General features: G+C 39.4%; 1 protein-coding gene across 1 annotated transcript; it reads right to left on the bottom strand.

Annotated features, from left to right (window-relative positions):
* Window positions 1-1,164: 1,164 nt before the first annotated feature.
* Window positions 1,165-30,267, bottom strand: MMP2 (matrix metallopeptidase 2). Its single transcript, XM_066194358.1, has 13 exons — window positions 29,954-30,267; window positions 26,265-26,491; window positions 24,677-24,825; window positions 22,463-22,591; window positions 21,558-21,731; window positions 16,688-16,861; window positions 14,655-14,828; window positions 13,506-13,661; window positions 11,608-11,755; window positions 7,625-7,761; window positions 5,693-5,852; window positions 2,917-3,026; window positions 1,165-2,182 (listed from the first exon to the last, which is right to left on the bottom strand). The coding sequence occupies exons 1-13, from the start codon at window positions 30,095-30,097 to the stop codon at window positions 2,079-2,081; spliced, it is 1,986 nt and encodes a 661-aa protein (XP_066050455.1). The 5' UTR covers window positions 30,098-30,267; the 3' UTR covers window positions 1,165-2,078.
* Window positions 30,268-61,826: the final 31,559 nt, after the last annotated feature.

The following is a 61,826-nucleotide window of genomic DNA, read 5'->3' as shown; positions in this document are numbered from 1 at the left end:
CCTTCCATATTAAATACAGATACTCAAGTAGGTACATTGGGGCAGTATTGACATAAGAACATAAAAATCTATGGGGGATGGTTACTGTGGATTCTTAAAATGGAGCTTAAATTATTGCAGTGCCCAAAAGGAATGCCTAGCAGTCATTAAAGCTAGAGAATATTTTCAGCACAAGTGCAGGAAGATGTTTATGATCAGGACAGGTCATACATCCCTGAAATAGATCCTGAGGTTGCCAGGTGTTTGTAAAAACTGAAACACTAACATTTTGCAGTTAGTGCCACTTCGTTTTGTGCTTTATTTTGTTGGCTCTGGTGCAAGACTAATTATGAAAGCGAATAATGATATCTAACAAGAATGAGTATTCTGAAGAGTAGATAAGGCACCTTTTCTTTTGGCATAAGTAAAAATAGTGCTAGCTCATTCAGGTGAGGATTGTCTATAGTAATTGACAACTTCTTAAAGTGGAGTTATATCTGGATGGGTGCAATTAAAAGATGATTTGGCAAATGCAGAATTTTAGAAGAAGTATCTTTCAGAATATCATAGTAAAAATCTCTGGTTAAAACAGGAAGGCACTGAGTGTAAAAAAGCATGAAGTTGTAGATGACATGAGAAGAAATCAATGGATCATGGGCTCAGGTGTTAGTTACTGGCCAGTTCTGTGAATCATGGACTTAAAGAGAGAGATGTTTTTAGAAGGACCCAGGTTGACCCCTTGCATGATGCAGTTCATGGAGGATTTTGAAGTGTTTCATGGGCATGGAGCTGGATAAGATCCTTGGCCAGATGGTGTCTGATCTCATGGGCAGGATAAGGATTTACGTCTCTGTTTCTCAAGCTGACATCCCTATAGGATACATACACCCTCTCTTCCTGCCTGGGCTGTGGGAAGGTAGCCTGTGATAGAGTGTGGATGGCAGACAGGCGTGTAAACTGTTCAGGGGGAGTAGTGGGCTTTGCACAGACATGGGGCCATATCATCTCTTTAATTAAATTGCTGCAGTTGCACCTTGGAACCAACAGAAAAAATAACCTGTGTTTCTAAATAAAACCCCAATGTGTTTATATACTGGAGTAATGTTTTTGCTTTTGATGGGTAATGCACTGAAACATGCTACTGAATTTATAATTTCAAGTGATACAAGGGAGCCTGGCCATGAGTAGTGTTGTCAGTGTAATTTGATTTTATTGGTATTGTTGGCACTTCATGTGTGGGACATTCTTGTCTGGTTTATTTTATAATGAGAAACATTCTATCAGATTGTGAAAAGAACATTTTCTGTTGCCAATGCATAAGCAAAAAGCCTAATTGAACAAACCCCCCAATATTATAAAGAACAGAAAAATAAAGCACTTTAAACAATACTTGATTTTTATGTATAGCGCATTGTCTTCAAAAATCTGAATCGTTTCCATCCATATAAACAAGTTATATAGTAGTAACAAAGTGCATGAAGCAAATTGCTAAATTTAACTAAGGTATTAAAATAAAAAGTACTTTAAAACAATACTTTAACACAGTTTTTTGCCATGATTCTATCATGCATCAACACAAAGCAGATCCTGAGGCAACCCGTGCCTTTGACAGTCTTTCTGTATAATTATGTAAATAAATGGAAGTAATGATCAAACTCTTAAGAGGGTGAAAAACATCAAGACAAACCATCCATTTATAACAGAGTTGTATTTAAAAAAAATAAAAATCAAAGTGCACTGCTGGTACATCTCATTTGAGCCTATCTGGTATGTGAATAACAGAGGGGCATGATCCAGTCTCCAAAGGTTCCAAGGCTTTGTTTAAGCACCGAGGGAATAAAGAGTGATGGCTGTTCTGTTCATAGCACTACTATGACTAGCATGACAACGGAAAAATTGTACCAGAATATATACGTAAACATCTTTTGTATACTGAGGAGGCAAACACTCTTAAATTATCTGATGTGTACAGTACTGGTACTTCGTGTTTTGGTGCCAGTACCAGACTGGTCCAGTAATTAGCATTCAGATCTATTTCTAATTACAGATAAGGCATATAACAAAAAAGTAAATATTTGGTTATTGATATCTCATGTGGTTCAGCAACCCAACCAGTCAGAGCTTATCTTGCCAATTTTAACAATCTTCAAACTCTTGTCTTCCATTTGTAGATAGTACTGATCTTTGAAAAAGTAGGTATATCCTGTTAAAATAAATAAATAAACATGCTCAGATTATGGAGCACATAATTCTTGATCAAAGGTTTTTTGTCTGTGTGATTTCATGAAGCTTAATGAACTAACTGAATGACTTATTTCCCAAAATATTCACATGTGTTTGTATTATTAAAAAGATACATTTTAAAACTACATTAAAATTCCCATCCTGTAGAAAAGAGTTCTTGTTAAATGGAGCCTTAATAAGGTCACTCCTCTGTGAGCCAGAATTTTCTGGGATGAAATGTTTGCTGGCAAAATAGATGTTGAAAATGTGACTGAGTCAAGACTCATGTGATACCAGTGTTGCTTTCAGACTTTAGTGCATATCTGTGCAAAATTTAAGGCCCCTTAAAGCCACGGGCCAGGATCTCAGCTGGAGTGCATAGGAAATTAAGAAAAATTGCAACATAAAACCCATTCATGCCTATGATCAGGGAGATTGTCATACTTGAGTTCTGGTTGTGCTATGGCAGGATGTGCTGAAATGGTGCTGAGACTGTGTGCTGGTGTGGGGGAACCTGGGGAGTATCAAGGAGCTGGGAAATGTCCAAGCCACAAGGACTGGCTCAGTCATGCATCCTGGTGTTAGGACATCCTGTGCATCAGGCATTGGGTGGCTCCATTTGGCTCCTACTCACAGATCACAAGAAATTAAAGCCTCCAATAAGTTTTGCAGCAAACAAATAAGATGATTTGTTAGTGACTTAAATCAGCTTACCACTGTCCCCAAGGCCCAGGACAGCATCGAGGTTATCTGGAACACCATTCCAAGAGTCAGCAATGAATTTAGGGGATGCCAGCTCCATTTTCTTCTTTTCTTCATTGTACCTGAAGGAAATGATATCTCTACATTACAAATCTGCATTTAATGTTGAATTGTAATATAATTTTTCAGGGTGTCCTCTGCAAATGTGACTATATGAAACAAACAGAAGTATAATAACTGAGATTGTAACACGGTTTCTATTTCATTAGAATTATTGCTGATTCCTTTAAGACCCTGTGAAATTTTACATCTTTCCTTCAAAAATGCAATGCTGAATTGAAAACAGACTTTCTAAGGAAAGTTCTTTCCAGAAATGTAATTTGGATGGGAATCGTTGCTGAGCAGGAGGCGTGGAGGTGTCCTGAGCACAGTGATGTGCAATACAGTTTGAACCTGGCTTCAAGTACAGCAAGTACAGCCTCAATGACCCTTCAGGTGCTCAAGCATCTCTTCAGGAGCAGGAGACTTCAGAGAGGTTGTCTTTGACAATACTGGAGGGAGAAAACCATTTACGTTCCTAATTTCTATTTATTCATGTCTGTAGGCATCTCAGGTTACTTTTCCCTTATTGCTCTATGGAACCACTTGGAATATATCCAAAGTTACACCAGTACTAATGAGCACTAGGTTGGTCAAAATCAATTTAAATGATTTATTTAAATTCCTTACCCTTTTTTTTTTTTCCCTGGGCTGTTTAAAGAAAACCTAGTACCTTGCTGGGTAGCTTTAAAACTTCAGCTGTGGAATCTGAGCCAGCTCCTTTTCCCCTCCCTCACAAAACTTTGCTATGCTCAACAGTCTTGTTATAATAACACTAAAATAGCTTATGGCTGGAATGAAGGAGGGAGAAGGCTTCCAAAAAATCCATTTAAAGTAAGTGTGATAATGACACAGGAAGGGCTATGGTATGTAACTATTTTGATTCCATTGACAGAGTCCTTGTATAAAATGTAACAGCCACATACTTAAGGGTTATAGTGTCTGTTCAACAGACATGCATTTTTTTCTGAAATATTTTTCAACTGCTTGCTTTCTACTTTGCACAGATAGAAATAACTTAATCCTATTTTGTTTCCTTAACAATAAATTATGCATTCTGCAGTGACTGCACTTGATAAGGTACTTTGATAGAAATACTGTCTGTGATTGGAGCGATGAATTGCTTGGAGGCCCTGCAGTACAGTTAATCAGAACAATAGTTGGTACAGAGGTATCAGCTGCTTTTTAACTCATAGTCTGTAGGTTTTAGTAGGAGTCTGAAGTGTTTCAAATGGCTGTATTAGAACTATTTGTGTTTAAATGGTCTCTACAATGTGACTTTAAAGAATGAATAATATTCTTTAAGTTTTTAGGGCTTTTTTTCTTTAGATAATGGAGAAGATTACTGTCCTTAAAGTAATTGAAAATTGTGATCAAGTGGCAATTGTATGGAAAGAGTATTTTATTTACTTACAGGAATCCACAGCCATTAGGATAAAATAAAGAAAGTCATTCTGTTTAATCATAGCATGAAATTATTGCTCACATAAAATGGACTCAATTATCCTGAGACCCCCTTTGATATCTTATATAGAACATCTCTCAGAATGAACCCTTAAAGGTTGGAGAATCTTTTAGATTTCTGGTGGTTATTTCTGATGTTTAAATTTCCTCTAAATTGTCAGTTAATGAATGGGTCCACTTTCAGCCTGTTGTGTAATGTCTGCATTCCTGAAGTCCTGTTCCTGGAACAGGCCTCTGACAGTGACTGCAGGAGTCAGGGCCTCTGTTTTGTCCTGATGCCATTCTGATAGCACAGAGGTAACTCACAAAGTTCCTCCTCTGCTTTTTAACATGGTCTTTTGTGCCAGATATCCCTGGCAATTATGGTAATGAAATTCTATTAAATACAATTATACAATTAACAGACCCTTCAGGTGTAATGTAGGATATTTATTTCTACAACAGTAATAGCCTTGAGACATTTTAAGGACATTCTTTCTTAATCTAAGATAATAAGATAAGAGCATGGTAGCAGGTCACCTGGGTTTCACTGGAAACATTGAAAGGATTGAGAGACTGTCAAAATGAATTGAAGCTAAGATTTTTCTCAAAGTACTTACAGATACACTTGTGGTTTGTTCAGATTTCCTCAGTGCCAACTATATTAGTAGAGCAAAGGTGTAAGTGATGGTAGATCAGCTGCTGAAAGGATTTACAGTCATGCTCAGCATGTTTTGGTAGTCACACTGCTGTTTCCTTTAAAACCAGTGCCTCTAAACCTGATGGCTTAGTGAAAGAATTTCCTAGGCAATCTGGTCAGTCTTTGGATTCAAGTGATTGGAGCTCAGTGTATTTTTAAGGAATTCCTTGGAGAGTTTTCTCCCAGCATATGATGAGCTGACAGTAAGGACAACTTGTCCCTCTTAAGAGCCAGGGGCTGATGTGGGGCAGTTGCTGGTATATGGGGCATAGGGATGAGTTGCTGGTGGTGGGCAGCCTGACAGGCACTCCCAGATACCCTCTTCCATTGCTGTTTTTGAAGATGTTTTTTTTCCTCAAATACATGCCAATTTCCTGTTGCAGTACTGAAGAACTTTCCTGCTGTCAGAACTGTTCTGGCAGCCCTTGTTTTGTACTCCCAGAGGATGTGCCCTATGTTTGGTCCCTGCCTCTTGAAGCTCAGGGTGCATTCAGCCCTAGAGACAGCTTGGCTAAGAGCATCTTACCACCACTCAATACATCTTACTTCCAGTATCTATCTCCAGCGAAAATGTATGTCCTCTTGTTTCTGCCCCAGTTAAAAGCTGCATCCACACGCTGCACATCAGGGGGCAGTCCCAGGCTGCTGAGTTTCTTTGGATAGCCTCTGTCCAAGTTGCTGGCTGAATAAACCCAGTACTCATTTCCTAGGAAGGGGAAGAAAAAAAAGCAAACAAAACCTGTTTATTAATCACTAACAAAAGAGTATTTCTTCCTTTTTGCTTTGCCATGTGACTTTTTATTGCGCTAACTGTACCACTAGTCTTTCTAGTTATTTTACCATTTGTGATTACAATCCAAGTGTGATTACCACTGCTTTTGCTACGGAAGTGCTCCTCGCCTCATAAAAGGATGTCCCCTCTTTTCTTTTGCTTCCTCCCTTCTCTTGCTTCTTCCCTTTGAGGCAGACACTGCCTTGGTACATTGGGGTTATATGCTAAAACAGGTAATTTGTACAGGAAATTTTTTGTATGATGACAATTGTCTAAAACCAGGCAGGGGCATCTGGTGTACAAATGCAGCAGCTCATGTTCAGTCTTAATTTGTTTTATTAACCAGTTTTATTGAGTAATAGGAAGTCTTTGCTCAGAGTTCCTGTTGTCTTTTGTCACACAGCATTATCTAATGTCTCTCCAGATATGTACTTGTGGACTATGTAGTAGTGTTCCATGTTCTTTACATGGAATTATAATTTGCTTAGTAAATAGCCTCACTGGATTCTCTGAAAGCCATGGAAAGATTTATTCATGAAAGGACATTTCTTTGATTCTGTGCTAGTGGGAAAGTAAATAAGTAAACTATTAATGTGAGAGAAGTGTAAAATGTACCATTTGAGATTCTTAGAAGTTATTGATTCACTATTCAGAAGCAAAGGGTGGGACTAACTAGTAAGTATTTCAAGACAGTTGTGTTATTTTCAAACCAGTCTTTGTTTTTTGATAGTTCTTATTTATTTTTTTTTAAATGCAAGTTAGCTACGTTTTCCTGGAATTTATAAAGGAGAAGTTTAGATGTGATAGGATTATATATGGTATATGCAATATTTAAAGTGTTTTTCTTTGCCTGACTTCTTTTAATATTTTTTCCCTCCTCCATGTAAAGCAAATGGCCTCTGTGCCATGTGGAATAGATTATCATAACTTTTTTCTCTCCTGTACAGAAAATGCACAGCAGCTTTTACCATAAGGTTTTTACATGACTGGAGATGTTTAGTCATGGTTTTAGTAGATACTGGAGCCTAGGTTTTGCTGGCTCAGTTCTTCATGTTGAAAACAGTCTCACACTCCGCTCATTTGGCCACTACAGCTGAACCATATGTGACAGAGCAGAGCTTCCTGTCCTCCTCCTCTCCCATGGAGGCAGCTCGCACAGCCGCCTGTATCCTCTTGCCTGATGAGCCACCAAGGAAGATGCTTGGAAGCCAAAGTGGAAGTCAGTCTTTGGCAAAAGAGAAGGAGTCAAGGAGAGGCATGAGGAGAAAAATTAAAATGTAGTCTTCTCAAGCAACGTGTGCTGAGATTATAGCTTAAAATGGAAGGAAACAAGAAAAACAGAGCAATGACTGAGGAAAGAGAGCTCCTGTTGAGGTTGCTTTGCATTTTAAATAACGATTCTTGTTTGGTTTTGCTTATTGTTGAATGTCTCTTTCTAGGTGCTTATAGTTCTCCTTTTGTTGTACTGGAGGCTGAATGCTGTTTGAGTCTTTCAGATCCAGGTTTTTGTTCTAAAATCCTCAGTGTTGGAATAGGGAGATCTGTCACCCAACCTGTTGGCTCTGCTGGCTCTTAAACAAGCTGTTCCTGTCCTAGGTACAACTTGGAGGAAAGTGAGCTTGAATGCAACATTATGCAAATGGATACTTACATTTTGAAACCTAAAGGCCACACCTGTAAAAAAAAATAGCCTTTAAAACCAATACCTGAGAAAAAGACAGCCTTCTCATCCTGAGGGGCCTCATAGACAGCATCAATTTTCTCTGGCAGATCAGGCCAGAATGTAGCAACAAGAAGAGGACCTGTGGGTTTTCCTCGGGGGTTTATAGTCCTCCACATGAATCTGAGCAGAACAGAAAATTGTACAAGATTTACAATGAACTAATTCAGCAGCACATCTGTTTCTCATCACTCCTGGCACAGGCCACGTGAGCACGCGCACACACACACACACACACACACGCATGCGCACACACGGGTTAGCAGCAGCACGCACTTGTAACTCTTCTCTTCACTGACTGAAAAGCAAACTCATTTATTTGGAGGCATGTTGCTGGAGGAGCTGCACCATAAGCTGCATGCTGGACTGCAGGTGAAATTCCTGTGCTGATTGCTTCCTGTTGCTTTTTTTGCAACAGGGCAAAATTTATCCTATGCCTTGAGTATACAAATAAAACGCTTTGAGCATACAAATAAACTGGTTTACACACCATTTAAACTGTCAGAGCCCTCCTGCTGCTGTGTGTGGAGCAGATGGATGAGCATTTGACAAAAGCAGAGTTTTGTATTCCATGAACTGCTCTTGCAATTACTATTGTAGTGACTAAAAGTTCAAATTTAATAGCAGTATATCATAGTGGTTGGAAGTGAGTTTGGCTGTAAAAGAAACTGCTAGCACTAAAAGTGTTCATTAGAGAAATGCAAAGGGTAATTTATAGGCTATTTTATGTATAAGTAGGATGATAATTTGATTTAAGTTTTAAAAAGCTCTAATTATGTTTAAATGCCAGAGCATTGTGCTGAGGGCTTTTGGTATTAAAAATGGCACAACTATTTCATCCTCCATAGAACGAAGAACTTTTTTCCCCAACAGAACAAAAGTTTTAACATGGTCATAAAATGAAAAATCAGCAGGTTGGTGGAATTGCTCTTGCACAAGCTATAGTTGTTAAATTCTGAGGTCAAACTGCTTTTACCATTAATGTGTTTCTGAAGCTTAAGGTGCTACTGGCATTTTATTTTTTGCAGAGTATAAACTGTTATTGCCCATTCCTGCCTAGAATAATTATACCTTTGAGAAGCCCAGGATCTTAAACTGCATTTTTTTTGCCTAAAATTTGGAGGAGCAGTCCTAAAATAATTTTAAAAACTGCTGTATTTTTATCAATAATGAAGATAGTAATATCTTATCCTATCCTTGTTTTGTATACATAGATGTATTTTGAACATATACAAAAATATCTCTGAGCATGACTCATAATTTTAATTTACAAAAAAGAGGCAAAGAATAAGCCATGTGGCTAATTACTCCTCTTGAAAGTGTTAAAACACATAAAAGAGCAGATTGAATATGATATGGAATGGAAATTCGTATAGAAAATCTTTATAACACCACCTTCATATAAGTAGTTCCTTTAAAAATCCAAATGACAGAATTCTCAGTCAAGTTTGGACCTGATTTATGGCTGAATCAGCTCCAGTAATTGCTATCTGCATGAATTTCAAACTTTCCAGGGCCAACGGAGACTTAACACCAGGTTTTTAACAAACCACACATTTCAAGGGACTTGTTAAATTGGTGAGGTTTTCTTTTGGAAAGGAAAACTTTGTCAAAGCTGAATTTTATTTTGTTTTTGAATTGGGTAGAAGGTATTTCTATTTCTACACATCTTACTGAGAAAATGGTGAAATTAATTATTTGACTTTCTCATTTCTGTTTGAACACAATAAAATGTTTTAATTCATCCATATTAAATCTTAATATTACATTTATAGATAGATTTAATAATTTAGTTACATTAGGTATTTTACATCATATTTTAACATTTATATTTGCAATGATAATGATTATTTTTATATGCAGTTATTGAAAGTGGGTCTTTTTAAGTGTCCTGATAAATTTCAAACTGTGAACTTTTGTTCACTCCCAGAATAAAACCATCTGTGGAAATGCTATTCTTGGACATTCTGTGCCCAATAGAAAAGCTCAACTGTTCTCTATGGTGCTCTCTAACAGCATCTTCAGTAATTCCCCTTTCCTGGTAATTTCCTTTGCTTGATTTGAGGTGGGGAGGGAAAATACTTTTTTTTTTTTTTTTGAAAGAATTAATCATATCTGACCTCCTTTTTGCTATTTACTCTCTTTGCCATGTGACATTTGGATTCTATGGTAATTTCCATGAATCATTAAAGTCACACGACACATGATAGGCAGTTGTTTCTTGAATTCCAGAAGTGAGTCACAATGGTGTTTTCCTGATACTTGGAAAGCTGCAAGACTGACAGGCAAAGTCATTCCAGAGCAAAACAATTCAACAGTTGTCTGCTTTTGCTGAATGCTGGATAATGGCTGAGCCAGTCTGAACACATTGTTTTGGTATTTGCACAGTTCTTAGACCAAGTGTATCTAAATGCAAAATACTTCTATTTTGTTGGGATTATAGAGAATATTGGATCACTCTGCTGGCTTAGGGGTAGATTTTACATTGTTCCCTTGTATGACTACCGGTTTGCAGGAGCAGATACAAGGTGGAGGAGGTCTGGCTGCAAACCAAGGGCCACGGGTGAGCAGAAGAGGAGCAGTAGCTGCGTATGGTGTGGAACTAGGTAGGGGTTTTACTGCTGTAAGAATGTTTTTCCTCTGAAGGTGCTGCACTCAGGTGAGTACTTTAGCACTCTGATGTCTAAATTAGAAAAAGTGGGTGCTGTTTTTGGCAAACTTGGTATGGGGTGGTGGGACCAGCCCTGTGAGGCTTCATGTGAGGCTGATCTGTCAGTACTATGGGGCCATTTGGTGGCCAAGGAAAGAACATTCCTTGCCGGACGGATCACTGGAATCTTAACCTGCTGCTGACAGGGCCAAGAGAAAGAATACAAAGGTGTCACGGTGATCCCCATGGACCAGATCAAAGCTTCTTACAAGCAGAAGGTTTAAATTCTGTTTCTGCATTGCTAAAATACAAAGACTGTGGTAAAGATTGAGTCCAACTTCAAACCTAAACCACCATTATTCTGGGTATCATATAATTGGATCTAGAAGGAAATACACAGAATCATTGTATTTACCCTTAAAAATCAACTAACTAACCATGGGTTTTTTTGTTACTAAAAGCTGGTGAGTAGAGTTAAACCATGCAGCACAGTAATAAAGACTGCATATATCTAGCTGAAAATCTGAATCTGGAGTAGATGGCTGGATTCAGGTATATCACCAAGAGATACAAATAATTTTTAAATTGCTATTTTATGAGGGGAACTTCTTTGTTAGTTCCTGTTTCCTTGTAAATTTCAACTGACAAAAGGCAAGATGGAATGAACAGGTGGGTTTCAATACTTCCCTTAGCTTGAGATGCTTGTATATGTTTTTATATGATAGAAGACGGTGTTTGATTTAGGCGCACTCATTGAATGTGTGTGGACCCAGATCTTCCGTGGTGTTGGGAGACTGTTCAGGGTAGCTGAGGATAAATGATTCCAAATTTGGCATTGATTTATGACAGGGAAGAAAGAAGCTTTAGTGTCTCTCACAATGGTGCTGCCAAGTCCCATTCTCCTTGGGAGCTGCTCTGCATTGCTGAGCAGCTGGGTAATACAGGCCCTGGCAAAAGCAGTGGGAGCCACTGCTGAGCAGCCACCTCATTTTATGAGCAATGTCTCTGCTTTTGCATCAAAAATGCCTTTGGTGCCTTCTGTCTTGGAGGCTTTGCACACATGTAGCCTATCCCAATCACCAGTGTCCTTGATGTGTATTAGCCATGAGTCACATAATACTATTGTTTAATGACTTTGGACTCAACTTGAATTAAACCATTTCCATTTCCCTCCGGAGCTGGTTAGGACTTTCCCATCTCTGAATACACAAAACAAAGGGTGGATGTTGTTCCTGATAATAAATTTCTAGATTTTGGTGAATAGGTCTCGCAGATTTCTTCACTTGAGGCTCTCTTGGTAAGCAATTTATCTCACTCACCTATCTTTGAAGAAAAACGTTTCTCCTCTAATTTGTGCGACTCCATCAAATACAATGTCGTGCTTGCAGAGCTCTGGAGTGACAGGTCCAAGGGTTGGCTGTGGGCCTGGTCCTGGCCCTGGCCCTGGTCCGACATCAGGGGACACCTCTGTGATGGTGAACAGAGATATTCTGTTACACTGAAATCAGGGCCTGCAGGGGTTACATGGGGAACTACAGCTGTCACGGCTTCCGAAAGGGTAATCATTTGGAGTGATTCTTGAAGGAGAAAAAAACCTGATAATAAAATCTCTTCAAAAGAAGGGTGGAGCACAGCTGAGGAAGCCTTGACTTTCACTCCTGCCTTAATCCTCTGTGTGGCCTCATTTGAGACATGGTGCCTGTGTGTAAGCTGCCTGCTTCACCTGAGGGATAATTAGAAGTGACTATACTGGGTTCAGAAGTGAACATTACAATATTTATTTTGCTGGCTTCTAAAAAGAGGATAAAGATTTCAAAGTCCTTGTAGTCAGAATTATGTGCCGCTCTGCTGAGAAAGACATCAAAGTGTATTTCTCTTTTTTAAAGAAGTGCCAATATTTGGCAAGTTACAAAGATGTATTTTGAGCCATTTTTATGATCTTTCTGCCCTCACCAAGAATCAAAATGTGCTTTTCAGAACATGCATTTTGCCATCTGGTTTACTTTATCTGGTATTATTATTTGGCTTCTGTTTGTCTTGAGGCATTTGCCTTTTTTTCTCAGACATTGAGTTAATTTACTGTATGAGAAAAAAATGGAGTGTAGCTGATTTGTGACATAAAGCAAGAAGGTTTTTTTGAATACTTGTTTTACATAGAAAGCAGTTTGTAAAGGTTATATCAGTTAAAAAAAGGAAGAAAGATAATTTCATCTTGGATCTTAAAGCATGCTTTAAGACAACTGGGTTAAATTTTGAACTCTTATCAAAGATACACAGTATGGGCTCAGAAAACTCACCTAATCTTGACCATGTCTCAATTCCCATTCTTAATTAAAGCAGCTAAGAACAAGGAATAATGAAGATTCAAATCAGATTTTTGTCTCATGTGATAATATTTTTTGGCATATTCTTATTAAAATTTCTGAGGTGTGGAATACTGTAGAGCATAGTTACAGTTAAAAAGATCTCTCAGTAGAAAAGTGAAAAGCACAGAAAGAGAAATGGAATATGGGAATGACTGCTTAATTGACTGTAGTATACTGGTGCCTCTGCAAGGTAGAAACTGTCTACACGAAAGGAACCTTAATCATGGTACTACTTATGCTTTTTACTAAGACTATCTGTGGAGAAAATAACAAATGTTAGAGATGTAGCTACATAAAAATAGTTAAATCCACTTTTTCTCTAGGAGACTACCTAATACATTTACGTTGAGGTTTCCTCCCACATGCTTTCTGCAAATGTTATTGTAATGGTACAACTTGAATTGTGGGAAGGCAATGTGAACTGTTTCCAAGCTGGGACACAGGAAGAAATGTCCTTCCGCTCTTGCAGAGGGTCACAATCTGGGAAGCTCAGAGTGTTGCAGAAAGTAACATCCAAACCCACCCACATCAGGTATTTCAAGCTAGAGACAAACATGGCATTTCATTTTCCCAGTAAAGGCACTAGAAATTTTCATCTAAAATTTTGTTTGTGGGATGTTTTGATGTTCCTTTTCATTCAGTAAATTTAGTGACCTGCCATCCTTAACTTGTTATGTTTGACTGAGGTAGAAGGCCTGGTAATATGAAGAAAGCAGGGGGAAAGGAGCAGAGGATGTTTCTGGCATTGGTGGGATTGTACTGTTTGTGATCTCCTGCAGATTCTGAGTCCCAGATTTCAACCTGTGCTGCCTGACTTTCTGATGAGTTCTGTTGATGGGGGAGGACTTTACCATATAGCTCCTGGATCCCTTTAATGTCATCCTGAGAAAGTCGAAAGTTCTTGGTGTAGGTGTAGATGGGGGCCATGAGAGCTCCCGGGTCCTCAGAGTGCTCTAATCCCATAGCATGGCCAAACTCATGGGCAGCAACCAAGAAGAGACTGTACCCTGAAAAACACAGTAAGACAATGTTAGCTGCTTGCATTTAAACAGAATTGTGTCACATAGGTTATTCACAATAAATAATAATGATTAATATTTACAGCCTCCTATGGTGAACATCACCAATTGCCAGTAATGACATTTCACTGGAGTGATTCTAAAACCTTCCTTTTTCCTTTGTAGGTGGTCTTTGCTGCTGTCTCCCATGCAAGTGACTCTGAGCACAATCTAGATATCAAATCTTACTTTTCACCATGAGATGGCTTGTAAGTGATAAACAGGTCTGTAAAAATGTGTCTCTGGGAGCAGACTCTGAATCAGTACTGGTGTATCAAGTATTGTTAGGTTAGAAATAACCTTTTATCACAGGATGACATTTTATCAATTATTCCCAAACAGACTCTGAAATTTGGCAGGTTTCTTTCTTCCTAGAATAGCCCTTCAAATCTAGCATTTATTTCTAAATATGTCAAAAGCCTTTTGCCCATGTTAAAATATGGCAAATATTAATTTTCAGTAGCAATATTCACCACATAAACTTTATACTCCCACTTACTTTTTATACATGTTTTTGATCCTTTGCAATATCAGTCACAAATGTATTAATTTTTTACATTTAGTGTTTGTTCCTAATTTGTATCAGTGCATAATTCGTTGCATACTAGTGAAATACTATAGTACTTGTGACTTTTAGCCTTGGAAGGAAAAACTGGTGGGGAGAAAAACATCTACTGATTTATTAAGTTATTTCATGGTTTTGCATTTTGGAAGGCTCCTGCATCACTATAGCTTTAAAAAATCTGAATATTTCAGACGAGCTCTGGGTGCGACCCTCTAGCTGTAGTCTCGTGCTTCAGTGTAGGGATTTTGCTCAAGTTTCAGGCTGGGGAGAAGTGCTGTAACCAACAGGAGTGATGAGCGTGAAATCATTGCACACGTGCTGCCATGGGTGTGGGCACTGCTCCATGGCCCCTGTATTGCCCTGACAGGAGGTGTTACCTTGGTCTGGACAAAAGCCCCACTTGCGATCATCATCGTAGCTGCTGGTCGAGGCACACCAGAGCTTGCCATCGTTGCGCCCTGCACTTGTGCACGACTCGTATTTGTTACCAAGGAAGATGAAGGGGAACACACAAGGAGCTCCCTCAGAATTCCCACCAACTGTTGACATGGCTGTGGAAAATGACAGGAAAACACAGTGAGAAGGGGATCCCTTTCGCATCTTCTTAACTACGCTGAAAGCAGAAAGGAAGCAGAAATACTGCAGTCCTTCTAGGAATGCGAAGAGTAAAATTAAAAGCAATATTTGAAAATTGTCCGACAGAATTAAAAAGGAAAAAGTTTACACATTGCCATTGCAATGGACTTGCAATGTTTTGGTGGGGGTAAGAAGGAGCTCTGATCTCATGTTCACAGCTCAGGGAAAGCAGCACTTTAACAGTGTTTTGTGGAAGGTGATAGCCCAACAAGTATCTCTTAATGCTCATTCCTGGTGTTCTTTTAAAGTGTTTTAAAGTGTTTAGGTGGAAGGTAGGGTTTGTGTCAGAAAGGTTAAGGAGCTGTTGAATATCCACTTGGCTGGTGGATGTCTCACTGAAGAATAAGCTTTATATACCCTGACAGCAGTGTACAGTTTAAAATCATGTGATTTTAAACATTTTCTAAAGAAAATGATGTATTAAATGGGAATAACTTTTTTTTAACCAGTATTTTTGCAAAAATGTGAGAAATTTTCCCCGTGTTCTCATCTGTGTAGAATATGGCAGTAATATATAAGAAATAACATTTATATGTGCAGGTACAAGTATTTCTAGAGGGAAGAGGATGTAACTGCATTTAAAATAACAGTTTAAAGTAGGTATCATGAACAGAATGTGAAAAGGATATAAAACTAATTTAAATTCATTTACACTGCTACCTGGCAATTGCAGTTCCTTTCAAATTATGGTCTGTCTTCTGGGAAGGTACATGACAGCAATACAAAGGCACAGCTGGCTGTATCCCTAATTATTTATTAGTATTTATTTCTCATTCATTATTATTTATTATTACCCTTTTATGCTGAAAAAAAATCTTTAGCTAAGCATATTTCTTACTTCCAGTGATAGTGACTGTGTTACCTAGGACTTTGAATACATAGATTCTAGATATACTGGGGTTTTTTTGTCTGTTGAACGATCCTTTAGAATTTTCTCTTCCTAACTTTCTAGCAAGTTACAATTAATTTGATCCTTTCCCTTTTTTTTTTTTCAACACCTGTAATATAAAATGGAATGGTTACACCTGGTTATCAAAAGTAACAGAATGCCAAATATCAGTACATTAAAGCTGTATTGCAAATGGTTAGGCCATTTTCAAGAGACCTCAAAAAATCACAAAGCAGGATGCATGTAGGTTTGAATGTAGCTTCCCCTTGGCTCTGTTAAAATCCAGTTTTTAGAACTGCCACGGTTCACTTCGTCTCTATGCTCATGACTCTAGTGTCACAAAATGAACACCTAAAAATGAACACCTGCCAAGCTATTCAACACTATAAATTAATTTTTGTTCCTTTATGTAGTAAAACTCAAGTTAGCAAGTATAAAAAAGTGTTAAGAAAGCTGAAATGTCTTTTTGTGGCTAAACCATTTCACTTAGTTCTTTTGGATTGCTGAAAAGATCTATTAACACAAGCTTAATGTACTAAAGAGGATTTCTTTTTACAAGTGTACATGGTAAGTATTAAGCTAAAAAATTATTCATACTTTCTTCTGTCTCATGAGGCTTCCCTTCCAGGGCCATTAACAGAATGGAGTCTGCTTGTAATTATCCTGCAGTGGTAGCCATGCATTTGTAGGTTCAATGCCATTCCTGACAAGCCTGTGCTGTGACACACCAACCGATTGCTCCTGTTCCAGTTACATCTTTGACCACCTCTGCTGAAACTGTGTCTAACTCATCAACTTTTGTATGCTCTGGTGAAAGTGTGCCAAAGGAGACTTGTTAGAACAATGACCAATTAGACAGTGTTATGTAAGTAACTTTCCTCATACCGGTCTCTGGACAGAATCCGTATTTCTTATCTCTGTCATAGTCTTCAGTGGTTCCACACCATCGGTATCCATCTGTCCTGCCTTCTGTTGTGCACTGGTCATAGGACTGGCCTTGGAATTTGAAGGGAAATTTGCATGGCTGCCCATCACCATTGCCACCCATTGTAAAAAGTGCTGTAGGGAGAACGAGAGAGGAAAATGTCAGTCCACAAAGTTCAGTATCAACAGCGTGAATCACAGCATGCCCTTGGGAATGTGCCTGGGTCTGGACAGACATTGGACACCCATCAGGTGTGATGTACTTCACACTCAGAACCTCTGTTTTACTCCAGCATTGAAATGCCGTGGCAAGAGAGACCAGGGCTGTTACAGTCTCACAAGTGTATAGAAGGGAATGGCTGATTGATCTTAACACAAACTCAGAACATAGACTTGATGTTCCTTCTTAAAAGAGCATTTAGAAAGAGGGTTCTGAGCAAATCACTCATGTTCCTTAGCTCTGTGCTGATTCATTTACCTTCTGTCAGAGGTGTTGTCAGACTTTGGGCAGTTTCTCTAAAATGCTGGTGTACTGTAAAATTAAATAATAACCTGTAGGTTCTTCCTCTATGTTTGCTTCTTATTTCTGAGAATGCCTGCTTAGCCACTCGATGGAGAAGCAGGAGAGGACAAGTATGACTGGTCCAAGAAAGCTGAACACTGGAGGCTCTGCTGTCTTTTCTCATGGATGAGGGATTAAAATGATTCAGATTACATTGATTTGAGTTCTGGGGTTGGTTTTAGGATTTTACTATACTTTCTGGAATACATTGAGGAAGTCAGATACAATCTCACATGCTGATGTTTAAAATAATGTGTGTTCAATTTGAATTCCATGAGAATGCAGGGGGCTTGGAGTATCAGACATCTTGTGAATCTTTTTCTTCTGGCTGCTTTATCAGTGGGAATACTCTGTGGTAGGACAATATTCTCTGCCACGTACTGGTGAGAGGAAACTGTGAAAGCAACAAACTGCTCTAGGCCTTGCCGTGAACAGAGATAAAAAATCCTTCATGAATTCATAGGCTAATTCCCCTGGAGTTTTAAGAACAGCACTGCAGTATGACACATCCGTTCTAATTCCCAGTGTAAAGCATGCATGATTTGGCCTTTTTAAGGTGTCCAAGGGCACCTTTTTCCCTCTCTCATCCAGTTTAAAACTGCAGCTAAAACCAAATGTGTACGTGGGAAAGCTCGGTAGGTTATTTCTAACTTTGCTGTAGTTTTTGATGACTAAACAGCCATTAGAGCATCAGTGTTTGTGTAGGATCTGAGGAGGTTTGCCTTTGCTTAGTCTGGTAGAGCAGTGGGAAGAGGCATTGTTTATGTGTGTGCTTCTTTAGAGTAGCACTAAATAAACCCCTCAGACCTCTTCTGCTTAAGGGTGACTAGGAAAGGGTCCCAGACAATGGGGTATTGTGGCACAGATGGTCCATTTTGCCTTTTACACTTAAACCAGTATTTGGCCACACCATCAGGGACATGAACCAGTAAGTTATAGAAGTTCCAGTCCCACTAATGAGAGGACTTGGAGCTTTGCAGGCCTGGCTCACACACACAAGTTTCCTGAACGGCTCTGCCTACAAGAGTGATTCTATCCTTCTGCATCCTGGGCATGGATGGGGTCTTGTCTGCAACACACACTGTGCCTCCCCAAAAGAGTAAGCTGCAAATGTTGGGTATTGTCTCAGATGCTGTACTAACATAGGAAAGGTGCATTAACTAGGACTGTGGCTGCTGTGACTGGAGAAGGATTTTATTTTAAAAAAAGTAATGATAGAATTGGAGAGCAAAGTTAAACTCAGTTGTTTAGATGACTCACTTACCATGAGCTGCTTCCAGCTCTATGTCTGGAAAACTCTACATTTTAATAGCCTTTTTTATATTGGTTTACATGTGGCTAAGTTGCAAAAACCATATGGAAAGCCAGTCTCTTACTTTGCATGCAGTCTTTCTGAGTCACAGTCAGAATGCAGTTTTTCATTTCGCTTGAGGCTACATCATGTGACAGTAACAATGGTTTATTAAGTTTTCAGTCCTCCCCTCCTTTCTATAAAATTGCTTTACAGTAAATGAAAGTTGGAGACTGGGGCAGTGTCCCCAAAACAAAAGCCCAATTTACTTAAGGGATCTTAAAGGGCCTTGTTCTGGATCAGGGTAAGCTCAGCAATTTAAAAACTGGTGAAGAAATACTGAAGTGAGAGCAGATTCAGACTGGACATTACTAATATGTGACATTCACTTTTAGCTCTTCCTAGAAAAATCAACCAGTTGTGATGTCAGGAAACCTGAGGCTGGAAGGCTGCTAAAGCCCTGTGGCACAGATCCAAGGTGGAGGCAGCTGCAGCTTCAGGAGGGTTCAGCCTGGGAGAGCAGTTGGGCAGCAGCCTGCAGGAACTGGGAGGAGTGTGAAGGAGGTACACACTCAGAGACTGTTAGATATTGGAGGAGCCTAAAGTGCCTGTAGTGTCACTGGAGCTTGGAAATGAGAGATATCAAGACCCCTTGATCCCACATGGCAAAGGAGAAGTTCAGCACACCTGTGTGAGATTTGTGTAGTAGGTAGATAACTTTCTGCTTTACATTCTGCTTTGACAAACTATAGTTCAATCAGTTTACAAAACTGGGGTACAGATCTGGGATTAACTTTAGAAAAGCTTGGTCCAACACCATAGCATTAAAGATGATTCCACATATGCACTGTGGCTCTATCATGAGAAGAATTGAAACTAACTTCAGTGAGTTAAACATGCGAGAAACAAAGGCCAACAACCAGGAATGTTGCCCCCAACACAGACTCTCTGATGTAAATCCTCCCCTATCTGAATTTATTAGCTGGGATTTAGCAAATGGTGCCTTGGAATAATGAGTGAACAATGCCACTCTGCATTTAATAAGAAACATCTGTGCATAACTGTTCATGGAGCTTGCAAAACAATTACATCAGAAACAAAAGGCTGAAACCCTTCTGTTCCATTTCAGAAACCTTGACACTGGCATTTCCAGGAACTTCACATTCAGAACCAGCTCTCCCTGACAGTGCTTCACTGCTCATTTTCAGCCTTGCATGACTTTAGGATGTTACAAAGGTGTATCAGTCAGGGTAGGTAGATCTCCATTTCTCCAGCTGCCTATAATCTGCTCTTCATTCTGACTGCATCTGAGTGCTTGCAGTATTTTAACGAAATGAGCCAGATTTTTCTCTTTTCTGGCTGAAAGAATTAACCTGAGGAAGAGGAGATTGGGGGAAAGGTGGGAAATGAAGGAGATGGCAAAGTTTCAGAAAAAAAATACTGTGCAGTTATGTGCATGTGCAACTTATAGCCTGCTGAAGTAAATATTCGGGAAGTCATACCACTAACAAAAACCTCTTAAAAATTAATTATTGTCTGTATAAAGTTCATACTTCTGCTTGTTCATCCTCTATAGCTGTATAAATAGCTGTCACCAGGGTACATCCCAGCTCTAAATGTGATCTATAAGAGGCATATTGGGGGTTTGGAAATTAAAGAATACCTTTTTACCACATTAGGGCTGGAAGACTGATATGTACTACAACAGATTGTCTTTGGAAACCAGTACCATCCTGATGCAGAAATTATGTAATCTTGTATTTGAAACTGGATGGTCTTGCTTGAAAAAGCCCAAAAATTTGTCAAGCAGGAATCCACTTAGTGTTTGGCTACAACAGAATTCCAGAGAATCCTGTTTTGAACTTTTTCTTTGTATACATACCTGCAAACGTTCGAAAAATGCGTTTCTTTTCAGGCATGTACATATTCATACAGGTACACGTGTACCAGTACTTATGTGCTGGGACATGTTGGGCTCTTCTTGTGCACTCTTGGGCTGGCAAACCCCTGAACATGTTTTGTTAGCTTGAGGCTTAAACATCAGTAATTTTCTTTCAGTGATCTGCATTCTTTCTCCTTGTACTGACTGCATGTACCCATAATATTATAAATAAGTTTAGTACTATTGTTTCAAGCAGGATTAGCATAAATCTGAAAAAAGCACCATTGCTTTCTGTTTCATTCTCTTTCAAAACACTCTTATAGTTTGTTATGACCCGGGAGTAGCAGGCAGGAGTTTTAGTGACCCAGGGCTAGAAATGGAAGGTAAAAAGATTGATGAAACACTCCCCAAAGCTAATAGTTGGTTCTGTACAAAGGGAAAAAAAATAAATGTGGGAAACTGCAGGGAATGGCTGTTAATATGTATGTGCCAGGAACTAGCAAACAGGAGGTGGAACAGTGGCTGAGAGCACCTGGCCTTCTCTACTCTTCTTACTGCTGATATATTACCTCAGTAGACTACAGCCAATTTTGCTTAATTGCTTTTCTAACGGTTTCCTGCTGTCTGATGTACAGGAGATGAAATTAACACTCATACCAATAAATTGTCTGAAATGTTATATCCTCAAACTGTAAAGGCTCATCAAGATTTTCAAGCACAGAAATATGTGTTCCTGTTGTTTTAACAGGAAATATATTGTCATAAATACATTTGAAAGATAATAATGATAATCTTGTGTATAATTTTAAAAAGTTATGGCTACATGAAGATATTATACACTTTCTCTAATCTGCAAATGAATGTTTCCAAATATGAAATAAAATTCTTGTGAGAGTTCCGTTCATATTTCAAGAAGACAGAAATTAAGTGCAGGCTTAGTTTTCATGGACTTCTGCTAATTTTGTACAGATCCTGATATGTTGTTATGATTTCTGAAAGACATTCATTTCTTTATCTCAAAGGGAAGGAAGTAGTGGATGAGCAAAGAAGGGAACAGTCTGCCAGGAAAAAACAGCAGAAACATTGGTCTACTTACACTCATGGGGACAAAATCCGTATTTCCCATCTGCATCGAAGTCTTTGGTTGTGGAACACCAGAGGAACCCATCGTTGCGTCCTGCATCTGTGCAGCTGTTGTATTCCTTGCCATTGAACCAGAAGGGAAATTTACAATATTCACCGTCTGCATTTCCATACTTCACTCTGACCACTGTAAGAAGAACAAATACAGTGGTGAAATTAGCCACCAACTGATGCACAAAATACAGTTTCTGGACATCTTCTTTTCCTGGAAAATACTGATATCGAAAATTCAGGAATTTTCACTTTGAAATTCAATATGCTGCTGGCCTCTCTATTGGCAAGATGATCATAGCTGAAATATAAACTGGTAATTTTAAAAAAAATTACATGGATATTACTCACGGTGAAGTGTTAGAATCGGCCCAGAAAAATATATATGTTGTTACTATGGCAAGGCAAAGTTAAAAATGTGCTGTTAATACATTTAGTAATTTAGTTTCTTAAGTAATGTGATCTAAAATATTCAGTATAGTTTCAAAGGTTCCAGGCAGCAGCTGAACATGAGCTGAACATGCCTTTTGCCTCATAAACCACTTTGATATCTCCAGTGGGGCTTGCATGACATTTGCTGTAGCATGGGGGGACAGGGTGGAAACACAGACACACCCAGATCCTGGGGTTTATTTCAGTTTGTCACATGTAGTCTTATGAATATCGTATTGGGGCTGGAATATATATACCAATGCATAGATAAATCACTTATCCATAGCATGTTTTTAATGGCAGAAATTTTAAATTGCATAAATGAATTTTTACCACCTAATATTTACTGACAATGAAAGCATTTAATGCAGCATTAAAATAGAGGTGCCAGCAGGCCATATGTTCGGAAACGTGAAACATGAAAAAGCCTGGTACCTTGTCCCTCCCCAAGAGTCCACAGTTCATCATCATCAAAATGGGAGTCTCCTCCAATTCCTGGCCCTGGTGCAAAGGCATGAGCCAGGAGACCATCTTTGCCGTCAAAGGGATAGCCATCACCGTGTTCTGCAGGAGCAAACAGACATGAAAGAGCAGTTTCTAATGACCTCAGACAGAGTCTATACAGGAATGATTATCATGTGTACTTTCCCATCCAAGACAGCAGCAGAATACTTTAGTGAGGGAATTTACTGGTTTGGGTTGTGCCAGAAAGACTGATCCAGAAGAGAAGCAGCCACTTTTTACAAAGAACATGAAGTGTCAGTACTGCAGTTGTCACATCATGGTATTTTCTGTATCGTAAGTATGATGGAAAGAAACCAGAAATTGTGAAGAACGGTGAAGCATTGTACATGAGATGTGTGACAGGATACACAGTGCTGTTTCTCAATACAGGCTGCCTGGGAGTTGTAACTTAAATATGGTAGATGAGGGATGTTTTCAGCTAGTTTGTATCACTCTCCAACACAGAAATTAGAAAGTAAAGGCAGCTTTCACTTTGCAGGCTGCTCTTTCCTTTGTGCAGCATACTCACTGCCCTGGCAGGAAGGCACAGCTGAGTGTCTCAGCAGTAAGCTCTGGAAAGTCAGCTTGCTGCTGCTGCTCTGAGCCCTGAAGGAGCCTATTCCTTCACTTCAAGCACTCCAAGACTCAGGCAGCTCACAGGACAGCAGCAGGTTAAGCAGCTCTCCTGTTATTACACTGTAGGCTTTTCTTGGAAGTACACCACTTGTGGGTAAGGCAGGCTGGCAGGGGCATAGCCCTGGTATTCATAGCTCTCCCACCACACTGACCTGTGCATCAAAGCTGGCTGCCAGCATCTCCAGTTGCATCATTTCTGGTCTTTTGGTCTTGGCATTGAGCAGAAGCCCTAAATACACAGGCCTGATTCTCTTCTCTATTACACTGATTTCAGGCTGGTGTCACTCCTAATACTAGTTCAGTTAATTCCCTTCAGGAAACTAGAGCGTCAGTTGGGAAGGGCAAGATTTGAACATATATCAGGTGCTGTACTCCCGTTTATTTCAAAGTAGACCCTTTACTTAAGGGAAAGGATAAAAATGAAGAAACTTTGTGGATGTCTCAGCCCCTGTGAATCTGACACGCAGTAAAGTGATAGGAATGACTGAATGTGGAAGGAGTTCCTTGCCCACAGTTTCTTAGCTGGCTATAGCCAGCAAGTACTAAAATCAGCAGAAACACTTCTGCTTTTGTAAAACTTTTTTTTTTTTTTTTTGGAAACTGAGCCAGTCTGGATGAGGATCTGAAGTCCTGAGCATACAGAATCTCTGCAGTTTTTGAGGTCAACTCATCAGCAGCTAAAACTAGGAAAACCAGCTTGAAATGAAGGCTTTTACAAAGAGTTCAGTTATTCTTTGAACCCTTCACTTAACTTCCAAAGTCTACCTCCCAAGTAATTGGCTGCACAAGTATCTTCATTAGTATTAAAAATTCTGCGACTCTCCAGGAGAAGTTAAATGCCCCATGTTTACACTGAAAAGCCATAAACATTCTTTCAAGGGAAAGCAAAATTAATTGAGAAGACGTGCACAATGAAAATTAATCAAGTCACCATCATCAGCTGTACTCAGTTCAGCTTATGATCCATATTTTTAAATTCTTCAAGAATAAAAAATGCATTGAAAGCTTGCATTCTGCCATGCTAAAGGAATGGAAACCAGCTATGGAATCAAAATTGGAAGTCACAAATCCATTTTTAAGCTCTAATATGTTAGGACCCTCACCACTATCACTGGAAAACAGCATAGAGAGCTATAAATAAATGGTATGATGGCATTCCATTCTCTTCTGTGGCAGGAAGCCAGCTCATACCACCTGAAGTTCTGTACCTATATGTCTCAGTTCTATTTATAATTTGTAAATTTAAAAATAAAATGTTGCCCCTAGCAATTCTCTTTTGGAAAGATAAATATAGTGTAAGGATATTGTATAAATACTTCTGTCTCTCTCTCTCATTATAAGAAAAACTCTTAGTGAAATTAGATCTTAGCTTATATGAGCCAAGTGTGAGCTAGGACAAGGTTTGCCAGAAAGGCTCATGGGTGTTGCTTCTTGAGGGTGGATCATTCTAAACTGAGGACTAATGAAAGGAACAAAACCAAAAACATAAGTAAAAATAGAAAAATATACCCCATCGTCCAAAATTAATCATAATGTCTGCTTCTCCATCATTTATTCGGTTAAATCTCAGTGGTGTGACATCACTCCAGACTTGAAAGGCTCGAGCAAAGGCATCATCTACTGTCTCAGGATCCAAATCCGGGGTATAGCCTATAATCCTTAGGGGTAAAAGTAACAGTTAAGTAACACACAAACATCCTCTCTGTATTAATTGTTTACTGCTCAACACACTGAGGAGGCCCAGCAGTGATATCAGCTAGGAGGTAACACTGCTGCACCTGAGATCTAAACACCTCCCTTGGATTCAGAGAAGTGCTTAGATGTGGCACTTACTGTTTATTTTCTTTTGGAATTGACTCAGCAGCAAGAAGAAAATTATAAATCCAGAGGCTGTAAAGCCTGGATTGCAGTGGGCCTTGCACAAAACGTTCTGGGTTTTGCATCAGCACTGAGGCCAGAAAAGGAGCTCGGTAACATTCTGAAAGTTTCAAGTGTGGATTATTTTGCTCTTTAATAAGAACAGAGAAGGAACCCTTTTCCCTCACCTGTGTTGCTATCTGTATATTGTTTAATCCCTGTGGAATGCTAATACTTTAGCTGTGTGTGGGATACATTGGCAATAAGATACATGGGGAAATAGGAAAAAGCATGTAAGAGAAAGGTGTAGTGCTAACTTGTGAAGGGCACAAAATCTTAAATGTGTTGCTTTCTTCTTCTTCATAAATTTTAATTGGACTTCTTAGTTTTTACATTATAGCCAGGTATAATTCATTTAAAGAAAAGTTTCCAAGTCTTTGCTGCTGGGGCTGTGCATAGTGAGGGAAACTACTTTGTGCCTAAGGAGGATGAGGAAGATTCAGAGGAAGCACATCAGCAAGTAGGGGTTGCAAGCGCTGCTACAGGTTTTTTTCAGTCCTTATTAGGTTAGTTGCAACCCAAGGGATGCTTTGAGTCCAAACTTGTGAGGGAACAGCAGACTAAGTCAAGCAGCTAAGACAAATCTGCTGTTTTTTCTCATTGGTGGTAAATATTTTTTCATGGACCCCCTAAGGTAATGATTTTTTTACCACAATGAGAGCTGTATTGGTCCCTAACTCTTCAGAAGATGATGAAATTAGAACAAACCAAACTTATTGCAATAGGCTTGTTGTAACTCATGTTTGTATGTATCTGAAATGCAATTGTTGGATTTTAAAATTTATTTCATCATCTCCTTTCTAAGACTGCAGAATGAAGAGGAGTTTGGCCTCTGCAATCAATAAGTGCTTTGGTCCTCCTGGAGCAGATAAGCAGGTGAGATACTCCTGCTCCAGCTCCCTTAGGATGCTTGCTGCAGAGCAAAGAGTAAACCCAACATCTCTTTAGTTTCAGCCAGAACCAGGAAGTTGATGTTGAGATGATTCTTCTTGATATATTACAATTTGAAATGGCAGAGGTATTTGTTAAAGCATTTGGTAGTTATCTAAACACTAGGGGGTTATAATTCAAGGGACCTTGTCTGGCCCCCTAAATAGCTACTGCATTTCTAAGTGCCTTCTTTAGTTCTTGGACGTGCTATGGGTATATGTGAACAGAACCCACCATTACCAGTCTGTACCTGTATGTTATATGATTCTTTTCCCATTTTGGCTTTCTCGCAAAGAAGTTGTAATTGGCTACATCAGGGTTACCACAGCGGGGTTTCTTCATTGTCTCAATAGTGTTTTGATCCAGATCTCCTGTTTCAGGCAGCCCAAAAAATTTCTGCATTTTCTTCAGAGTATCTTTCAGGACAAATAAATTGCAACTGTCTTTTGGGCAGCCATAGTATTTATTCAGGTATTGCTTGGGAAAAAAAAAAAAAAGCACAGAACAAAGACTTTAAAATTCATAAAATAAACAGTTAATAATTATAAATAAATAAATAAGTACTATAGGAATATACTATAGTACTATAATTCCCTGTTAGCTTTTCACCTGTAATTTGCAAGTTTTCTCTTCAGATATACAAGTGAGGGACCAGCAGAATCTTGTTAATTGACACAAAGCATACTTGATCACATGATGTTGCTAAATAAACAATCATTTCCACTATTAGCTATCACCTTTACTTAATGAATTGCTTTTAGTTATTAGAACATAGAGTTTCAGTGTAGAACTACAAAGTAAAAAATGAGTTTGTCTTTTTTTTTGTTGTTGCTTTGTGATATATAAATCTGCTTACAGTTTTAGATTTTGTGCAATGATTTTTTGGAAGAATCTGCATTATTGAGAAACTTCTCAAGAAATCAAAGCAACCCCACAAATGAGACCACATTGATTGCAAAGAAAAACCCCATACTTTATTCAAACCAGACAGAGTTGTTTGAATGTTGGATGTGTTTGCTTTTGAGTCAAACATTGCAAAGACCTGAGGAAGAAAGTATTTGGTGACATCTCAGTTGCTTGGACACTGCAGCCAATCAATATTTGCATACTTTAAACTCCACTGAATGCTCCAGCACATTATGGCCAGACTGTTTCTGATATGGCCATGGTGGCAGTTTACAAAGTTCTTTCTCATTAAAAAGGAGTGGCCATAAGGGACTCAAGAGATGGCACAAATCACATTATTTTCACCTCCTGAAATAGTACCCATGAATGTCTCTTCCCCTTCTCTTAAGAATGGGCTTACAGCATTTTATGCCCCTCTGTGAAAAAAAAGCTAAGGCCATGTGAAATGGCAGGTGTTCCCAAACTGCACCCAAATGGGGGCTTGGCCCTGCACAGAGCTGAGAGATGCCCTGCCAATGGTGCTGTGAGGCAGGAGGGTTCCAAGTTACTGATCTTTCTACTAAAAACAGTCTGCAGCTGAGGAAAAAATCAGGTATTGTATCCCAGATATTAACTGTGAGTCCAAGGGAGGAAAACACCTGAATAATATAAAGGTATATTTGCCAAAAATACATGAGGAATAGGAGAACTATTTCAAACTGAGGATTACAAGAAGCCTGACAAAATGACTGCACATTTAAGTTCTTGTGCCAGCAAGTATTCCCAAGAGAAACCTTGTTTCATGTGTCTAATTAATTGCTCAAGTTCACCCTGGAGACTGGGCATAAAACCACAACACCAGCAAAATAGAGCAGAGGATATTTGATAACTGCAGTTGGTCAAGCCTTGCTTTCACCACCTTCCTCACAAACGCCAGCCTAACCTCATCTGCCCAGCATAGGAAATGGTTCAGGGATTACTCAGAAAAGGATTTAATCAAGATGTTACACCATTTCCTTCAGAAAGTCCTCCATCCATCATGATTAAGCACAGACTATGACTAGTTTTTGTGATTTTTGTAACTTCTGATGTGGTATTTCTCCAGTGGGGACTGTGGCATTAGCAAATAAAGGACACAGAGTGGTTTCATCTTTGCTTCCACTGAGCTGCTCTCACGTAGTTAATGGGGCCTGGAAATTATGTGAAATGCATTAAGAACATAATCAAACAAACCAGTTTGGTTCTTATCCTAGTTTTCATTTCATGTAGTTTGATGAATTTTCCTATGCTTCTGCTTGCATCCCCCATGGTGTAATGCAGACTGACATTTACTGAAGAACCAGGCTGCTGCTCTTACCATTTTAGGTTTGGGAGCAAGCTATACAATCAAAAATATAAACTGAAGCGTGGTAAGGACTTTTACTTCCTAGTATTCTAAAGAAAAAGCTAACCCCTTTCAGTTTTTCCTAAAATGGAGATTTTACTGAAGATGAGAAATGACCATGATCCGCTGTTCAATGAGGAGAGAATCTTCAAGAAAATGTAATGTCTATGCAAACCACATCTTGGCCTAGGCTGTGAAATGCAGTTTCTCCAGAGTCAGCAGGGAGCTGTGGTGATCTGGAATTTTGATCCAGCCCATTAATGAAACAGGGTCCAGCTGCAACATAGCAATTTGTGTTCTGATGCTGAGTGTTGGGGCTGTTCTGGTGGAGGGTGTGAGGAAAGGCAGCCAGTTAGCATTGCCCAAGAATACCCCAAGAAAGACAAAGAAGAACTGCTGTGTTAAACCAGCTTGTAATTTTCCTCTGAGTACACATAATAAATAGGTTGTTTGAAAGAAACAGAGATGAGGGGAGATGTGGATTGCGGTTATTGAATAAAAGCCTGGTTGTCTCTAAGAAAATACATTTCTCTCAGAGTGGTTAAATTGCTTTCAGACACGTGGGACCCCACTCTCCTCTCCCAAATGCACTGCCCCTGCCCCCAGCTCTTGGCTACTGTGCTGCTAAGGCAAAACCTTGGCTGAATTTCTTTTGTTAACGACTGAGGAATGCCCTATTTGGGTCAGTTTGTCTGTTTTTCCTAAACTTTCCGACAGAACTCCCAACTGGAAATTCTCTCTCTACCCTCCCCCAGACCTTCTTTAACCTGGCAAACGTCCCCAAGATGCACACAAACTCCCAAAGGAAAGTGAGCAACGTTCAAGTCTCTGTATCCTAAATAAGAATAATTTATCTCAATCCTCCTTAAAATGGATTTACTGCTGAAGAAGAGAAATAATTTAGTCTATAATTTAGTCTATAATTTAGATGCTAAAATAAGGATAATCCATCTCAATCTCCCTTTAAATGGACTTCCCCATAATGCCACTTTTATGAACGTCCACAGGGCTAAAAAAAGGTTAGAATGAAATGCCATACAGTTATAGCTATAATTTGGTAATATCACAGAAATCCAAACTCCTTTTTTTGTTCCAGATTAGATTTGGGAAAAGAAATTCTTTAAACCTCTGTGACATTGTTTTCCAAAGTCAAAACTAGTCACAATGGCTTCTGAAATTTGAGCCATCTTTCAGTTGTAGTGTCCCTTAAAGTTGTGTTTATGCAACGCACAGTAAACAATCTGGAAAACACACTTCTGAAAGCTGTGATACATGCATTGAGGGAGTCTCGATTGCCTTCGACTTCTACTTGATTTAAGTAAAAAATTAGATGTCTCTTATTTGCCCTTCTCCCCTCTTACCATTGCAATTTTTTGACTATAGTCATGATGATTTAATGAAAATTTCTTGTATCATGAGACTTCAGGGGAAAAAAAAATCCCCAAAAAGCTGACTTTCTTTGCTGGCTTAAAAAATTTTAAGAGAGGAAACATTACTTGGCTCCAGTTTTAACTTTTGAAAGCTGATACCTTTGCTAGCTAGCTAGCACTTCCAGAGACTCCAGGGAAAGAATGCTACAGTCATTCCTTAGCCTCAGCTGAAACAAGAAAGAAACATCTGCTTATGAAACAACAATATAAATCTGAAGCAAAGATGAAACCAACACTTACCACTGCTAGTTCTTTGTCTGTTTTGGGAGTGCTGTCTCCAGGAAACTTAATGATTGGTGATGGTGCGGCTAAAGTTTTGTAAAAAAAATATATTTGGATGAATAGTACTTTAAAAACGAAGCCACAGCCAATGTGAGTCTTCATTCTGCCTAAACTTGTGCTCTCCTCTTTGGAAAAAGCTTTTCCCCACGGTCTGTCTCCGTTACTTTAGCTGCAAAGTGCACCAGTTGCTTATCTGCGCATCTTTACTCCCAGCACCGTTTTCCCTTTTGCTTGCTCTAGCAATTCCTTTGTATGTTTAAAACATCCAGATGCGCAGTCTCAAGCTACCACAAGAGGAAGTCTGAAAACTAGTGGAAACATGAGAAAAGGGCAGTTACCAGATGTGATTGCTGTGATTTTAAGGTAGCAACAGGCAGATAGTTACTGTGGCTGAAAGAGGCCACATTTTCTCCTCCTTTGCATACATGAAAGCATTTATTTATGCCAGAGAAGAGGAAAAAACAAAGCCTGAATTAATCTTGAAGACAAAGTGTCTCACATATATTTTAAATTAAAAAAAAAAAAGAAAAAGAGAAAGAAATTAATAAACATTATTTTCCTAGCTAAACATTTTTACTATTTTTTTTACTACTTTTATGTCACAGATATGATGATATGCTTTAGTGATGTGTGATTATGCTCCCACACAGTGCCTTGCAGCAAACATTTTGATTATGGATTCTGAGACAGACCCTGCACAGGGCAGTGCAGCTGAGTGAGGCTTCTTGTCCCCGTCCTGCTGAGGCTACACAGAGTGTGGGTCTGTACTCAGGGCTCACCGTGCTCCGTGTGAGCCTCACTCCCTCCCTGCTCTCTGCACAACGTGCAGAGCTCTCAGTAAGATCATTGTGGCTTCTTGGGTTCAGAACTATCTTGAGGCTTTGCCACCAACAGACACAGGGTATCACCTTACCCCTGCAGGGTAATAGATAATTAGGCAGATTCAGCAATAGAAATTAACTTCAATAAAGGATGTCAGGGAAATTGTACAAAAATCAGTGTTTGCTTGTAATGGGGGTTTGATCGCCTGGTGCAGCTGCCTTAATCTGAAATTTAGGTGTAAATATGGCCATTGTCATGGACAGTCCATTTATTGTGTCATTCATAATATTGCTGGCTTTGAGGAGTTCTTACAAGTGAAATATTATTTTAACTGAATATCCCTAATCTAGGGGTTTGGCTCATGACTTTTCAAGATGGGAAGTTGGCAATTCTGAATGATTGCAAACTGTTCTGACCAGCCAAGGGTCTACAGTTTCTACTGAACACAAATCCAGCTATGAAAGTTCCTCTGACCTGAATGTCACTGTAAAAGTTGCTACAGCTTTCCAATGAGTGCTAAATAAAAGTTTTCCAGATATGACCCCTCTTAACAAATAGGGCTGTCAATGAAAATGCTTTGCAGGTGTTTGGTGTTTACTGATGATATTTGATAATTGATTGTAAATTGCTAATATTGGCAGTTGTTTGATTTATACTAACATCAAACTATTTTGCCAACAGCACCCCATTGTCCATGAAGTGAATAGTCTTACATAAAGGCAAATATTCCAAAGAGGGGACTGAACGGCCCAGGGAGAAAGCGTTTGCAGGAGCTTTTGCTGCCCATACACTTCCACTGAGAGCCCAACACGGCAGCTGTATGCAGGGCTGCTGGGTGAATCAGCCATGGGAAACAGCACTTGAAGCTCAGGAGAGAAAGAGGAGTTACGGGAACTTTGTGCATGAATGGAGCTGTCTTTGTCAGCAAGTGGCTTTTTATTTATCCCCACTCATCCTTTCAGGAGTGAATCCAACTGACTTGAGTTACAGTGAACAACTTTCCCCTAATGGTTCAGCTTTGAAATGACACATTCTTTTCTAGCTTTTCCCCATCAGCAAAAATCGATGGTCATTTAAAATATTGCCTTAATAAACAGCAGTTATGAAAATACGATCCAGTTTCTCCATAGCCTGGTACTTGGTTGTAGGGAATGACTCTTCTGCTTTGTGGTGACAGCTCATATTTGTATCTGGCCGTGTGACACTGTAAGAGAACAAAGGCCAAGGAAGCCTTCACTACATGTGCCAAGTTACTCTTGGGTCTCCTTAATTAAGCAAGTAAAACTATTATGTATCATGTTGCAAATTCTGGAGATACCTCTGTGCTCCATGTTAGGTCAAGGGCTGATGTAAATCTTAAGACATGAAAACCACGTCATTTTCATAAGAATTTTAATGTAATTTATGACAGCTTAGCAGATTTCATTTAGAAGGGGACTGTGGTGAAGCTGTTTAAAGCCAAATGTGCCCTGGCACATTCCAGTTGCACTCATAAGCCTCATTGAAAACTAATGAATGCTCTATTCTCTGTCTGTCCTAATGAATATCGGATCAGAAATGGATGAGGAAACTTTTGAATAGACTGTGAGGTCCGTGCAATTTGAAAATCTCACTGTATTTTGTTTCTTATCTTTGCCGGCGGTGAGAGTAGGTTGAGGTCACCTTTTAAAGACACTTTGTAAATAAATTGGCAAAGCAACAGAAACCATGCAGACCTGCAGTGAAGCATTTTTTCTCACCTTTGCATTTTTTCTGGTATATTGCTTTGCTGGTACTGCTTCAGTGCGTGAGCAGTTAAGCAAGTTATGTTCAATTCGGAAACATGATACATAATGGAATATTGGATTTATGGGTATTGGGTGAACCAATAGATTGAGTTTCTTAGCAGTCAGTGAAAACATTCTCTTTCATTAGCACATGACATCAGAGATACTGGCTGAGCTGCCCTCTTTCAGATTTGCAAAGCAAAATAAATTCTGGTGACACTTTGTTAGAGTAGAAGTCCTATTGTATTGAGACTGTATTTGGGGTAAAATGCTTCTTACCTCCTTGTATTTGTCTTTAAGGTCTATGCCATAGTCTGTTCTTAGTGTGCTACAGAGGTGCTGCTTTTATAGGCTGGGAATGCAGTGATGCTCAGTCCTGGCAGTAGGGACATTCTGCTGCTGGCTGGCTGCTGCTTTGAGTCAGAGGTTGGGCTAAATGACTCCTGAGGTCTGTTACAGCCTGAATTACCCCATCACCTTACCAGTCTTGCTGAATTTGAAGACCTGGTATGATGTGTTTTCTTATCTCAGACTAGATAAACTCCAAATCAGGGAGCCAGACTCTGAAGGATCTGAAGTGATGTATTCAGACATTGACAGATTGATGGGTTAACTGCTGTTAGTGTTTGGTGCACAGACATTCCTCAGCCCTCCCTAATATGAAGAGATTACCTCTGACAGTAATTAGTGCTTCTGAGTAGACTTCCTAAAAATTAAACATTAAGGAAAGAGGCAATACAAAACACAAGGAAAGAAGAAAAAGCCCTGCTGAGAAGAGAACCTAAGGCCATCTACCAGCTTTTTGGAGGAGCTGAAGCAATCTAAAGGATCTACATCTCCTTTCTCTTATCTTAATCCTCTTAATCTTAAGGATCCTTACAGATCCTTAATCAGTAAGGTGTTTTGTCTATGTAAACAGATGCTACCTCCGGATTAGCTCCAGAAAATGAGCAGAGTTGTATCTCCTACTACTGCCTTTATGTATTTGTGGAAAAAATTAACCTCTCTGTTGCATATAGTTTCTATTAGGTGTTTATCTGATATAGACATTGATGTATCTCTCCTGAGCCATAAAAGGCTCCTCTATAGTTACTGAGTTTGTTTCAAGTTAGAACCACTACATATTGAAAATTTTAAGCCATCTACTTTGTGAGTAAGATGCCAAATTTACTTAATAAATGTCTGCTTTTGTACATTAATAGTTACTGTATGGCAGACACCACACAGTCTGAGAAGGCAAATGCCTCTTTTGAGGACATACTTCAATAAAAACAGTAAAAAATGAATCATGATGACTTTTGAGCTGTAAGCTACATATCTAGGTAGCTCTGATAAGAGAAACATGAGCATGCATTAACATGCTGTTTTTATCAAAGGATTTTTCTGTTTCAGAAAATGAATTTTGAAATGATTCAGAAGCACTCAGCAGTTTCAAGATTGGACTTCAGATGGTGTCCTAGATAATCTGCTCACAGAGTAATCATCCCTCCAGAAACACACTGTAGCAATTCCTATGGTCACTAATTCCAAAATTTTGTCAAAAGCTGATGATTTCCTCGTGGTTCCAGAGAAGTATGTTAGGCAGAGTGTCGTGAGCAGAGGCCATGGGAGGATGATGGATTTATTCCTGGTGGGGTTTCATGTTTTAAATTGAAACCTGTTGCTAGGCTGGAGAAATAAATAATCATCAGGACAATTAAGGTCTTCAGAAAACCACTGATCCTCTGACTACCAACTCAGCTGGTTCTAACTGAGTGCAGTGGGATGTGTGTCTGCAAGTAAACTATTGCACTATGTGTATATAACCCCTTATCATGTGTTTTCTAGGTCATGTGGTGTCAGTTTATATCTTCTAGTTTAGGAAGTAAAAAAACGTATTAATGTAGATAGACCTGCATTGATTTTAGCAGGATTTATGGAAAAGAAAAAACTCATTGAAGTTGTCAGAACTACTGTAGTGTTCTCAGAGTGTTTCAATCAGAACTTCTAAGGAACTGGAAAACCCAAAGCTCGGGTGATGGAAAAGTTTGCCTGAATTTCAGGAAAGGTGCCAATGAAAATATCCCAAGGACCAGTTTAGCCAGACTTTTGGCTACTTTTTGGTTTTCCAGGGTTGCCTTGTGACTCATTCTCTTTTCAGAAATCCCATTTTGCAATTTCTCCTGGATCAGCACTCCAGAGCCTTCTTTCTTCTTGTCTGGAGAAGAAAATTTTGTACGTATCAAGAAAGCAAAGAGCTTACAGAAGAAAGCATGGGACTGGACTATGCTAAAAAAGGGATTTTGATGCCTTTTACCACATGTCTGACTTGTAAGGCACTGTGGCAGAAGTAGCGAGGCAATGAGTGTGGTGCCAGACTGAGGCTCCCTTGAGCCTGGGGTGTGTAGGAATCATGTTTCTACTCACTGCTCTTTCTTAATGATACCTGTCTTGAAGATGGACCATCTGTACAAATAACAGTAGTGACACACTTAGGGTCTGCATTCTTTCTGGGGTTTGCCACTGACAAGTCACTAAGCTCCAAGCACCTGCCTTTCAGTGCCTGTAACAGAAATAGTGGGTGCAGCTGGCTGAAAGAGATGTGTGCCCCTGTAGGATCAGAGGAATGTGTGATATTACCAGTTTATCTGTTTTAGTAAGGTTTTCTCCAGGAAGCAATGGTTAGTCACAGAAGTCCCCACTGAGTTTAAAAGGATTAATAAGTTCAGCAAGAACTAATTTATATTGCAGACAAGTGAGCTTATCTAAGCCCTGGATGTTGGAAGGTTGATCCTAACAGAACGTAAGCTTTAAACATCCACATCATTTATTATCTGGATGTCCTCTCTGTCTGCTCAGCAGCTGGCTCAGGCTTCAGTGATCTAATTCACCATATCTGACCACCACATGAGGGAGTCTTTAAACTGTTGGAAATCAGTGTTTGTGTGCATGGAGGGGTGAGAGTGGAACAATGTACGAAGGGTCAGTCATTGGTACCAGATGTGATTTTCAGCATGTAAGGTAGAAATTATATTTTTCCTTTTGTTTCTCTCATCCTTTCTGTTTTACTAAGTTAGGTCCTAAGGATGTGAAGTTCCACTGACATATGGATATAATTTGTTAGCTTGCTACTAAATAAGAAATGATTTTTAAAAATTTGATAATGAACTGGACTTTGTGGATACAATGTGCAGAACTAATTTGTCTTCAAACATACAGGTAGTTCCCTACTGGTGCTTCCACATACTGGTGGTTCAGAAGTCCTGATGATGCTGTATTTGGTTAAACTTGGCAACCTCAGCATGATCCTCAGTAGCACTGGGAACAGATCCTGCTGCCTACTACACTGTTGTTGCCTTGTGCCATGTGTTGTGAATGGGCCTGTGGAGCTCCATGTGGCACATTGCAGTGTAAAATGTGGGTGAAGAGGATGGCACCAAGTCCTTTGCTAGCCAGGTAGCCACCCCAAACCCTCCTAAGTAAGAGCAAGAGCTAAACGGATGTGAGTGCATGATCAGCTCCTGAGCCCACAGTGCAGAGCTGTGGCATTTCTGCTGTTCAGATTTCAGAGACAGACCCTAAGGAATGCTGCACTAAGGGACACATTTCTCAAATCCTGTCAAGAGGCACTTTACTCACAAACAGTGCCACACCACAGCCTGGCTATTCCCCACTGCTGTTCTGTTTGCATTCATGGGAGATCTCTTTGCTGTAACAATGGGCAAGTGCAATCCTGAACATGTCAAAATAATAGTTCTGCTTGCTTTGCTGCTGCTGGGCAGCTGCTTGTTGCTAGTCACTGTACACCTCACTTGTCATTAGAGTGTTGGTATTCAGACACTGAGGGGCCTTAATTAATGACTTTGAAGATATGGTCTTTTATAATTCATGACAGAACTTTAATTAAAATCAAATATATAGCAGTTGAATTAGCAGAGGATTTAAAGTGCACAATCTTTGACGGAGACTGTGATTCCCTCTGACCACTGATGATGGATGCTGAATGTAAATTCCATTTCATCACAGCAGATTCAGAACAGAATTGGTGCGCCTTTTTTTTTTTTTTTTTTTTTTTAACAGAGAGGTCCCTGTTGTTATAGACTGGAAAAATGGTAAGGTCAAGAGACCTGCAGTCATTTGATTCCCCTCTCTGACCCCCATCTCCTCCTCTGGAATCCTCAAGTATTTTCAATATCTGTATTGGTAAGGGAAGAAAAAGGACACAATTCTGTGTGATGCTTATGTACTCATTATTTGGAGAGCTGGTATGTAAAAGTGCTGTGCGTGGTTCAAGCACTCACTCTAGGACTCTCGTCAAAGTAGTAGAAGAATTCTTATTTCACATAAAGGCAAACTGAGGCTGTGTTTTCTCTTGGACAATGCAGGAGAAGTTAGTGGAATTTTGAAGAGTTCAGCCTGGTTCACAGAACAACTACATGTCTTTCTGGCCTATGCTGGGATAACTGGACTTAAGCAAATATGTAGCTGAATCATTGCTATAGATGAAATCTGTTGTTCCCGGGAGCATGCTTTTCTTATGACAGTTGAATTTATTTCACTTTGTTTGACCTTACTGTCTAACTGGATTCACCTAAATTTCTTACAAAATACAGTTTTTATCTAGGAGACTTACCCTGCTATCCCACTACTGCCGTGATTTCCATGCGGTTCTTTGAATGGATTTCATGGTCTTGCTGGTTACTCTGCCTACTGAGACTAAATATTCAGAAGATATTTGTGGGTTTGATTTTACAACAGTGAGTTGTATCTGAAATTTTATCATCTCATTTTGTCTGCTAAAGGATGGGTCATCTTTTCTATGGGATTAGTTGATTTTCTGAGGTTGCCAAGTTTCCCCATCCTGTGTGGATGGAGGCCAATCTATGATCTTACAATCAGAAACCAACCAACCAACAAAACCAACCCACAACTATCTGCTACATATACGAAAGCTAATAAATTAAACAAAATGTACAATTTAATAGAGCTAAGAAAAACTAGTCAATAGGTCATGTCAAGGTATTACAAAAAAATTGCCATTAGGGGGAGATGAATAGTGGAAAAAATAGCATTTGAATAAATTAGTCACTGCAAGCTGGTAAAAAATTAGAAATGTCTTATTTAGTAGCTATATAAATGGTTTAACAGTAGGAAAACATGATTCAAAAATGTCTTTGCAAAATATTGAAACCATTCAACCATCTATAGTTACCATCTTTACAGTAACAATAATTTCTTATTTATTAACATAAAAATAGGAATACATCTTATAAATAGAAAATAACTTTCCTGGAAAGGAGGAAGGGATTTCCTCACTGGTCGCTCTTGGTAATGTTGCAAAAATTCATTTGTTTTATATTACTAGCTTTTCGTGTAATACTTCGACCAGCTGCTGAAACTACAATTTGTGAACTGTTCAAATGGAATTCCTGCACACAATCATGGGGGATTTTTATTTGAAGTTTTTTTCTTTTGTTTTTATTGTCAATTTGCTACAGCAAATTGTTACTCATATTGGAGTATTTAAATCTGTTCATCTGGCACGTATTTATATGTGAGTCTTAGTAGCACTGGGCAGTTTCTGCAGATCTAACCATCGTTAGGGCAGTGGAGTCTGAGCTTTCAGAATGCTAAACCAAAGTGAATGTCACAGAATTGCAGGCTCTTCTCTGGCTGAGCAGTATTTTGTGGAAAAACTGTGGCTGATTTTCCATCTGCAGTATCCAGAGGGATGCTCAGGGTCTACACCAAGCCTGATCAGCCTGTTCCTGGTGCTGCTTGTGGGGCAGGGGCTGCTGGAGCAAAGCTGTTCAGGGAATCAGACTCGTGACTTCCCTGCTGGTATAATTAGCTATCGAGGTCAGCTTCTTTTCCTTTAGCGAGTCATAGCAGGTCATCATTTCATCACGGAGATCGCAGGAACAGAACCACAACCTCAAAGATGCCAAAAAGGAGCAAAATCTAAGGGCTCCATGAGAATCCCACAGGGGAGAAGTGAGGAAATCCTGCAGGCCCACAGAGCTTCTGTGGTGGTGTCAAGTTCAAAGGGAAACTTCCATTAGCTGGAAAGGCGAAGGAGGGGGACCACCTGCCTGTCCTGCAGCAGGCTGAGTTTCTTGTTAATGGGAATGACTGAATAAAGGCAGCATTTTAATGGGCAGGGAGAATGTTCTCTAAAGAGGATTAAATTCCAACTTTTTGTCTTTCAACGTTTTTATTACTCTTCCTATGCTTTTTATGAGCCGTTAATTTCTTTCATACTTGACCATTATTAATACAGGGCAAATAAATGGCTAAACTACTTCCAGAGGCAGCTTGATGGACCATACAGGAGGTCTACATTTTCCTGTCAGGAAGACTGATTCTAGGGCCATTTGCACAACTTTATACTGAGTTTTATTCCTGATTTCAAGAAGATATTAAAAAATATGAGTGCTGCACACAAAATCTGGATCATGCATTTTTTTTTCTCTGTTTCAGAGAATAAAGCGCTTAAGGTTTTGCTCTGAAATTTAAATGAATATTTATTTTGGTTTTATCCCTGCACTTTCTAGGCTCTCTCCCTCCCCAGTCTACTGTGATGTAATAGACAAAGATTTGAAATGGGAATTATGATCATAAGCAGAACAATATATGTTTTTCTGATGATAGTAAGATAAGCAGGTGGAACTTCCATGTAAAATGATGGATTAACAGGCATTACTGAAAACATGACATCTGAGGAGCTGCAGCACCTGTACAGGATTACTAAATTTACCTTATTTTATTTTTTTTACCATTACTATCTGTGATGGAGTCATCTTCCTATTCCAGGAAGAGATAGATTTTAAAATGCATTGAGTTGTCTTGCTTTCAGGCCTTCACATTGAGTGCTTTTGGAACCTTACAGCCTAAATAGTTGTAGCTAATTATTTTTTCCTGCTTGATCTCCTTAGTAACTTTGGGAATGTCAGTCCATATTTTACCTGAGATGATGTTTTATCCAGAACAGTGGTTTCATTCTGGGTGCTGCTTTCACTGAGCTTTTGTCTCTGATGCTTCTACCTGCAGCCTGAAGTTCATCAGGTCTGTCTTTACAATAAAGCTGGCAAGATCTTTCCAGGAACCTCCCTGATACCATCTGCAGAAGGGAAGATAATCTTCTGTCTTTGAAGTCAGATGAAATCCTAATAATCTGTAACATTGCAGATTACAAACTGCAGCCCTCTCACAATGAGTCTCTGACCTAATGCACCATCTCAGGAAAACCAGTCTAAGTGAGCTCAGTTTATGTTACATTCTGGTTTATTGCAGAGAGCATGAGAACTGATTTACAGCAGTTGTTTGTTATTAAGGTGAACATTCAGATCAGAATCAATGAAATATGCATGGATACACTGTGTGTACTCCAGAGGAATTCAGGAGTTGTAGCTCATGGGCTGCACAAACCTCTTTAAGTCTCAGATTAATCTCCTGATTATATATAAAATATAACTACTACTGATGAGTAAAACAGGAACAGCAGAAAAGGTCAGATATTGTTGATATATCAAATTCTTGTAGATGTAGGAAATGCACCACAACTGATAAAACTGTAGAAGAAAACCTGGTCCCTGTGATGAAGGTGAAGGGAAGAATATTCCTCTTCCCTCAGACTTGTAATTAGTGTTGTTTTCCCCTCCAAAGTCAGAACAAGGTGTAATAGGGAATACTGAAGCTCTAGAAGAAGAATCGAGTCTATGATGTGAAATTAATATACTTTTTTCTTGTTTGTTTGAGTTTTTTTAACCATACCACATCGATTTTGGTGGATAACAACCAAACTATTGATAGTTTCTTCAAGATTTGGAAGAGAACTTTTTTCAAATCACAGAGTTCAGCTGCCAAATGCTGCTTATTCTTGCAAAAACTTTTATAGTCTCAATTTGACAGAACACTTGAGCACTTGTTTTTATTCAATAGTCGTGTGAAATTAAAGAGATTAGTCTTATGCTTAAATACTGGGTTGGAATGGATTTGGTTGAAGAAAATTCAGTGCATTTATCATTGCAAAGAATGTAAATTCTATACTCTCAAGTTCTAATGGGCTGAAGTTCATTCAAAAGAATAGCACTACTCATAAACTGTGGGAAGAGGAAAGCAGGCATATTAGCAAGGAGAATATTTAATACTTCCAAAGCACCTTTCACCCAATGAGTTCGCATTGCTGTGTGCATAAAAATGATCAACATTTCAACACTTCTGTGAACTAAGCTGAATATCTCCTTTCTCAGATGGGAAAGTCAAAGCACAAAGACTTTGAATGATTTATCTGCATGAATTGGTAGCAGAGCTAAGAATCAAATCTTGGCTTGCCTCAATCTGCCATGGTATTATTGCTCATATGAACTATTCAGTCATTTATACTACACAGAAATGACAAGCTCTGTCATTCAACAGGATAAAAATAATTTAAAAATATGATTTCAGTACAGCTCTTGCTTGCCATTCTCCAAGATCCTTTTATTAGAAGTTTGCCTTTTTGTCTCCCATGACACCAAGCATTGGATTTAAAGTTTACTGCATTCATTCTGCTTTTCACTTCCACCAAACAAAAAGTTTAAGCTCACCAAGTCACCTTGTCCAGTGTCAGGACATTGCTATAATAAAGTGAGAACAGGCAGGGCTGTGTGGAAAAGTTTTTTCCCACCTACAGGCATATGATAGATGTGAAGTCTGTTATTTGCTTCTCATTTTGAGAGCTGTGCAGCAATGTATATTTAGCAGATGTGTAATGTACTCTCCTGCAGCATGGGCAGAGCCTTTTTATCACACAACTCAGCATACGTCTCTCTCTCCTAGCCCCTGGGGGTCTCCTCAGCCAGTTCAGTGAATCATGAGAATGAATCATTTACAGTCTTTTTGAATAGAATGTAACACTAAAAGAAATGTTCTTATTATGTTGCAGACTGGAATTTCTAGATCCTAAGGAAAATTGCCTAAGAACCTTAAAATTAGGAATTCTTTACAACCTAGGTCTTTTACTCCTGGAAATTTCGATGGTGGATTCTTCCTCTTGAAGACATTGGAATGTTGGTCATTCACTTCGCTGGGGAACAAGATGGGTTCCTTACTTTAAAGATCTTTGATTGCTTTAAGGTTTAATATTTCTATTGTATAGAAGCCAGATGCTTTTCTTACTCATCTGTCTTTCACACAATGCCCACATGCGTGTCTTCTAGTTTACATGCTGTAAGTGACTTCTTAAATGCCATTACAGTGAGGGAAATGACTATAAAACAACGGCACTTGCCCCCTAGACCTGCTCCCTACATGTCTGACATATCTGCTTACTTATCAGAATTGAGCTTTTATTATTGCTAGCAATTAAGAGACAGAATAGTTGTGGGAAAGTAAGCTGGTTTTCTGCTCTGTCTGGGACACTAACAGCATCACTCTCAGGTAAATCTCAGTTACTGATTTTTATTACTGGTGATGATATTTGAGACCTGAGCATTAGACTTCTGATTCCAGGTTGCATTTGCACAGCTGGCAGAATGAAAAAAGAAGGGAAAGAAAAGGGAGAAAAGAAAATCCCTTGCCTCATAAATTGAGTAGACTTAGCCTGGAAGATATTGAGAGACACTAATGGCTCATTAAAGCACATTTTCCTTATTTTTAACTTCAAACAAAGTTGGTGGGGAGCAAAGAGAGTTGTTAATGGTGTTTCTAGAAAAAAATGCTTCAGGGTCTGGAGGTATCATGATGGCTTGTGGGTCCTTCTTTTTAAAAGCTGTTACATGATCTTCCTCTGTTGCCATTTTATGATGTGCCTCTTCTCCAGGACTTCAGCTCCACCCCATCACGTGGCTGCACACACCTACTCCTCTTTGTGCCCCTCCAGCCACATCCCAGGCTTCTAAAGAGCATGTCACCGTTTCATTCAGATGTGACATTTCCAAAGTTATCTCTCATCTGTCTCAAATTCACACATTCCTTGGAGGCTCCAATCTATGGGAAGCAGACACTGCTGCGGGCTTGGCAAAATACCTAAGTCTAAAAATACATAAGCAAATGAACTTTGAGGGAGATGAGCCATTCCCATATTCTGACAATGGCAGAAAATATCTGCTGTCTCTTTGCTGTTCAGTACAGCTTTAATATACAGAGTTAGAGCTGGAAGATGTGGGGGGTTTTGTGGATTTTTGGTTTTGTTTGTTTGTTTGTTTGCTTTTTTGTGCCTGTTAATGCAAAACAATTGTCAGCCACATTTAGTCATCCAGTTCAGCTGTATGTTTGGCTGAGGATGCCTTTGGGAACATGATGGAATAATTTGTGTTGGAAAAGACCTTTAAGGTTGTTGAGTTGAACAGTTATTAATCCTGTTATGTCAGTAATCCTGGAAAAAGCTTGATATACAGCTTTGACTCCCGGTAAAGGAATGTTGGATTGGATGGCATTAGATTGTTAGATTGGTAATATTCCAGTGTAATAGAGAGCACAGCATAAAGACAGTTCCTAAAGATGTGAAAACAAAAAAAAGTTGTCATGTAGAACTTTCATTTCTCCACTAGGAAGTACTAGTCCTACTGAGAGGTCTGGAGAATATAGGCTTGCTCTCATTAAATAGTGCGTTCGGTTTGTTTACAATGGACAGTGTTACGAGCAAAACATGAGTTCTTAGTGTCTTCTCACTAAGGCTTATGTTATCGGGGAATTCATTCATGTTATTCAGGGAAAAATACAGAACCCCACTGGTAAACCTGGGATCTGTAGCGACTTTGGGTATGAAGCAGCTGAAGAAAGGTCACTTGATAGAATAACAGATAGTTTCCTGTGGACTTCCAACTCTTTGCTAAGTATCAAAATTCTTCCTTTGATGAGACATGAGATTACTGACTGTATGACTTGTTTTGTTATCAGAATTAGAATACTGTCATGCTTCATTTATGAGTATTTGCATAAAGCAACACACCTCCTTCTTTAATAGGATGTACAATGCTAAGATCTTAACTTAGGCTAGAGTTGCTTCTTCCCTCATATTTTATGGAGCACATGGACTTGATTTTTAAATTTTTAATTCTAACACATCTTATTAAACGAGCAGGGATAGAGAAGCACCACCAGTCAAAGACATCATTATTATATGCATGGAAGGTTATCCTCTGCCTTTCTACCCTCATCATTCATTAATGATGCACAGAGGCTTGTCATTTGTCTTTTCAATTCTTTTACTTTATTTTATTGCTCATATTTTATGACACATGGAGAGCTCTGTAGCAAGCATTCATCATCAGCTTTACATGTCTATGGAAATATCATCTCTGTTAGGCCAGGAAAAAGTACCTTTTGTTCTCTTTGTATTTCGCCTATGAACTTGGTCTAACATCACTCTCTTTTTGTTGGTGTTTCTTGCAGTCTTTAAGTTTCTAAGCAGCTCTGCTATATGCTGAAAAAGCAGCTAACCTGTACAGTGGAATGTATGGGTTTTATTCACCTTTATCTCTTTTTTGATAGCTGCTCCTATGAACCCCACTGGCATCAGGGACAGTCATTGGGACCTCAGTTGTAACTCCAGTTTGCCATTCAGATAGTGATCCTAGACAAGATTAAGATGCTGCTTAGTCTTTGTGAAACTGCCAGATAGAAATCTCTTCTGCCAACTGTGTTGGGTGTGTGTGTCTTTGCAAGGCAAGCTCTGGTCCATTGGGACCAGTGAGGAGCCTATTAAAGCAGTTCTGACTTCTACATGTCACTTTGGAAAGCCCCCCAAGATACTCTGATCAGAGTCTTTGGAGTGTTTTTTAGGTTTTTCAAATTCAGTTTAAAGAGCTTAATCAAACTTTCTGACACAACTGGCACACATTAACATTTTTCAGATGTAAACATACAAACCCAAGAAATTCTAATTGCTGGTAATTAAAGTGTGTGGTTGGTTTTGAAATGCTTTCCTATTGAAGGAGTCTGAAGTGGTCCAGCTCCCTAGTGATGTTCCCAAGGAGACAGAGGCCTGCCTGAGGCTGCCTTGCTGCCTCTCAAAAGGTAATGGGGAAAAAACTGGGCTGTGTACTCATTTTGCATAAACATTTGAGTTGGGGTTACTGTTGTGTGTTCATAGAAAAAGTTGGATAACTCCTTTTCATTAAAAAATTAATTCGTTCACTGTGTCAAATATCACTTACTGCCTGATAAGACATTTAAAAGGACTCTGGTGTCCATAATTTTTTTCTGAAAGGATTCAAGAGCTCAGAAATACAGACTCATACTGTCCCAGCAGGATGTGGGTGGCTTCCACTGCTTTATTGAAAACACTTATGAATGAAATGTTCTTTGGACTAGAGCTCACCCTGAATTACTCTGAAAAGATCCAGAGGCCTACCCCAGTTAGGGGCCAAGTTACATGCATTTCCTTGAAGCTCTTTGGAGCACACAGAGTCAGTCCTTCTCTGATGCTTTAGTGCTTTATCCAAACCCTGACTATGAGAAACAGGGCTAGAAGGTCTCCTGGGGAATATGATATACTAGAACTGTCTCAGTTTCCTCTGGAGCATCTGGGGCTAATGACTGCTAAGAGGAATTTGATAGGAGGCATAGCCTAATCTGATATGGTAATTCCTAGATTTTCATGATAGCTTGATGCTTGACAAAATCCACTGCTGCTTTTCCCTTCCATGTCTCACAGAAAATTCTTGCATAATCTGTCTTAAAAACTCCAGCAGAGCTGCTGAGCCAGGGCTTGGCAGGCCATCCTCTAGGGACACACTTGCAAGTATTTTTGTTTCTCAGAGTGGTATTTCTGGTGGCCACATTACAATTCGGTTTTCAAGTGCTTGTCTTTTATTATCTCTCACAGGATTTCTTCATCTTCCTGTCTCTTCTAGGCAGTTCAAAAGTACAGTAAGAGCACCCTTTATTGTGGTATTCTGGCCCTTCAGTTTTCAGTTTCAAGTATAGTGAGGAAGCCCAGAAGGAAGAAATGTCCTTTTTTTTTTTTTTTTTCTTTTTCTGTAAGATTTTAACCATTTGGAGCCTGAATTGGTTGAGCCAGTGCAGAATGGGGTGATGTTTTTACTCTGAAGATTCAAACTAAAAAAAAAATCAACAAGCAAACAAACAATAATCTAAACTTTATGCATTCACACCAACATGAAATTAACAGATTTAATATATAGGTCATGTGTTAAAATGTGTTCCACTGCAGTGTTAACAATCCAGTAATAGGAGCAGTAACACTTTCAAAGGTTGAGCAGTCAGTAACTGCATCCTCCTTTGGATTACTGTCATGCGTGTGTGGAGAATGGATGAGAACATGAGAAAATGTTAGACAAGGGGCATTGTGGAGTCATGTGAATTGGATTCCATATCTGCCATCTTTTATCTCTGCTTCTGCTCCAGGCCAAAAAGCTGTTTGGAGTTTTTTTACAATGCAGGATCAGCTGTACTCTGGTAGTGGAGGGCATAGATTCTGCAGTACTTTGGGTATGGCGATAAAATGACTTAGGTGTTAGGAATTCTGTGACTCCCTCTAGGAGACTTTCACAGCTGCATAAACATTACCAGAGGAGTTTTCCTGCTGTGCTTTCTTTCAGAGCAGAAGTGAAAAGGATTGTGGTCTGTCATTCAGTAGGGCAGAAACATCCTGAATTCACTGGGAATCATCGGGAAGATGTTTGGAGGGGAAAAGGAAAAAGCCTAAATGGGTAGGAGAGAAACTGTATGCTCAGGATTTGGGCTTTGAAACTGAGCTGGATGGTAGGAGAATGAGAGTAAAATGTCCATTCTCCTGAAGGCAGCTACAAATATCAGACAGATTGCAATTATGGGATAGTGATGTTTTCATTTGTACTTCTGCTTCCAGATCCCACTGGTAGGCAGAATCCATTGAGTGGAAACAACGAATACTCAGCTTGTAGTCAAGCAAATTGCTTTTAAAACAATGAAGTAGGAGAACACCAGAGCTTTAAATGTCCTGCTTAGAGCTTTAGCATAGGATTTTTCAAATTCCAAGCCCAGACCAGAGTTTCCCCACTAGCCTCCTAGAACCTATGGAGTAATTTCCAGGGATTTACTCAGGAAGTGGCCATGCATCTACCTCAGCTCTGCACGGACAGGCTGTAGCTCCAGGGCTGGAAGCAAGTCCCTGAAAGTCTGAGCAAATTGCTAGAAATACAGGATTGCGCTGGCTTCATAAAAAAGTCTTGCAACCAGGATCCAGGGGATGTCTGCCCTGCTTTCTCTTATATCCCAGGGTAATAAAAATTTTCTACTCAAAGAGTTTTAATGAGGATAATTACATACACTTGCTGTATTTAGTTTGTGATGCTCTGACTTCCCATCTCATATTTGCAAAGCCACAAATCAGAATGCTATTTTTAGATGGAGACACTCTCTTGGATTCATGCTGAGGATAAATATTTATAAGAATAAGGAGTCCAAATAATTCAAGAATGTTAAATTTCATCTAAATACTTTCAACGCATGTGTGAAGTTGGCAAATAGAAAGGGTTATCTCTGTTATCTTACAACAGATTTTGCTGAAGTTACAGTTAATATATATTTTCCAGGCTTCTATTTACTCAGAAATCATCTAAACTAATGGCAGAAATGGAGACATTCTAAAGATTTGGCATTATCATCTGTTTTGGTCTGCTGTATCAACCAGTTCCAGGCAATTTTCTCTCTACAGGCAGTAAGTGCTAATGAAGGCATCACAAATTTCTGAAGGGACTGTAAGATCTAGCAAAGTTTGCTACAGCCAGCTGTGAGTGACTTTCAGGCACTTGTGCAGAACATATCACCTGGACAGTGTGTAAGTGAGCAGCATTAATGCCTCCACTCTGGAGGTACCTGTGTCAGGATTTCTTCTGAAAAGTTCCCTTGCTGAAGCTTAGGGAGAAAGGAACCGTGCTAAATGTTGTCAGACTTGGTAAGTGTGCCTGGGACTGTGACACAGGGAAATAGCGTGAAAGTAGGAGACTGCAATTTGTTCTGCCTTTTCCAAACTTAAAATTAATCCAGGCAAACAGGACCTTTACTCCCCTTTAACTGACAGCAGAAGTAAATCCATACAGATGCTGTACACAGTGAAGGAAACACATCTGGAGAGCAGCTAGTGCTGTCCCTCAGTTTTGCAAGCTCTCTTGTGACCCAAGTGCTATGTTGGTACTTCGCTTCCTCTGAGTGTGCTTAATACCACGTCACTGAGCCATGAGAAGGTCTGAATCATGGCTCTCTAGGACTGCCAAGCAGGTCCTGTTTCCTCAGATGCTTCAGTTACTGGTCAAGAGCATGTGGTGATGAAAACTCTTCTGCTGCAGATCTGTGAACTCTTGAGCAAGAAAGATTATGAACAACTTCAAAATAACAATGTTAACCTGGGCTGTGTAACTATCTGTTTTTCACTTGCATTAAGCAGTGAAATACAACCTCTGCAGTTGGTGTTTGCAGCCCACAGATTAGGTGGAAAACGTTAATGTCAGTTTATATACATACATGGTGAATAATGCCAGAGCTGTTCCTAACTGTAATACTAAACCTGTTGAGTTCATACTAAACTTACTGTGTTCAGAGATCAATCCATTGCAGTCAAAGTGGTCTAAAGGCATCCTCTTGCTCTTGTGGCCCCTGAACCACTGACTTTTAGAAGCTTGTAAAGTTTATACATAGAAAACTCATGATAAGGGCTTATTGCCTCATGTTCTTTAGACATGCATTCCTGACCTACAGGGACAGCCCCAACAGAGGCATTTTCTTTGAATTATTACGGCTTTTCTTATGTTCTTAAGCTAAAGGCACCCTCTACACTTAACTTTTGGTTTAAGAAGAAATGTGAATACCAGGGTTGAGAAACACGAACTGCCTGTTGGCAAAAATTTAAGAACTTTTTTATGTGCATCCCAGAGAATGTAATTGGGAGTGACACCACTCTGGAGAGAGATTCAGTTTCTCAGACTTAGCAGAAGCCCACCACACTAGTCTTTTTAGATCAAGATCATTTGCTGCTGTATGAATCAGTAAATTGGAAGCAGACCTGAAAGGACAGGTACCCCATACTGTACTGCTTCAAGAGCAGCATTCTGCACTTACCAGGCTCCTTTAGGCTGGCTTGTAGGGTCAGCCTTTCAGAGTGCACTGTGAGATTTCCAGTCTGTGTGACTTCCTCAGACACACTGAGGGAGAGCCTCGTACATCTGTATCCAGCTCTGCTGCATTCACTACCTCAGGTCAGAGGGGCGACAAGACATCAACTCCTAATGTTTGGACATACTAGCATTTGTTAAGAAGGATCTTTTTATTCTAGAGAAATGCAAAGGACACTCCAGCATTGTCCCGAACAGTTGTCCAAAATTGAATGTTTGGATTTTGAGCTCCTCAAAGCATGTGTTTTATGTCTGCATTTATCTTCAAAATGCCTTTAAACACCCTGTTAAAAAATGCAAACATTTATACCTCTAGCCATTCCATTTGTGCTTGTTTAACCATGAACAAAACATTCCTCCCCCATCCCTCATTCTCATCCTTATCCTTTTTCAACTTCTTGTTCAGCCATTAAGGAGTGATGGTCTTTTCAGGTCTTCTGTGGTAATAAAAGTTCTGACTCTTCTATTCTGCTGTATAAAGCCAGTGAAATTAATGGATAACATGGGTAAGAAATGAGTGAAGCAAAGGTTTGGCTTGCTGCTTGTGAGAGCAGCAAGATGAACTCTAGCTATGTAGCAGAATGATGATCCCACTAGGTACTGTACTGTCGGGTACTATCTGGGATGCAGCATCAAAGAGAAAAGGAGCAGTCACCACAAACAGATGATTATGAAGTTGTTTTATAACTGCCTAGCATAGCTTTTAGTAAATTAGTGAGAGATACTTTTCTTTAATGCTTGGTGACATGTGCACAAAAGCACCAGTACGTCTGATTTCTAAGGTTTCAAATGATGGCATGTGTTTCTCTGCCATCCAGAATATAAATAAATATGAAAATAACTCTTCATCTAATACTGATTATGGTCTCAGTTCTGAGCAATATGGAGGAGATTAAAGCCTGATGCTTCTGTGTACAGCCTAAGGCACTCTCACAGAGGGAGGAACAGCGGTCCCCTTGTTCCATGTACTGTTCCAAATTCCATAAATGTCTCTGTCGCTGCTGTCACCTGCTACCATGTAAAGATCAGTCTAGTTCTCCATGTCAACTTTGTTAAGTGCTTGTTCTTATTAGCCTGAACAGTGACAATTTGTTATTGCAGGCTGCTCTGGGACGTTTTCCTCTCCAGCAGTACATTGTTTGCCAAATCTACATGTTACTGCATTTGTGCAGTGCAGACTGCCTGGGAGGATAAAGCTGGGGTTTTAAACTTGAACACTTTGTAGCTGTAGGCCAAATTCTGTTTTCAGTTACATCTGATCAGATCAAGGCTAACATTTACTCGTGTCATACTAATACCCCAACTCCTTCATTTCCATCAGGATAATTGCAGGCAGAATGGATCACTCAGCCTCAGATGTCTTGTTTATTGAAATGTAACAAAGCATCTTTTGTGTTAGTTTGATTTGTATGGTTTCATATAAGCATTAAAACCATCTAGGTGTTTTGAGCTTCACTGAAGTCACTTAAGAAAACAAGAAAATTATTTTCAGAGTAAGGGATAGCAGGGCTATCTGACGGAGCAAACCAAACAATTTTGGAGTCACTTCTATCATAGAAAGCCTAGGGCAGCTGCATTCCTAGCAATGAATTCTGGCAAGGTGCATGAAACCGGACCAGGCAACTTCCCAGAGGCAATACAGAGGCTTTCTATCTCCTAGAACATTCTGTTGTGGTGTCTGTAATGCATCCTTGGCCTTCAGTGTGGGGGTTGAGATGTGCTTAAAATTTCCATGCCTTCTTTTGTTATGTAGTTCTCTGGAGAAATGGAACAATTCTTTTACAATGCAGCAAAGCATTGATTTTAAGTAAGCAAGACATGTGCAAAGCAAACATGACCAGGACCTGAACTGCACAGATGACTCCAGTTTCTGGCCTTCCCTGTGGTGGCTGAGAGGCTTCTGACTTTGAGCTGTGCAGTTCTCTCAGGCAGGGCCAACCTTCCCTAAATGGATTGCTGCATGATATCTCATTAAATGGCATATGATAACTTTTATAGCTCAATAATACAGGTAATACTTTCAGGCTATTGAATTACAAACTGTGTTTGAGACTCCAAGGAACTTGATAGCAATTTTCTGTCTCTCTCAAAAAGCAGCAAGTATTTTATGGGTCAGGTTTGTGTGTGTTTTGTACCATTTTCTTACCTATATGTCATAGATAAAGTTGAAATACGTGAGAGGAGAGGATTAACTATGCAATTCTGGGCCCATGTACTTTTGGGATGTCTTGGTGATAAACTGATCTGACCATTTGGTGACCTTAAACAAACTTCTGAAAATAAAGCCAAACTTCCAACATGGCAACTTGAAAATGTGCAGGGCTTTTTCATTAGGTTAATTGAGTCTTTTGAGGTGTGTATGTCTGGGTAAGGATAAGTCATGACTGTGGCATTTTTTTTTTAATGCACTTATAATTGAGCCTGGTCTGATTATTATTCTTAGGTATTGTAGTTCTGCCAGGAGACCCTGGAGGTACTTCAGACAGTGTATCTGGGCTCAACATTTGAGAAGAAAAGAAAACAAATGTGTGGGATGGAATGCTTCCTAATAAAATACAATGTCTCCAGTATTTTGTTCCTGTTTAAGAAAGGTATCTTGTAGTGGGGATTGATGTAATCTCAACATAAAGAAGTTCAGACTTTATTCAAAGCAGCCCATGTGTTTTGATTAGCAACAATTCCTCATTTTCTCTAAGTGGTTTATTTGGGTTTCTGAATTATGAAGAGTATCTGTGCTAGGCTGCTTATGTGGACAGTATAAAAGACACTATGATAAAGATCTTCTAAAATTTATTTTTCCAACTGCTTCAAGCCTTAACATAGACTCCTCTGCCTTCAGCCTGTTGTATCTTTATGAGCCAGTTTGGCTTTCCAGACTCAGAGTTCTGTTGAGAGAAGATAATAAATTACTTCAGGATTTTGGGAAGCATAAATATAATCTGTATTTGTCCATAACTGTAAGGGACTAACTTCCCAAAACTAACTGGACATTGCTGGGTAAGCAAAACAAAGGGAATTTCTGCTTCTATTTTCAGTTTTACTGTGTGCACGTAAGGGAAGACATGCCCACTTGTGAAGCCAGCTTTGCCTAAACGACTGTCAGTAACTGTATATCTCTAGTTGTGGAGCTGAAATTAGTATTTTGTGCCAGCTCAGTTGGAAATCCAGAAGGTCTTGAGAGCACTTCTGACATTGTCTTAAAAATACTTTTGAAAATTGTTGTGTTACTATTACATTTGCCAATTACAGTGAATGAGTATCTCTGCTAAGTTTGCTTAGTTTAACTGTCAGTGACTTCAGGGGTGTTCTCTGTGTGGTTTGGTAGTAGATGCATTTCACAATAAGAGGATTAGAATGTGATATGCTGCTGGTTCATTTCAAATTGTTGTGCCTGAATCCAGAAGTTTTGAAACGCAGTTGGTGAAGAGGGAGAGAATTCAGGAGTGGGAGTTTTCCAGGGTTGACAAACAGTTGCAAACAGTTTTCTGAGTCTAAATCAAATTCTTTACTCTTGAGGCAATAAAAGATCCAGTCTTGTAGCTGTGGAGTCAGTCAGTAGATTTGATGGTTTGGTGACTTTTTTCAGTTGTGTGCTATTGTTATCATGTCAGCTCCCACCCCACACTGCAAAGTCATTCTGGGCTGGAAGTGCACCTGGACATACAAACAGCTTATGTGATTCACCTCTGTTTTATACCTGAGCACACCTGGTATGCCCCAGCACAGAGTTTCAGTTTTCATCTGAAACTCGGTAACTGCTGGGGAGTTTTTTTCTCCTGTGTTTAATGTACAGATTCGTTATGTGGACGTTTATTTTCAGTTAACAAATAGTGCAGGTTCTCTGGCATATACTGTCCTTTTGCCTATCAAAAATACCTTGGAGTACAATTCTTTAAACAAAATTGTCAAGCTTGGAAACATAAATGTGCTGTATTCCTGCATTATTTTTCTGATGGTATTAATCAAAAGTCCACTGAAATCACATGAGAAATAATGCTTCAAATCATTCTTCATGGAAAAAAAAAAAGCAAGAAAAATCCCCAACCAATACTACAATGATGCTTTTCTATATTTAGACTTCTAAAAACGTGTTTTAGAAGGTTAATTGCGGCCTTTTCCCAGTCTGGGAAAGTTAACCCACTTTGTGTACGTTAGAGCACATGACATGACCTCTGGGATTTTTTTGCATCTTTTTATTGCTGTTGCTGAGCTACTAATAGTTGTTTATTCATATTTTACATAATAGTCTGTGCAATTTCTATTATCTGTATGGTACCTTAGCAATTTTTGCTTTTTCCATGTGAATCCATTTAGATTTGCACATAAATCACTCTGTTGTTGAGCATTATACTGCAGTTTTATTACTGGTCGGCATGTCAGAGGAGTTTAAGTGGCCATGACATGCCCTGACATGTCTTGTAGATTTTTTTTTCCTTAAGGCAGAAAGGAAAAATGGGGAGGGAAAAAAAAAAAGAAAAAAAAAAAAAAAGAAAAAAAAAAAAGAAAAAAGAGGATAATTTCTCAAATGGCCATATCCATTAAGGAAGTCTGAATATTTCTTAGTAAGTGAAACTAAACTCTAGATGTAGCTGCCCACATACACAGTGAGAGGAAGGGAAAGCCATAATTAAATTTGACCCTAACAGTCCATGAGAAATCTAAACCCTTCTGAGTTGATGACGTGGAGGTGTCCTCCAGGCTCTGGTTAATGCAGGCCAGCCCTGTGCCACAGCCCTGGGCTGGTTCCTGGCCTTGCAGCAGCTGCAGCTTGGGGTGTCAGCATCTCTGCCCTGCAGCTGTCTCTGCAGTTTGTAGTGGGAGGCATAAGACAGTATTTCACTGGGAAGGAATGTCCTGGTGGGAAGCAGCCTTTAGGCAACGTGTGACAAATGTCTGTGAAATAAACTGGCCACGCTTGCCAAAGGTGCAGAGCCATGGAGGGGACCTTGCAAAGCGGACAATTGTTAAATGCTGTATTATCTACAGCAGCAAAAAAAAAGAAAAAAAAGAAAAAAAAAAAGAAAAAAGAGGGAAATGACACATTGCCATGGCTGTTGATGTGTGAAGGGGATAGAGGAATTGAGATATCTTATAATACCTTTGAATTTTTGGTAATTGGCCACTACAACTGCAATTCTCTTCTATTTTTTTTTCCCCCCCATGAAATTTAGGTCAGTGTATGACGACTTGGTGTTCTGTAAAGAACACCCTCTGCTTAATGTCCAGTCCAAATCTTGTGATTTAGACCTGTTCTTGGGCTTCTGGAGTTTATTTCTGCCTAGCAGACAATTCAAGTCAGATTTTTTTTTTTCTGGCATAAAAGTATGGGATATTGGGATTGAGTTTATCTGCAGAATTATTTTATATGTATTCCTGATTTTAAAGACAGGCCATCTTTAAATACTTTACTACAACACCGAGGAAAATATTTGTCATAGTGATTGTAATGGAATTCAAAATTTAGAGGGCTCTGTGCTGGAATGTTATGTTATTACTTCCAGCAGTAGATGCAGCTTGTGTGTGCCTGTTTCAAAAAACTATTAAAGCAGCTATGAAGACATTTTAAATTAAAGGTATTTCATGGTATAAACTGGGCAGCTGAAATGGGGATGGTCTTGAAGAAACACTGCAGAGTGCAATGCTCACCATGGGGGCCAGTGCTTTGAAATCCCAGGCTGAATGGCCTTACATAGCTACAGCCTTGTTTGAGTAAATATGTACAGTCCACAGTTGTTTTCTGTGGGGTATTTTCCTGTGGTCTTCAAACAGCCTTTCTGTATATTTATTTTCTCTTTAAAAGCAAAAAGCTTTTGTGTGAACTTGTTTTAAAATGAAAAAAAAAAGTCTAAGTAAAATGTGCTTTGAATGCTGCAAGGCAGCAGTTTCTGCTTTGCTCTTGTCATGGTGGTTGGTTTCTGTTCCAAACGCCTCTTGATACCAAATGCAGGCAGGCAGGCAAGTGCTGAATGAGAAGAAGAAGTAGTGTTAGGGCTCTGCTATTTGCTGTGGAGTTTCCTGCTAGCACAGCACAGAAAGTCTATGGCTTGGCAGGTCTGTACAGTGTTATTTAACACATCATAGATGCTCTAAAGTGCCCTTCCTAAGGTCAGATATCTGCAGTCAGCTCCAGAGTGATTCACAGACATGAAAGAATGAGTGTGAAACACCAAAGGCTTGTTTTTAAAGTGCCTCAGTAGATCCAGTTAGTTGTAACTCCTGGTAACTGTGATGCAGTATTGCTTTGGGGGCTGGGTTAACTCTGGTAGGAGCAGCTCTCCTAGTTTTCAGATTGCCATCTGGGTACAGACAATGGAAGTGTTCATGGATCTTGAACTAAGTGCTGGTTGGGATGTTGCATTTCAAGCGGTGGTTGATCATTTCTGTAATTAGTAAGTAGCTGTGAGACTTGGACTTGCTGAGACAGCAGCACTGCTGCATCTGCAGCTGGGAGGGCAGCAGGATGGAACAGGTCCTGCTGGTGGGCACAATCCCAGCTCCAAACATGGCAGGGAAACCCTTCTATGAGCAGCCTGCTCTCACTCTCCTACTCTTATCTTCAGGCTTCACCAATAACTGTAAACAGCCTGACTAGAAAAAGCAACAGAGTTTTGGGAAGGCTTTTGATCTCAAGTATGAGGTGGTCAGGCATCATGGTATGGTGTAAAAGAGTTAGTTAGTTAGACTTTCTTATCCTAAAAAAGTTTGTGGGATTTCACTTCTTACCAGCATCAGGATTTGCAGTGTGAACATCTCATTCTTCAAATTCAGCAAAAGAACAACCAAACAAAACCCCCCGTATGCCATGTCAATGGCAGTGTGAACTCACTGTGAGGTTCTGTATGGACATGTGGCTCTGGAGGGTCCCCCTGTGAGCAAGGAGAAGGAGTGGCATTTAAAGCCCAGTGACATTCAAGGAGCGTTGCAACACTCGTGCATTTGGGTAGAATTGCCACGAGGAATGTTCCTTCACACTGAGCTGGGTCCACATGGCCAAGCTCATAACCCTTAACAGATCTGGTGGAGCTCTTGGTGTGTTTCTCCTACTGTGGCAAACATCTCTGTTTGCAGCTCCCACCCACAGGGGGGATGTCACTGCTGAGCTTCCTTTCCTCTCTGTCAGGCTCTTGCTTTGTCCTTAATCACCTGAACTGTGCAGAAGGCTTCATTAGAGTTTAATAAGTCAGCTTTATCCTAAAGGGAAGGGAAAAGGAGATGGCTTCCTGCCAGTTCTCAAAATTGTGGGTCCACATGGGGGAGACTCCTTGAAGAATAGAAGAAAATTCTGCTGTAAAATATTTCTTAAATTGGTCTTCCTGTGGAGCATTGCCTAATTGAATTCTACCATAAAAAAAAATGACTGATCAAGGCACCGCTGAATTAGTAAATGAGATTTTTTTGGTATTCTCAGAATTCTCAACTGAAATGACATCATGTTAAACTGTGATGTGCCAGGGCTAAAAGACAAGGGAAGGCTGCAACTTTGCCCCTTTTTTATGATTAAAGAAATCAAGGTCATCTAAATGAATTCAGGGAATTTATTATAACAAAGAGAGACATCAAAGCATAGCATAACTTTGTCTTCATGACATTTGTAAAATTCAATATTAGTCATTCAGCTTGGGGAATAAAATTTGATGTGTGCACATGTCAATGCTGTAATCCCTCAATCGACATCATGAAGCTGAGCTTTTTCAGTGTTTGATTGAAGGCTAACTGTACAGGTTTCATTTTTTTCCTCTATTAACTCAACTCATTTTCTTCTTTGCACATCCTCTAGGGCTTTCGCCAATGACATGTTTCAAAATATTTAACAAACCCTCAAATAAATAAAGTATCAAACTGGCAGATCTGGTCAACTTCTAGAAGAAGTTTGAAGAGGATGAAGACCCTCTTGGCCCTAGTTTTATTTTACTGACCTACAGAAGAGAATAAAATATTTTGGAATCTTTAAGGGATATTTTTAAGGATTCTTCTGTTGCCTCCATTGGGATAAATACATTTTCTTTTCAGAGTCTCTGTTGAAATTCGCTAGAGTTTGGCTCTCAAGCGCAGCTGGAGAAAGTGGCGGCATAGGAGCTAAGTGCAGAAAATGTTGAAATAGTTTACAAAATAATTTGGGAACAAGGAAGAAGTTTGGCTTCAATGTTGCTTATTCTGGCTAGTGGGAGATTTTCTGTTCAGAAATTCATCCTGACTGGAGGTTACAGTATGTACATTTATAGTAGTTGAGTTCCACAGCAGGATTATGAAAGGATCTGTGGGCATGGGAGAACTAGGTTGGGTCCAGCTCGTTTAAGAGGTCACACATTGTGTTCCACTCAATAGTAGAACTGCATTTTGTTCTAAAACAATTCCCTTTTGGAAGGACTATTGAAAGGAATGCTTTGGACCTCCTGTGAAATACAAACTACCATTCCCATAAAAATGAAGAAGAAAAGAAACCCTCAAGTCTTATGCTTTATTTCTTCTGGGCAGATATTACAGAACTCCCAATTTCTCCTGTCCTGTTCCTTCTTTACCTGTATTTGATAGTGGATTTTTTTCCTTTCTGTTTTTTTTCTTCCCTCCTATACTAATCCCTTCCTCATCTGAAGAAAATTCCAACATTTTTCTTTCTGATGTTGTCAAGATGATGTTGCAGGGCTTGTAATAGACAGATAATAGAACCAGTTTTGCAAGAGACTGTGAAGCACCTCTGTACTTGACCACTGTGTATAAGAGAGGAGTGTTGTAAAAAAACTACTAGTCACAGGGATTTCAAGTTAAGTTTCAAAGGAGTAAAGTCAACAGGATTTATCAGTTTGTATACCTGGGTCACATCAGAGGAATCACTGCATCCTTTGGATAGATGCAGGCTTGAAAGAACATGTGTGGGACTGATCTCTTTAAGTCTATTGACTCCTCTCCCAAAAGTTTGACTTTGGATGACAGTGAGTGAAATATTTTACCCGTGGAAACTTTATAGAAGCCATCTCTTAGTTACCAAACCACGCTATCACTGCTCTGAAACTGGGAATCATTTAGCAGCACAGTTTATCAGAAGGTCAAACATCTCATGAAGCCTTTATTACTTCCAGTATTTATATGACTAAATCAATTTTTATTGTTCCTTGATTTCCTTCCGAAATTTAAGGACTTGGTAATTTACAGATTCAGCTTAAATAGCCATGATGAGATCATAAATGTATCTGCAAAGCTGCTCATGGAGTGGTTTAGGGTCTTGGTTTTGATTAAAGGATTCATCTCTTGCAAGGTCTTCATCTACTGGGATATTTTTTCACTAATGACAAGTGGACATCTGATATAAAGATATGGGAACAAACATTTGGGATTCCTCTTTGAAAGACATCAATTTGATCTTCCAGAGTGACTTGGTAATTTTCTGTAATCTGTGCTGATATTCTTTCTCATAGAGTTAGTCACAACCAGGACCAGAAATTGAAGACAGTAGTTTGCTGGACGGTTTTGAATGGCAAATAAGGTCTGGTTCAAATTTGGGTCAAAATTTTTGATTTTTGATCTCTGTTCTCTTTTTGTTGAGATAAGAAATGGTTAGCTTCAAAGATCACTTGCTTTGAACTGAACAGAGATTAGGGTGTGATCTAAAGCTTTTGCTGGAAAATCACAGTGATATGTGATCGATGTGTGTGGTAGAATCACAGTTAGGATTCCTTGAGTGTCTGCCTAGGTTGGTTTGTTTGGGTTTTTTTAAAGTATTAATATAAATGTAAAGCCTGAAAATTTGGAATGTAATGTGTTGTTCAGAAAAAGCTGCAGTGAGTCTCCTCTTGTGGTGGGACAGGAAAATTCCTCACTCTGTGGATAACCAGAAACCCCAAAATACTAGAAATGGATAAGACTTTATTAGTAGGAAGTGTAAGGTATTATATTTACACATGAATTACACAGGAATTTTTACTATGCACTTAGGTAGCTCAGTGATCACCAGATTAGTGATGCCTGGCCATCTTTGATGCACACTTAGTCTGTCTGATTATTTCTTTATGTTGCGTTCAATGCAATATTTTCCCGAATTTATGAAAAATGGAGAAACTTGATTGTTGTAAAACCAGTTCATTGCAGGACGAAGGAAAGCATGAGATGGTAATAATCTTAGGGGTTTTTTTCAGGTTGATTTCAGAATTTCTCTACAAGTTTGCATCAAAACTCTTGCTGCTATATGGAAACAAATGTCCATTGCTGCAGATCTCCTAGGAATGAGACTCTCTTGAGTGCCTGTTTAGACAATCCTGTGCCTTTAGGTGCAGCCTAAAGCACAAATCAGTTAAGTGAGCTGCACTGGATCCCCCTTCTCACTCTCAGAAGCAAATTTGCAGCTTGGGAGGTAGCTAATACATATTTTAAGTGTGTGCTATATGTTACTAGCTCTTGAGAAGCGCATGCTTTTCTTCTGTATTATAGAAAACCAAAACCAGTTAATTTTGCAATCACCCTACCAATGATTTGAAAATGTGCAGTAGTCACCTATCACTGCACTGGTTGGGATCATAGGGTGGAATTGGAAATACCATGGGTGTGTAATTGCAGAAATAAAGAAAATAAGGGGAGGAACTGGCACTTCCCAAAAACATTCATTAAATGCCTGTTCATGAAGACAAGTGAAGGTTCAAATCCTGTTATTTGCAACTGATTTTGTAGAGTTGAATTTGGTATTTTCTTAAACTACAGTTTCCTCCATTCTTTACAATTGGCTCGTGGCCTTTGGCCAAGAAGCCGATGTGTTCTGGAGTTTTAAATGTGTACAATGGTGTTTTTGTTGGCTTGAAGTATCTTTACTGTTGTAAGGATTTCAGCCTCTGAAGGACTGTGCAGAGCTGTTTCAGTATCTTCAGTGCAAGTTGCGTGTGATGAAGCTGAAGCCACACCCTTTGTGCACATATTAGTCCTGGCAGGCACTGCAGCCCCTCTTAGCTCACTTCCAGTGCTGAACTTCATCACTGATGTGTGAGCACTCACCTCCAGTGTAGCTCTTGTTGTCCCTTTTCAGCTGCCTTCAATTTGCAAATGAGCAAACATTTGCACAAAATTACTTTTGATTTATTTGATATTATACTGAAAATATTCCACATCTTCCCCTGAGAGCTGATTTATTTATTTATTTATTTATTTATTTATTTATTTATTGTTGAAATGACTTAATTTGGAACTGGAATTAAGTTTTCTACTGCAAAATGCAGTTATCTATTGTAATGAAGCCTTATCAGAGCAGCAGACTGCTGTCTCTTTGCCTGGGATTCCTCATTGTTTCCTACTTGTGATCAGGCAGCTCTTAAAGGGACACTGTCAACATAGAATCAAACTGGTTTTGAATTTGATGAAAGGTGTGTAGGCAGCAGCAAGTTTTGTAGAAGCTGATTTTAATATAAATCTACTCCTGAGTGTAACCTAGTGGTATTAAGAAGCCCAGATTTTTTTGTGCAAATTATTTTAAACAAAACAAGCCATTTTATCCTCCCTACAGCTTTGGTTTAGACTTCCCAGAAAGACATGGTCTGGATTCAGTTTTGCTCTCCAAATGTAGGAAACTTTTTTTTTGTTGAAACTCATGTTTGTCTAAAATAAGAAAAGTTATATTAGATACCCTGTGCATGCTTGGATGGAGCCGGAGCAACTTTTTTGTGGGCTGGGTATAACCCTCCACGTTTGTACACTGTGCTAATATGAAATGACAGCTTGGTTTGAAGTGCCCTCTAGTGACAAATGGGATTTTGGATGAGGCAGCGGAGATAAAGCCAGCTGGAAGAAAAGCAGGCTTCAAAGCCAGGTCACCTTTTGAGAATGATCATTATTGCCCTAGTTTATTAATTCCTGCTCTGGCAGCACAGTGAGCAGAAGTAAATCAGGATGTGGTAGTACTTGCCAGGAATTCTTCCAGCGAAGTTTGTGGATATGAGGAAATAACCTGAAAAGAAGCTCCTAAAGAAATTTGTGCAACTACGACCAGAGAGTAAACTCTGAGCAGCACAGGTGCAGAGGTTTCTCATAGCTGTGTTCTGGCTGTTCTTGAGGAAGGTGGTCTAAAGTAAAAGCTACAGCTGTCACCTTCAGAAATTTGTGTTTTCTGAACTTTCTGCTGCAGTTCAGAAAGTTTTTATTTTGATTTCCAAGTGAAATTTGACATCAGCCTGGGGAAGGTAAAGTGGTGTGGCACTGCAGTGTGCGTGGAGCAGCTCCCAAGCTCACATGGCGAGGACAGGGAGCCTAGCGCCAGAGCATGTTTCCCTCTGGTGCCATGTCTGGAAAGCCAGCACTGTACTGCCCCAGGGTGGACTTCACCACCTGTGTAGAATTAAGAAAAGTGTAATTTCAGAACTGTTTAATGAGTGTATTTTGTCTGAGAAATGACACCAGTGAATTAAATAGACTGGTGTGGGGAGAGAGAAACAAGTTCAGTGTGGAGGACAGTGCCATATCTGAGCTTGAGGTTTATCCCCTTCTGGTTCGATTTTGCTTCTTCTCAGAGGTGCGGCTCTAAGCTGGTTACTCATAGAAGTCCTGTGCTTCCAGCCAATGCACGCATAGGGAAAGCATATAATGCAGTGTCAGAAAGGAGTAAAAATGAAATGTATCCTCACCTTTCATTACAGGGATGCTGAAGGTCCCCTTTTCTCTTGTAGTAACTGTCAGTGCAATAAAATGCTTGCTGAAATACTTTGCAAAGCAAATGCACATTTCACATGTATTATTTTAGTATTTTATTAATCATATTATTGTTGTGAATGACACTGAAGGAATATTAGCATTTAATGTATTTTAATGATAGAATTTTCAAAATAACTCAGTATGGGAAGTATAAAACTGCACGGTTATATAATTTTTTCCCTGTGTTTATCAGCTAGAATGATAACCAAGAATCCTTGGAACAGATTTTTCCGGGATAGCAGACCTTCGGCAGGTCCCTTATTTTTATTCCATTGCACCATCTAGTGGGCACAAACACCCAGAAACTGGAATCGGGCTGTCAAAGCCACCTCCCTCCGCTGGTGTGCATCCAGCAGAGCTGCTCTGGGGTGCCAATGCCTGGAGACGTTTCGAGAGGCAAGCAGAAGTTTAAATATTGTCTTTTCCAGGAAATATTGACTGTCAGAAGGACGCGGTCTGAGGCAGCAGGCGGCTCCATCCTGCAGTGTGTTGTTCACTAGTGTC

Source organism: Chamaea fasciata, unplaced genomic scaffold (assembly GCF_029207755.1).
Source record: "Chamaea fasciata isolate MVZ Bird 193981 ecotype frontalis unplaced genomic scaffold, bChaFas1.0.hap1 SCAF_12, whole genome shotgun sequence".
Classification (NCBI taxonomy): domain Eukaryota; kingdom Metazoa; phylum Chordata; class Aves; order Passeriformes; family Sylviidae; genus Chamaea; species Chamaea fasciata.
The sequence above is the reverse complement of the archived record's forward strand: the minus strand, read 5'-3'. Positions and strand labels throughout refer to the sequence as shown.

Bases quoted from the DNA above. Each gene is read 5' to 3' on its own strand.
- MMP2 (XM_066194358.1), bottom strand. From the start codon at position 30,097: ATGAAGACTCACATTGGCTGTGGCTTCGTTTTTAAAGTACTATTCATC. The intron at 26,492-29,953 runs GTAAGTGTTGGT...TTTTTTCCCAAG, and splicing joins CAGACAAAGAACTAGCAGTG to CAATACCTGAATAAATACTA. The intron at 22,592-24,676 runs GTATATTTTTCT...TTGCTCCTGCAG, and splicing joins GATTAATTTTGGACGATGGG to AACACGGTGATGGCTATCCC.